At 48.8% G+C, this 53,970-nt stretch overlaps 3 protein-coding genes across 3 annotated transcripts; 2 read left to right on the top strand and 1 right to left on the bottom strand.

Moving 5' to 3' along the window:
• Window positions 1-4,255: 4,255 nt before the first annotated feature.
• Window positions 4,256-19,715, top strand: ACRBP (acrosin binding protein; the record flags this gene model as incomplete). Its single annotated transcript, XM_080348885.1, has 10 exons — window positions 4,256-4,283; window positions 4,813-5,058; window positions 8,219-8,320; window positions 8,432-8,497; window positions 8,673-9,090; window positions 18,082-18,214; window positions 18,438-18,614; window positions 18,721-18,888; window positions 18,960-19,046; window positions 19,602-19,715. The coding sequence occupies 10 exons, from the start codon at window positions 4,256-4,258 to the stop codon at window positions 19,713-19,715; spliced, it is 1,539 nt and encodes a 512-aa protein (XP_080205011.1).
• Window positions 19,716-20,724: 1,009 nt separating this feature from the next.
• Window positions 20,725-23,694, bottom strand: LOC308043113 (protein Wnt-4-like; the record flags this gene model as incomplete). The annotated part of the gene is made up of 4 exons (XM_080349010.1): window positions 20,725-21,192; window positions 21,911-22,053; window positions 22,203-22,334; window positions 23,544-23,694. The coding sequence occupies 4 exons, from the start codon at window positions 23,692-23,694 to the stop codon at window positions 20,725-20,727; spliced, it is 894 nt and encodes a 297-aa protein (XP_080205136.1).
• A 7,565-nt stretch (window positions 23,695-31,259) lies between these two features.
• Window positions 31,260-32,372, top strand: LPAR5 (lysophosphatidic acid receptor 5; the record flags this gene model as incomplete). The annotated part of the gene is made up of 1 exon (XM_080348374.1): window positions 31,260-32,372. One exon carries the CDS (start codon window positions 31,260-31,262, stop codon window positions 32,370-32,372), a length of 1,113 nt encoding a protein of 370 aa, XP_080204500.1.
• Window positions 32,373-53,970: the final 21,598 nt, after the last annotated feature.

A 53,970-nucleotide genomic window follows, 5' to 3' on the forward strand; every position in this document is an offset into this window, starting at 1 on the left:
ACCAGTACTCTGATTTTTTTTCACTCCAGCTAACATGAGAAAACAGATTCAGGTATTTTGACCAGAATTTCCTGAAATCACATTTTTTCCACAACAGGTGGATTTGGAAGCATTTTCTTATCATCTCTGCTTACAACTCAGATTATTTAAGACACATGCTTTCTAGGGATGTTGCTTGACAAAGCACTGAGTCTGGAATTCACACCTAATCTTTGTAGCATCTGTCTTCATGTGTTTCTTGAGCTGATCAGATATCTTTGCCCCCCCCCAGCTGCCCACAATCTAATTCACAGATCTGACACAGTCTAACAAACATTAGACATCGTTCCTTCTTCAGTCAAGTGCTCTGTGTGCCTCAGTGTGCTTTTTTGCTTGGTGAGTTAGGCTAGTGTGCATGTTGAAAAATCATGCTACACACCTCCATGACCTGGCTCTGCAGTTACCCCGTTGGCCCATTGTTTGATAGGATAGGATAGGATGGATAGGATAGGATAGGATAGGACAAGGGGAAATGGCCTCAGGTTGCATCAAGGGAGGCAATTGGAGGCATTGGATATTAGGAAAAATTTCTTCACTGAACGGCTTGTTAGACATTGCAACAGACTGCCCAGGGTTGAGTCACCATCCCTGGAGGTGTTTAAAAGACATCTAGATGAGGTTCTTAGTGACATGGTTTAGTGACAGTGTTAGGTTAATGGTTGGACTTGATTTTAAAAGTCTCTTACAACCAAAATGGTTCTATGATTCTATGCCTGGCTTGGCATTGTGCTGCTGAGGTCAGCCACTTCTAGCTGTATTTACTATCTCTATTCATGGCCCCCGGCTGTCCTGGTCTGAGGGGCTGTGCACCACGCACCTGCACAAGGTAGAGGGGAAACAAAGGGTTGGGGCATTGCATCAGCATGTCCTGTCCAAGACAGTGCTATTTTTGGGCACTCACCTTGATCCTGTCATGTTTTCTATTAGCCTAATGAAGGAAGGGGCAATATAACACTTGCAGCAAGAAGAAGGGTCTGTGAGCCACAGTCCTGGGGTTTTCAAGAGATTTTCAGACAATGCTGCTTGGTGATGGTGTTTGTAGAGGAACATGCAGACCAGAAAATACTGAGAAATAATTCAGATATTGAAGACAACAACAAGACTGACTTGTAAGGGGAACTTGTCTGCTGAAGGGCAATCCCTCACAAAGCAGACAGGCTCTTCCAAAGCTCAGAGTTGACACGGCAACTGGATAGAGACACAGAAAATGCAGTTCCTTTCCTTGTAACAGCAGTGAGTTGTTATCCTGCTGTCACACATCCCCACTGCTGGACTCAGGCAGGCTGTGGGCCTGGGGGTGACAGCTGCGCACATCAGCTCTTCCAGCTCAGGCTGGCGCATGAACATCATCTGCAGGAAACTCCATTTTGTGGTGGCTCTGAAAACAAGTCTGCAAATCTGCTTCAGTGTATGAATTACACAGCTTGTAATGCCTCATTGGTGGTATAGCCATATAGGTGCCAAGTTAACCCTCAGATATCAGAAAATACTGGAACTAATATCACCCTTGTGCTGTGCATTACTGACGACTTTCATTGCTTGATGCTGCACTGGGGAACAGACTCCCCCCAGCTTGCCGTGCTTTTGTGTCCTGTCCAAACTATTATTCCTCCTGTTTTCAACCCTTCCCCAAAGATGATGTATTTTTTTTGCAGAAACTTAAAACACGAGTGCCCCATGGCCAGCTGTTTTAAATCTAGCTGATCAACACAGCAGTGTCTCCTGCACTTGTGGTCTCCTGATCCAGCTGGGTGCTCATCGCAGACTAGCTGGCTTCTCAATGCACTTGTAGACCTTAAGAGTTCCCTGAAAGATTCTGACAACCTGAACCAAATCCAAGGTATGTCACAGCACATGAGAAGTGCTAAGTAGCCAACCCATGCTCACATCACTGACTGCCTTCTTTTGAAATATACTGTAGGCCCGCACAGGCATTGCTACTGAACCATCAACCAAGGATGACTTCTTTGACAGCTCCTTCATCTTCTGCCTTATATTTGAGTTCTCAGCGTATGTCTGAGGACTCTGGTCCCTTCATTCTTGTTTCCTGTTTTCACACACCATAAATCTCTTGCTGGCACATGCAGATGCAGGCTGTGTAGCCAGCACCTGCCAGACATTAATAATACCGCGTGACATGCCACGTTGGTGAGCTGTCCTAGGTCATGCATTTCCATCAGCCACTCAGGTCAGCATTGAGTTCCCTTGGGAAGCTGCTCAAATCAGGACAACACTGTTGTCACTGGGGAGCAGAGGCAATTAACAGAGTTGGGGAGCTGAAGGCCCTGGAGTTACCTAAAATCAGCTAATAAGCAGTATGTCTCAGGCTAAGGATTGGAAGAACAAGAATTGGCTAAAATTTGCAAGTCAGAGCAGTGTTGCCTGTTTCATGGTAGCTAGCTGGAAAATGTCCCCTGCTCACTGTGTTTCTAAGAAGCTGCAAAAACATCCTAAAATTCAGTGCTGTTGTTAAATGGTTGGGCTTCAAGCTTGTCAGAGACATTACTTTCCAACAAGACATCTTAGAGCAAACTACAGCTTGTTTCCTGCAAGGACCTGCAGAGCTACGTGCTGTTGCCAGACACCTTTCTAATGGACTTCATGGCTGCAGTGATTTGAGCTTTCACCTTGACAGCCTGTATGGTCGCTTAGGGCACTGGCAGGTGATGCGTCAGCCTTGCAACCGCAGCCCGCACATCCACAGCAGCACTCTCTGCAGCCCTTGCATACAGCAGAGCTGCTCGAATCTCCTGGGATTTGTGACAGAAGCTACTTCTGCAGCAGCATCCTGCTACACCGTCAAAAACTTTGCCCACTTTTCCTGCAGCTCCTCTTTGGTTCTGAAAGGGTGTTGTTTTGCAGCCGAGCTGAGGCTGGGCGGTGATGCGGTGGGTACACAAAGCCTCTCTGCCACCCTGCATTTTGCTGACAGATGCAGTTCTTGGAGCTGCTGTGCCAAGCATTTTCTTTCCAGCCACCCTGACAGCTGCGTGCCCGTGATGGTTACGGTCGTGTCTTTCCCTCTCATGTCAGAAAAGTGCCCAGTCACAGGGAGCGCTGTGTTGGTTGTGATTCATGGGCTGCACACATGGGTTCCTGTGTCTGTGCCCCACGCTTTGCTCTCTGCAGTAAAGGCATGAGTATTGGGGTGTGAGTGTCCCTCAAAATCAGCTTGTGGGGCCCTGGGCACCTCCATGCTGGTGGTCCCAAAGCCTGTTTTGCTTGTGCTGTTCCCCCTTTTGCCTGGGAAGACTTCAGTGTGCAGAGAGTGGGGATCAGGGCACCCACTCCAGAGGCAGAAGAAAACAGACTGGCACTTCCAGGACTCGCTGGGTGTTCAGAAAGCGAGACGACTGCCCAGGAGAGACCAAGCCCATTTCTCACTCTGTCCTGAAACACGACGGTACTGGGATGCTCCCTGGGGAGGCACGGGGTGTGTCTCGATCCCTGCAGGTGGAACAGGAATAGATTTTGTCCCCTCTCTCCTACAGAAGAGCATGAAATGCTTTGGGGCTCAAGGTATCCTGAAGGTACTGCTTTTGGGGTGCCCTCAGTCCAGGGGTAGCCTGGCCAGGTCTCTAGTGCTGCTGCAGGTTGTTGCCAGCCACCGCCAATGTCCCTGAGTGGGGGCAGAAGTTCCCAGGTTGGCTCCTGCTTGTCTTGTCCCCGGTTTCTTCCTTCTTCTTGGGGTGTCCATCTCACACCCCACAGACAGGAGCCTGGGCCTTGCCTCCCTGGCTGTTATGCCACTCTCTTCTCATTCCACCGTTGCCAGGGCCACCAAGTGAGACAGAGGTGCTGAGTCCTGGGGCAGACATGTTGAGGTTGCCCTGCCTGGTTGGTGAGTGACCCCCAACTTGGCCCCCAGCCACCCTCCTGGGACCACCTCAGAGCTGGAGGATGAGGCTAGAGGGAGGTCTGAAGCCCCTGCTGCTGCTGCCACCCACTGCTCCTGCCCCACATCTCTGCCAAGACCACCCTGCTGGCCCCACTGGCCCCACTGGCCATGACAGCCCTTGGCTCCGCTCTCCCCGGGGGGATGGAGGCTGCTGGAGGGGACATGGAGGCAAAGCCAGGCCTGGCAAGATGCTGGGGCAGGAGAGATGGGGCCCCAGCTGGAGGGAAGAGAGAGGATGGAGAGATGTCCCCTGGGAGGGGCACAAGCCCCACATGGTGTAGAAGGCAGCTCACAGGGTTGGGCAGTGGGGGCTGTGCCATGGAGGGGACTCCAGAGGCCCAGGCAAGTGAGTCTGGGGCTTTTGTGGGGACAAAAAATAAAAATAAACAAATCAGAACACCTCCTCCAACCCAAACCAAACCAAGCTCACAAAATAATCCAATTCTTTTTAAATTTTTATTTTATTTTATTTTTTCTCTTTTTTCTTCATTTTTTTAATTCTTTTTTCTTTTATTTTCTGTCTTTTCTATATTTATTCATTCTTTTTTATTTTCTCCTTTTCTTTTTTCCTCCTTTTTTTCTTATTTTTTCTTTTTTCTTCTTTTTTTATTTTTTCCTTTTTCTTTTTTCCTTTTTCTTTTTTCTTTTCTTTTTTCTCTTTTTCTCTTTTCTCTTTTTCTATTTTTTTTTTCCTTTTTCATTATTTTTTCCCCTTTTTCCCCAGACTATTTGTTCCCTTAGGGCCCTGCAAGCAGGGGTGATGGAGGCAGACCTCAGGCCAGCCCATCCCAGTAACCCCGTTCAGCACCAGCAGACAGGAGCATGCCCCCCCTCCAGCTGCTCTTTTGTTTCCCCCCACCGCTTGTCCCTATTAGGGAGGGCTAAGCACATCCTGCCTCCCCGCCCAGGGCTGCTGACCTTGCTGGTGTCCCCTGTGGCTCCGACGCAGCGTCCCGCGCCGGGCAGCCCCATGTCAGACAGCGAGTACCAGCGCTTCTTTGCCATCCTGTGGCCTCCCTGGAAGGCGGTCTCGTTCTGCCGGCTGCGCCAGGCACGTGGCTGCCGCAGCCCTGCCATCCTGCGGCTGGACCAGCAGGAGAACCATGGCCTTGTCCCCAGAGGTAGGTGCCTCACCTCACCCCCATGGGCTTCGCCCCAGCTGGAGCAGCACCAGATGCTTCTCTCCCCCGAAGTGCCACAAAATTGTGGGAGGGGTGGTGGGATGGGTCATCTTGAGGTCTCTAGCCCAAAGTCCAGCTGGGAGCAGGACACTCCCAGCACTAGAGCACCCTGGCTTTGTTCAAGGGACTTTGGTTTTGTGGCCTTTCTGGGCATCCATTCCAGCACTGCACTGCTTTCCTGGAAAGAGCTTTTTCTAATGGCCAGTCCTAACCTCCCAAGCAGGAGTTCACAGTTTTTACCTTTTTGTGTTGTTTGGCACCACCAAGAAGAGTTTGACTTTGTCATCCTGTAGCTTTTCTTCAGGTCCTTGTGGGCTGCCACTAACTCACCTCCCCATCTCCTTTTCGCCCAGCTGAACAAGCACAGCTGTCCCAGCCTCTCTTCACAGGTCAGGTTCTGAAAGCCACGGGCACTTTGGTGGCCCTTTGCTGAGCTCTTCAGTCTCTCCACATCTCTGTTGGTGGAGTGGCAGGGAAAAAAAACTGGCCACAGTTTTCTGAAGTTCACTGAAGCTCATTATCTCTTCCCAGCAGTTCATCTTACAACCTGACCAGCTTCTTCCAGCTTGATCTGAGGTTTAACAAGGAAGCTTGGCTCATGGGCTCTCATGGGCCTTTAAGAAAGCTTGAGCTGATAAGCTGCTTTCTTAAGTGTTTAACATTTCAGGAGCCAAGAAACATCCCAGTTCAGAAAGCACCATAGCAACAGCACCCGTTAAATCTCTGCAGTCATACTTTCCCTGCACCCCTGCATCAGAGAATTTAAGTGGCATAATTATATGTGTGCAGCTGAAAAACTTGGGACTACTTCTGTTGTATTTTTCTTCAGAGAAAAAAAAAACAGGAACAATTTTCTCATAAAAAGTATGTCTTTATATTTAGCTATGAACGTCAATGAACTGAATGATCAGCCAACTGTGCTTATTTGGACTGCAGCTTGAGGGCAACTATTTCTTGCTTGTTTCTGCAGCTGTGTCAGGGGACGGGTCCCACCCCACATCACCAGACCCAGGAACAGGTCCTGGGCTTCTCCCTCCCCAGAAACTACAGACCTGTCAGCCTCACAAAATTGTGGAGAAGATTATTCTGGGAGTTACTGAAAAACACCTGAATAACAACGCAGTCATTGGTTCCAGCCAGCACAGGTTCAGGAGGGCAAAGTCCTGCTTGACCAACTTGATTCCTTTCTACAACAAAGTTACCCACCTAGCTGAGCAAGGGAAGCCTATTGATGTGATCTTTTTGGATTTCATTAAAACCTTTGATACTGTCTCTCACAGCATCCTCCTGGACAAGATGTCCAGCATACAGCTAGGTAAACACATAATGCAGTGGGTGAGCAATTGGCTGATGGGCTGGGCTCAGAGGGTTCTAGTAAGTGGGGTTATGTTGGGCTGGTGACCAGTCACTAGTGGGTTTCCTCAGGGATCCATCTTAGGGCCAGCAATCTTCAATGTATTTATAAATGACTTGAACACAGGACTTGAGGGAATACTAGGTTAGCAAATGACACTAAACTGGGAGGAGCTGTTGACACTCTCAGATGCAGAGAGGCCCTGCAGAGTGATCTGAGCAAATTGGAGAAATGGGCAATCACCAACTGCATGAAGTTCAACAAGGGCAAGTGCTGGATTTTGCACCTGGGACACAGCAGCCCTGGCTGTACATACAGACTGGGGAATGAGATGCTGGAAAGCAGCTCCATGGAGAAAGATCTGCAGGTTATGGTCAATGGCAAGTTGAACATGAGCCAGCTGTGTGTCCTGTCTGCCAAGAGGGCCAACCATGCCCTGGGGTGCATCAAGCACAGCATTGCCAGCTGGACCAGGGAGGTGATTGTCCTGCTCTGCTCTGCACTGGTGTGGCCACACCTGGAGCACTGTGTGCAGTTCTGGGCACCACACTGTAAAAAAGATATAAAGCTACTGGAGAGCATCCAGAAGAGGGCTACAAAGTTGGTGAGGGGTTTGGAGGTGAAACTGTATGAGGAGCGGCTAAAGTCACTGGTTTTGTTCAGCCTGGAGAAGAGGAGACTGAGGGGAGACCTCATGGGGCTACAGCTTCCTCACAAGGGGAGGAGAAGGGGCAAGCACTGATCTCTTCTCTCTGGTGACCAGTGACAGAACCCAAGGGAATGACAGGAAGATGTGCCAGGGGAGGTTTAGGTTGGACATTAGGAAAAGGTTCTTCACCCAGAGGGTGTTGGAGCACTGAAACAGGCTCCCCAGGGAGGTGTCATGGCCCCAAGCTGAATATCTCCATATGGGAGATAAGCTGAGAGAAAAGAGAAGATGGGGATCAGTGCTAAAGGAGGGAAGCTGCTTGTTAGGCCAATGCCATCAGTGTTCAACAGGCTATGGGGGAGCTGAGCCAGAGTGAAAAACAAGAGACCAGCAAAGACAGCCAGTGGGAAACTTTATCTGGGTCTTCACTTCCCAGATGCTGGAATTAAATTGTACTTTTTCTACTCTGTCCACCCCAAACTGGAAAGTTTCTGTGTCATTACAGGAATGGTTTGTGACAGGACCTTCCAAGCTGTAATACTTCAAGTCTGGCTCGGTATGTGCTGCTGGGGATGCAATCCTGGCCCACAAGAGTCGGGTGAACGCTGCCATTAGCAAATGGTTGCACTTCCTCCCCTGCTCAACTGCAGCAATGCTCCTTTGCAAGTAGTGGCTGTGCGGTGGAGCAAAACGCTGCAGCTCCCAGCTCAAGATCAGAGCATCCTGACACGTAGGAAGTCAAGGAAGGGAGCCAGAATACCTGCCTGGTTAAACAGGGAACTGTTGGGCAAACACAAGTGGAAGAGCAGAGTTTACAGATCATGGAAGGAGGGGCTGGCCTCGCTCTCAAACTATTTTGCCCTGAAGAGGTGGTCTGGAAGGAAAGTGCACGTGGCACCTGGGATCAGGAGCTGTAACAGCACAAGGCTATGATCTCCACTCAGGGGCAAACAGTTTTGACTTTCCCTTCAACCACGAGCCACTCTGAAAATAGGCATCCAAGAGGTCCCCATCTCTTGTTACTCCCGGGCCAAGGGTGTAGATGCCAAAACCTGCAGCCTGCCCTCATCCTGCATCTCTCTTTCACCCCTCTCCAGGGCCGGTCTGCTCTGACTTCCCAGAGGCGCCGTGGTTTCAGACCTTCTGCCACTTCACCCAGTACCGCTGCTTTAAACACCAGTTCTATATCAAGGTGGGAAGTGGGATTTGGGATGGGGCGCGGGGGAGTACCTCTTGGGAGATGGAAGGGGTGAGGAGGAAGGGAAGATAACACAGCAGGACTTGTATTTCTCCCTCTTTCTTCCACTCAGCGAATCCCATGTCCGAGTTTGACTCTTCCAAAAAACCCTCTCCTCTCAACGGAGCAACTCCACACGGTGGGGTCCTGGTCAATGGGTGAAAGCTCCCCTACGGAAGAAGGTACAGCTGCACCGAGATGCACTGGGTGCCCCTGGTCTCCTAATGATCTCCTGTAGCTACTCTTCCCCCCCAGCAGCTTTCTGGCTGGCCACAGAAAGGTGCTCTCAGACCCTCATCCCACTCTCTCCCCAGCTCTGGTGCAGGCTTCTCTCTTGTCTGCTGATGCCCTGCTGAACGCCAATGTGGACGCTCTCCTCAAGTACTCCTATGCACTGTCAAGACAGAACCCAGTGTTGAGGAAGCCCCGCATGGCCATGCCAGGGATGCCAAGACCCCTGCGGGACAGGAGGCTGCCTATGCCTCCACCAGCTCTGCCAGTCCTGCCTGCCCCTGCCCCTGTGCCTCCCAGGCTGGGATCCCCTCCCCTGACACAGCAAGCCTGGGAGAAACACCTGCAGAACAGCGCCTGGCAGCTGATCCACCTGGCCCTCTCCTTGGAAACGTCCCTGGGCACCGAAGGCTCTTCTCCGGACTCCGCCATCAAGTCAGATCCAGGGAGCACGTCAGGCTATGCCAAAGAAGGGGTGCAGAAAACAGCCCCCCATGGCAGGTGAGGGGAAGTCCCGTTCCCACCTGTTGGGGTACCACAAGCAAAATGGCTGGTAGCCCCACAGCATTCATGTCCCTGCTCTGAGCACCTAGCGAGTGCAGGCAGGCTTTCTGGAGCAAGCTGTCCCAAACAGAGCAGATATGTACCTGGGGAGTCCCTCACACACTTGCTGCTCCAGCACAGAGTGAGCAGGGAGAGGGTGACCCAACACTTGACAATCACCAAATCATAGAACCACTGCTGTAGGTGTGCAAACCAAGTACCTCTGTTTTATCTGTGGTTCCCGGTGGCAGCCCAAGGGCTGTGATGACCCACAACTGCCTTAGAATCGCACAATCATAGAATAGTTTGGGTTGGAAGGGACCTTCAAAGCTCATCTAGTCCAACCCCCTGCAATGGGCAGGGACATCTTCAACTAGATCAGGTTGCCCCATCCAGCCTGGCCTAGAATGTCTCCAGGGATGGGGCATCTACCACCTCTCTGGGGAACCTGTGCCAGTGTTTCACCACCCTTATTGTAAAAAAAAGTCTTCTTTGTGTCTAGCCTGAATCTCCTCTCCTTTAGTTTAAAACCATTACCCTTTGTCCTATCATAACAGACCCTGTTACTGTCCGTGGGTCCTGACCAAAGTGCATTTAGGCTGGGCCTTAGCCACAGGCAGGGCTTTATCCCATGCACATATATCCCCACACTGTGGCCATCTGCAGCGTGCAATCTCCTCTGCACTCATCCTCCTCCCAGCTCACATCTCCCAGGGGTTTGGAAGTCCTGCAGAAATAGTTTCCTTGTGAACACAGGTCCTTCAGAGGCTGAAGTAAACATGTGTCTCACTGTGCTCCTCACCTCTCTGCACGCAATGTGAAGCAGGTGTTTCTCAAAACAGTCTGACATGAGGAGCACCCTGAGGAGTGCTCTGTCCTCATCCAGGTAGAGCAAAAGCAGCCCTGGGCTGGGAAACAGAGCCAGGAGCACAGACCTTGGCTCCTGGCTGTGCAGGACCACTGCAGCTCCTAGAGCACGTGCACCTCTCTGTGCCCTGGATCTGTGCATTGCTTTTCCCACAGGGTTTCTGTTTCCTTGTTCTAGCTTTGGAAGCAGATGCATTCCAGTTCAGCACAGGGTTCTGCAACAGTCCAGCTTGTTGCAATCCTTTAATGCAGCCTTCTTAGTTCCTCTGGCCTAGTGATGCTTCAGGAGCTTGTTGAGCATCTTGAGCTCTCCTCAGCTGATCTGTCAGGATCCATTCACCTTGTCCTCAGGCAGCTTGGGCTGGTGAGACCAAACAGAAAAGACCTGCAAAAGGATAATGTGCTTTCACTCAAATTTACTTTTGGCTCCTTTAGTACTTTGTGGCTGAAGACCACTTGCTTTGACTGAGATGCAAAAGTTATTTTGCTTGCCAAGAGGAAAGAAAAAATGTTGTCTAGATGTGGTTTTCATGGAGAAGTCACTTTGGTTTCACTCTGTTGCTGGCTAGTGGTGTTTCTGTAAGCACACAGGTTTTGTGCATGATTGCACATCTGTGGTTTCTATTAAAAGCATTGCATACTACTACAGTTGAGCCAGAGATCCCACTTCTGCATGGAAAAATGGATTGCATCATGTTGTTAAAACTATAGCTGTTCCCTTGCAAGTCTGTAACTTATGTCATCCTCCTTCCTAATATTTATTGGAGGTTTTTACTGCCTGGCAATTTTTCCCTGGTGTATGTACTCTAAGGCAAAATGATGTTTCATTGAGGATATGTTCGTTTTCCTTGCCTCTGAAGTTGAGCCTTGCTCTGATTTAGTTATATTGGGATTATTGAGAGACTGCTGTGATTGCAGATGACACCCACTATTCTGCTGCAGAGTTTCTCAAAGACACTAATGCTGACTGTGTGTCTGTAACCTGGCAGTGGAGCCCCATCAATCACGCTAAGCAAAGCTTAAACACGAGTGAGGATAAAAAGGCGAGATAGAGTGCACCTGTCAGCTTTGCTGCTCGCCACATCCTGACTCCTCTCAAAGGGACTTCAAAGTGTGACCTAAAAAAGGGGCAAAATGCTTGGAGGCATGCCAGCGAGAGGAACAGTGCTGGGTGGGGTTGGTCGGTGCACACAGGTGCCATTTGGTACCTGGTTGAACACAAGGTGAGAAGGTTGTGAGGGGCACCGAACCCAGGGTTGCCTGTCTTCCCTAGGGTCTTAAGTCCATCCATCCCTTCTCACTCACCCCTGTTTCTGGCAGCTGCTTTGGTAGCTCTTCGGGCTTTCATACTACCCGATGAAGCTAACTGTGACCTTTAGAGAGAGACAGGGCAAAGGTAGCAGTATAACAAGATGAAGAATTTGCAGAAGGCTTTTGTGGTCCTTCTGCTAGCAGTGAGTGAATCATTTGGGAGAAGGGGAGAGAGAATTTCTCTTATTGCACTTATTTTCAGTTTTCAAGTCTTTATTGTGCTTTCTGCCCCAAGATTAAAGAGCTACTTATTTCACTGTATTTCTTCTCCTCAAAGTTACCTATATACCATGATTCGGTCTTGCAATAAGCTCTTACATTATAACACCTATGCAGCTCTCATTTTCTGTGGCAATTTTCAGTGTCCTTTTAAACCATCCACATGCTCCAGCTCTGCATGGACCCTTCAGTGTCGGGTTTCTGCAGCTGGGTATGTAGAAGTTCAACCTCCCTTTCCTTAGCTGCTCTTCTGTTTGCATACAAGAATTGCATTTCCCTTTTTCCCAGGGCTTCCCACTGTTGTGTTGTCTGCCTGCTATGACCCCTACACCCCTGTCAGCATCACGGCTGTCCCGGATACAGACCTCATCCTGTTGGTATTTGTGTGCAGACACTCCTGGTTCACATGAGCCCAACTTCCCCAGCAAGGCCAAGCCAATGCTTCCTGGCAGCTGCACCTTTCTCCTCTTGCTTTACTCCTCCAAGCAGCCATGTGATGCTCACGTACTTCACGCCCACAGGCTTTAATTTTAAGACCAGACCCTTCACTAAAAAATACCATCCCCAGAAAAAAAACCTCTCATTTTGAACTACCATCACCCACTCGCAATTACTTTTTTTTACCCTGGTTCTGGTGAGGAGGGATGGGACCCTGACATTTCTCAGCTGCTTTCATGAACTAGCTGTCACTTCCAGATGATGCTAAAGTATCTTTTGGACATTTAGAGAGACCATGGCACATTTTAGTGCCTCCATATTTCTACTGTGCATGGCTAGCTGTGAAAGGGAAGTCATAACAAGGCAGATTGTCTTCTTCCTGCTAGGCTAGAAGAATGCTTCTAGGCTTCTGGTACTCTCAAAGCAGAGGTCTCTCAGTGTCCTAGGGTGGGCAGAGATAAAAGGCTGCAATATTGCAAGGGTCAGCAGGAGAGATGTTTTTCCAAATATAGTTTTTCCCACTACAGTTTTTCCCTCCATTTGTGCCCCTCAAGCCCTTAGCTGTTAAGTTCCCATTCTCCCAATAGCTCCTACACTGGGTTACCAGCTAGACTGGGTCTCTCAGGTACCTAAGCCAGCCTGCCTGCCTTCTTGACATGCAGGCCAAGATCTCTTTTTCTGTTAAGAATGACTTTTTCCTTAGTGGTTTTAGTTTCCTGCAGCAACCCCCTAAATCAGAAGTTATGAAGTACTGAAAGGGGCTGTTTGCTCCTTATTTTCTTTTCTGCTTGCCTCAGGTATTCACTCCACCTCACACAGCCAGCTACTACTGGGGAGGTTCAGCAGCTGAAAGTTAATGGCCCAAATCCTTGTCATTATGTTGAGGAAGAGGTGATGTCATTAAGCAGCACACTTCAGAGATACCGCTGAAGCAGGCTCTATGTGTGTCACTCCATATCTTGAGATTCTAAAGCAAGATGGGTTTCTATCTGAAGTTTTCTCCTTTTGCCTTTGAGCAATTACTGATCTTGGCCCATAGATTCTTCTGCACCATTTGCCTGTGACACCTCTGTGATGGAACACAGAGCCCCAGTGCAGCAGTGGGAGAGGGGCTGGATGTACCAAAGAGCAATGCTGGGGCACTGGATATCACCAGGAGAGGAACCAGGGACAGACCCTGGATGCACCTAGGGCCACGCATTGTGGATTCCCGCTGTACTTGGCACTGGTGAGGCTGCGCTTCTAACCCTGTGTTCAGTTTTGGGCCCCTCGCTACAGGAAAAACATTGAGGTGCTGGAGAGAGTTCAGAGAAAAGCAACAAAGCTGATGAGTGGTCTGGAGCACAAGTCTGATGAGGAGCAGCTGAGGGAACTGGGGCTGTTTAGCCTGGAGAAAAGGAGGCTGAGGGGAGACCTTATCGCTCTCTGCAACTACCTGAAAGGAGGTTGCAGCATGGAGGGTGTTGGTCTCTTCTTCCAAATAGCAACTGGAAAAAGGAAATAGCCTCAAGTTGTGTCAGAGGAGGTTTAGATGGGATACTAGGAAAAATTTCTTCATGGAAAGGTTTGTCAGGCACTGGAATAGGCTGCCCAGGGAAGTGGTGGAGTCACCTTCCCTGAAGGTGTTTAAGAGATGTGTAGATGAGGTTCTTAGGGTCATGGTTTAGTGCTAGTGTTAGGTTAACAGTTGGACACGATGATCTTGAGGGCTTCTTCCAACCAAAATGATTCTATGATTGCAGGTGCCTGCAAGTGATGGAGAAGCCCAGGACTCATCCCTGGGTCTGGTGGTGTGGAGTGAGACCCATTCCCCTGACACTTACAAGCTGTTTTCAGGAGCCAGGTGTCACTTGTGGATGATGTAGATGCATCTCACTCACCCCAGGGTGGTAAACCAACTCATACATTTGCAACTCTGAGGTCAGAAAGCCTCACAGAAGAGATGGAGAACAGAGATAGGGGAGGAAATGGATGTGACAGAGCAACAGGATTTCTTGGTAACCTCAGGCTAAAGGCAGGTCTCAGTTTCCTGGGTGGGTGAGCTTATGTTATGCACACACTTCATGTGAATCTGCACACATGGCCAACAGCAGTGTCAGTAGGTGGTACACAGGGATGCAGGACTTTCTGATCTACTTGAGCTAATGATATCAAACATGGTCTATAAATCTACAGTTTGCCATGCAGCAGAGGCTCTCACATCTGACTTTGTGTCTGTTCTGAACAAGTAGGTCATCAACACTCAGCAGATGTTTTATCGCTACTTATGAGCTACTTATGGAAGCACTCTTTTTAGAAAAAGTTCCCTTTTACTGCCTCTTTTGCCTGTAATTCTCTATTTGCATCTTGTTCAGGCTGCACTTATGGGACCCCTATATGTGTTGCAAAAAGCAAAGGCTGTTAAACCCATTTATTAGCAGTTGCTTTCTAAGCCTCAGGTTGTTATTTATTTGCTATTAAAAAAAAAAAAAAGTACATCAAGCTGGACAGTTTTCTTCTTTTTTCTACCTCAGTGATGAAAACATCAGAGCTATTCATATCATTTTTAATTACTGTTAATGTGCCTCTCACTTTACTGGCTTGATCATCCTGGTGCGATGAAGAAGCAATCAAATCACAATGTGCCACCGGAATAATAAGCAAGTAGTGGAACAATAGCCAATAATGACATAATTGTGGATAAATCCTTTCAGATAAATTTGGAGAATACTATCAAGGTCATTAATTAAAATTTATGAGTCACATCAAGATGACCCAGCCAGTTTAGCAAATCTTGAAGGCGAAGATCCTACTGTGCTGAAGCAGTCAAGCATCTGAGTGGTTGCAGGGACTCCCTTAGGCTGTCACAGATTTACCAGCAAAGCAGACTGAACACTTGTTCTCTTGGGCTACAACTGCTTAAGAGAGAAATTTTCAGTGTTAGGTAATCCTCACAGAAAGAACAATCCTTTAGGGAAGAGAAATGCTAGGTGTGCCTTGGAAGCTGTCACTCATCCTTCCTTGGGGCCTGTCACTGGTTCTTCTCTCAGTGATGTCCAGGTCCCAGTCACAGAAAAATGCTGAGAGGGTTGAATGAACAACCTTATACAAGATTTTCAAGTGGGATAAGCACAGACATTTTGCTCTAAATTTAAGATTTCCTGTTCCTCTTGGTATCCTAAATGGTCTGAATGTTTACAGAGGAAACAAATAAAAATAAAAACAAAACAGAAAAAAGGGATCATGTGGAGCCATGGGATGGAGGAGTGGACATAAAGGATCTTACAAGTCACGGAAGTGCTCTCTGCAGGTTGGGTGGGCTTTGTTTCTCTCTTTCACTGGCACATTCTAATTCTTTCCAGCTTTGCCTGGAAGTGTTGGTATCTGTCGCTGCTGTCCTTGGTGTGCATTCTTTTATCCTCTCTGAATTCAGACCGTCCTTCCTCAAACCTCCAACCAGGTTGGTCACGCTGTGGTGCATTGTAGCAAGAGATGCACAGGCTTGCACTATGTAGATTTCCACATTTTCAGCTGTCCTCAGTTAATTAGTGAATGTGGTTGATGTGCTGTGGGTTGGCACCACAGAGATTTGTTCACATGCTTGTACCCACAGAATGACATTTGCAGTGTGTCCACAGCACATCAGAGGACGGTGTGTTGAAGGAACATCTTCTCTTGCTTCGATGCAAGCTAGAACAACTTCAGCTGCATTGTGATAAAAAAAGTTTGACTGCAAGGTTTCTTAAAAAAATCTAGCACTCATTATATTTCCTGTGATTAAGATTTTCCAGGTTCTCTTGTGGTATCTTGGCCAAAAAAGCCAACAGCATACTGGCTTGTATCAGCAGTAGTGTGGTCAGCAGGACTAGAAGAGTGATCATCCCCCTGTACTCAGCGCTGGTGAGGCTGCAGCTCAAATCCTGTGTTCAGTTTTGGGCCCCTCGCTACAAGAAAGACATTGGGGTGCTGGAGAGATTCAGAAAAGGGCAACGAAGCTGGTGAGGGGTCTGGAGCACAAGTCTGATGAGGAGCAGCTGAGGGAACTGGGGCTCATTAGCCTGGAGAAAAGGAGGCTGAGGCGAGACCTTGTCACTTTCTACAACTACCTGAAAGGAGGTTGTAGAATGGAGGGGATTGGTCTCTTCTCCCAGGTAATGAGTGATCAGACAAGAGGAAATGACCTCAAGTTACACCAGGGGATGTTTAGATTGGATATAAGGAAAAAAAATTCACAGAAAGGGCTGTCAGGCATTGGAACAGGCTGCCCAGGGAAGTGGTGGAGTCACCATCCCTGGAAGTGTTTAAGAGACGTGTAGATGAGGCTCTTAGTGACGTGGTTTAGTGCCAGCATTAGATTAATGGTTGGAGTCAATGATCTTGGGGGTCTCTTCCAAACATAATGATTCTATGATTCTATCTAAGTGAGAGAGGTGCCTTCAGATATCCTGACACACTCATTTACTACTGGTTAGTGTGAATTGTTTGGGTACAGGATCACTTGTTTTTGACGTGCTGCAAGTGCAGATTACTTGTTGTGAGCTCCTTCATCCACGGCCTGTGACAGGGCCCAGGGATCTATTAAGGAGGTTCCACAGAACTTCTTCCTATTAGTAGCCCCGATGCTCATCTACATTCTCTTACATGAGCACACACCAAAACCCCATGCAAATGCCAAGCATCTGCGTGTTCCTGTGCATGCAGTGCATGCCTCTTGCATGTTCATTGACCTGTGAACACCAGTCATTCCTTACAACTCGATTTCTTTACACACCACGTAATCACAAGAGCTTAACAATGGGGAGGTTGATCTCTTTTAGCCTTTAGGCCTGGCAATTGCTCTGATCACTTGCCCTGGCTTTCCTGCTCAGCACAGGATGTGGAGACATGCCTGGTGAGCCCTGGAGGAAAAACAGTATCGTGTGGCTGAGCTACAAACCCTTCTCCTAAGAGAAATTTGGGATATCTTTTTGAAGTCTCCAAGCTGCAAAGAAACCACCCATCAGCTGCTCCCATGCTAAAGACCCTTCATGTCAGGAACATGCAGCTAATTTCTGGTTTGAATGGCTCTCACCCCAAATTCCAGTCACCAAAAGTCATTTGTCCTCCATCTGCTGATGAAGAGAGCCTTCCAGCTGATCCCCACCTTGGTAAAAGTACTGACTGACTGACTGGCCACCCATGGGTGTCTTTGCTCAGCTAAATAAAGCTTTTCTAGCTTCTTGCTTTGGGAGAAAGTTTTCCAGGCCTTAGGAAATCTCATTTTCATGACCTTCATCCAGGTTCTGCATCTCTTTTTAATTTTTTTAATGCTAATTTGAAGGTCTCCAAGAAGTTTCAGCTACTCTTAGGAAAACTTCTCAAATAGGTTAGCCCATGCATAGATTTTAAGAGCAATTCCTGCCCTCATCTTTTTACTTTTGGCCAGATCAAAGTTTGTTTATTTATCACTGGGTTTGTTTCCAGACGTGAAAGACAAATATTTAATGAGCATCTTTACCTCTTTTGCATCATGGCTGATAATTTACACCGCTCCTCTCTCATAGCAGTCCTGTACCATGTCTATGATTTCTACTGTTCCTAAGAGTTGCAAAATAATTCTTACTGTCCTTATTCCACTGTCTTTGAATTTTCTACCTTTAGCTTCCCGTAACAGTTTGGATTAACATTGTATTTACTGTTACCAATTTTTCCCCTTTTTGTCAAATACATTGTCTCAACCAGGAGGGAGGCTTACTAGTTACATACTGCAGATTCAAATGGGGCTGCCCCATGACCAACACTCAGCAGACTTCTAACAAGCATCTCCGTGCTGTGCAATTGGATGAACAAAACTAAGCAGCAGCTGCTGAGCGCCCCTGGGAAAGTTCCTTGAGCTGCGTTCCTCATCCAGTCCCTCCCATGTGCACCCAAATGCAAACACCCTCTGTAGCCTCTGTGTTACACAGGCATGTACAGACTCTGCAGATACCCCATTCCTCCATGCAGTTTGGCCAAGAGTCCAAGGTTTCTTTGGGAAGAGTTTTTTGCTATGCTTTAGGGGTTTTTTCCCACCCTTTCAGTTTTTAACTAAAGGTCTATCTCTTCAGCTTGTGACAAGAGACAAGACTTGACTTCCTCCATCCCTTTCTCTGTCAGCCTTTTAGCCCTGAAGAAGAACGAGGCAGTGACAATCCTGTGCTATGCAATGCTGGAGGGAAACTGTCTCTCGTCGGTGGTCACCCAGGCCTGGAAGGAAGTGGAAGAAAGAATCCTTGGGTTTGGAGATTCGGTAAAGATGCTGAGGTCCACCTTTGACCCCCACTGTGTGCAGGGCTCCCTGCAGTGCTGACCACAATGCTCTGGCAGCCAGAGCTCGCCAGCACTGTCCTTTCAGGTGCCACCTCCTGCGATAAACTGACCTGGGTGACTAGGTAGATGAAGTCCAAGCCAGGGATAAGGGAGCTCCTCACTCTCCTCCTTCCCTCCTGACCTCCCCACTGCATTCTCCTTAGGTGTGTGACAGCCTCGGACGGCATCACATGGACCTCTGCCCTGCCTGTGCTTTCTGCTCGCTGAAGAAGGAGCAGTGTCATAACATCAAAATCCTGAACCGTGTGCACTGCAAGACAGGCGGCTTCATCCCCTACATCAACCCTCAGATTGCAGCCCAGTACCACGCTGCAGACAAGGTACAGAACGTGCTGCGTGTCCTGCTGGCCTCTGAGGAGGAGCCTGCACTGGGTGGTGGGAAAGGGAAGGAAGAAGCACAGCTTTCTTTATCCCACCCCATTGCAGACCAGCTCTCCAGAGACCTCAGAGTACTATGGCATGGAGGTTTTCAGAGGGCTGAGGGTGGAGTACTGGTGCAGCCGGATAGCCACCCACAGCTGTGAGGACCCTCGTGTGACCCTGTGGCTGAAGGCAGAGTACACTACCTTCCAAGACAGAGATGCCCCGAGCCAGGTCGGTGCCCAGTGGATGCTCCCATCCCTTCCCTCCTCTTTATTCCCTGGCTTTCATTCCCATCTCCCCAGATCTGTGACTCAGACGGAATTCAGCACCCCAGCTACTGTGTGTTCAAGAGCCACCAATGCCTCCAGCTGAGTCTCTATAACCAGAAGGTGAGAAGCAGCCAGCACTGCCCTTTACATAGTCTTCCCCTCCGTATCTGGTCCCTCCACAGCCAGCACCAAGTCCCTGCAGAACTCACTGGCCCACTGCTTTTTGCTTCCAGTAGAACAGAATTGGGTGTGGCTGGCGGGGGGGGGTGACAAAGAGTGAGCCAAGTGCAGTTGGCATGTAATTGAGGTGGTGGGATTTGTACAGACACTGTAAGAGGTGGCAGGGGAGACAGCCACTAATGTTGAGATAGAGGAGCTGTGGGAACCCTCCCACCTGTCAGAGTAACCCTGTATATCCCTGCAGGGGAGGGTCTCCCCCATCTACTAGGTGCTTCCTAGATGGTAACAAAAGCCAAAAAACACAGGAGCAGGACAAAGGACTAGCTGTATCTTAGGAAGCACACAGTGCAGCTATCATCCTCTCCCTCCCCCTTCCCAGCTGGTTCTCCCCTCCTCCCTCTGGTGCCCCCATCATCCCAGACTTCAGATGCCATCCATCATGGGGGTCCTTTTTCCCTGGGCAAAATCCTGTATGAACTCAGGCTCTCCTTGCAGGTGTCTCGCCGCAGCTGCCACAAAAACAAGACGTACCGGGTGCTGAGTGAGAAGGAGGGAGAGGAGGAGGTGCGGCTGTGGCGCCAGAGATACCTCAGCCTCACCAAGGGGTGATGCACAGTAGTGGGGAGATGCACAGGAAGCTCAGGGCTCCGGAGCAGGTTCCCTGGGGCTGCGGTGGGGCAGAGAGCCTGGATAGACTTGGACAGCTCTTCCCAAACCCTTGCTGGCCAGCCAGCTCATCATGGCCACATCTCACCTTTTGAGTACCTGTGTTGTGTGGGCAGCAGTGGCACACCATGAGGGGAGCCTCACTCCACAGCATTTCACTGTAGCACCTGCTAGAACTACTCCTGAAAACATTTTCTCCAGCCAAAGAAGCGCTGAGCATCAGAGAAGGCATCAGCCCTGGGAACCTGGATTTAGAGCCTGTGGCCCAAGCGTCCTTGTCTGAAATTCCCAGCGATCTCTTGCCTCCCTTGCCCCTGTAGGCCTATACCAGCCGACAGATCTCCCAAGTATAAGTCTTATTATATAAAGAACCCATTTACTCCACAAACCTAATTTGCTGCCTTCTCTCTGATGCTGCTGCTCTATCACACTTCTCAGTGACCCCTCTCATGTGAGTGGGTCCCCACTCCCCCCTGCTCCTCTCACTGGTGTTTCTCACCTGCTGCAGCCCATGGCTGCTGAGCAGGAGCACTTCAGTGTGACCTTGTCCCCTCCCAGCCCATGGGAGGGAGCAGAGCCAGGCATCCTCCAGGTCAGAAATGCAGCACATGAGGTAGGAGTTGACATACATAATTTGCTTTCCATCACAGCTGGTTTATTTCTAAAGTTTAAGAGTTCATTGGGCTTGTGTCCTCCAACCCTCCATCCAGAAAAATAATTCAAACCACAAAAAAGCCCAAAGAGGCTGTCAAGAGCATGCTGTGTGGGGAACACCTGGGAGCTGATGGCTCCCCCAGCACCAGGGACTGCTCTCCATCAGGGCAGCAAAACCTCACATGTCCTCTGCTCCCTCTCAGGCTGTGTGTCTCCCCCACGCCCCCCTATGTCTTTCCCTGGGCTTTTCCTCTCCTTGCAGCCCCCCTCAGCCTCCCACCGCCCAGGTGCGCTTCCCTCAGCGGCAGCTGTGCACCTCTACCAGGTGCCGGCACTGCTTGCACTTGATGGAGCAGCACCAGCCAAACTTGCAGCTGCATCGCTCCACCACCTCCGCCTGGGCTGTCTGGAAGCCCCTGCCACAGCACAGGAGCTCACAGCCATCCATGGCCAGGGATGTCCGGTTGCACTGGCGGCCAGAGGTACCAAAGACACCGCGCTGGCGGTCCTGGTCACAGAAGTCTGGACTGGCCAACAGGTAGACCAGGTCATGAGCTGTGTAGGGCTTGAAGCGAGAGCTCTTGGGTACCAGAAGGTTGCGGGAACTGACCCACTTTGGGTGAACCTCTGTTGCCCCCTCAGATTTTTCCTTGAGGATGTTGCCCACTTTGCAGAAAGGAGGCATGACCTTCCAGCACATGCGTACCTCGCAGGAACCAGACATGCCATGGCACTTGCACTCCACCTTCATGTGGGCCAGGAGAGCCTGGGGAGCAGGAGGCAGCTGCCAGTCAGACCTGGGATACCTTGTTCTACACCTCCCACGCCTGCGGGCACCCCAGCAGGCACTGCTCCCCTACAGACCTCCTGTGGGGCTGGAGGGCAGGATGAGCCCAAGGGAAGGGAAAGAAAGGAAGGCACATTAAAAGTCTTTTTAAGCCAAGCCAATATGACACAGAAGGTGATCCACTCTGTTGGAAACAGGCTGGCTTGGGTCTGTAAGAGAAATCCCTGAGGCAGGGGAAGAGACAGGGACCTGCTCTGACCCTCAGGGAAGGGGACTGACTGTGGGGAAGGGGAACAGATCTGCCCAGAGCCAGAGGATGCTCAAGGGACCAGATCTTACAGCAGCCCTTACAGAGGATGGTATCTTTGCTCAGGAGGGACTGGAGGGGCAGCGAGACTAATTTCCTTTGCAGGAAATTCCAAGGGAGGTAAATCACAAATGGGCTCTGTGGGGAAAATGACTCTGCACAGGGGCAGATAAGGGGAGGCTGGGACCCCCCTCTGTACAGGTGAGGAGCCAGCTTGGTGTGAGCAGCACAGTGCTGGGCTGAGGAAAAGCAGCAGGACACAGACCTGCTCTAGGAACCTGTGGCTGCCCCAAACTGCTTCTTGGGGTAACAGCCTGGACTAAGCCCTATCTAGCCAGGGAGAAGCCCCTGAAGTCAGGCTTGTTTCCCAGCCCTTTTTCCTGCCCTTACCTTTCTCCCAGCCTCGTTGTTGTGCAGGTTCATGAGTGCTTGGCTGGAGGACACACCACGGTTCCTCTCAGGGTTATCTACAAAGGCTTGAGAAAAGGCAATCCCATAAGACAGGTTATCAGAGCAGCCTGACCATTCGAAACCTGCAGAGGGAAAGCAACCATGAGGTGAAGAGGGACAAGCCCTGTGAGGAACTCCCAAAGGACTGAGGTGCCATCACCCCCTGGCGAGTGTCTCCCCCATGGATTTTCTCCTCTGCCACCCCCTCCCTGCCACCAGCCTCCTCCTTCACCTTCTGGGCTGACTCCTCGAATCTTGCGGTCACAGCCACACTTCTCCAGCTCCCCACGGCTGCAGGCACGAGTCACAGCAAAGGCAATGCTGGTGGCAGAGACAACGTGGATGAAAGCAGACTCTCGTGTGCCTGCAGTGGGGTGAGAAGTGGCACCAGTCTGTGGAGGGGGAAGGCATCAATAGGACATGACGGGAGGGAAAGAGGCTGTGACTGCATGCAGGAAGGGTGTATTCAGATAGGGACTGCTTGGGAGAAATCACTGTCAGGATGCTGCAGTTCGCAAGGCCTGGAGCCAGCAAGGGAGACAGCTCTGTGGGGTTCTTCTGGCTCAGTGCCCTCATGTTGGGCACCCTCAGTTCCTGAACCGGGTGTCCTATTGAGGGAGAGAAGTGTGGGGGACTACGGTGGGTCCGTGGATTCCCTGACGGAGGGCATGGGAACAGAAATTAGCCCTGAAGATATGAAGGCCTACCCGTGAGAAAGATGGGAGTAAAGGAGTATCTGGAGATGTTAAGGATGTACCCATGAGAGAGAAGGGAGTAAAAGAGTAACATTGATGATAGCAAAAATAGCCAATGACATGTTACTGCTGTAGCTTGTAGCCAATGGTGAAGAGACACATGAATTGGTAAAACTGTATAAAAATGCACTTGTGGCAATAAATGACATCTACTACTTTCATCCTGGAAGAATTTGGTCTATGTCGTTTGTCCGTCTCAACCACGACAGAGAAGTCAGCAGCCCCCAAGGGAAGTGAAAGAGGAGCCGTGGTGCGGGGACATGAGGGGCTGAGATTCTCATACAGAGTGCTTTGTCAGGGAGAATCCTGCCACCTTGTCACTGGGAGCCAGAGAGACCCTGCTCATAGCTCCTTCTGTGCAAACACATGCAAAATCTGTTTCATGCTGTTCTGGGGATACAGGCAGATCCTTTTTCCCTGGCCTGCAATAAAAAGGGACTCCAGATTCAGAGAAAAAGATTTGATATGAGCTGCTACTCCAAAGGACTGGACTGGTGGCAAGGTGGAGGAGAAGTTCCATCAGTCTGCAGAGCTGGTACCCAGAATCATCCAGATGGGACCAAAAAGCCAAGCCTGGTCAAATGAGAAAGAAGTTTAGCCAGAATATTAATATTTGTAACAGTAAGTGCATTTGGTTCAGTTTGCTCTGTGTTGACAGCTTTGTTAGCCTGTGGAGGAAGGTAATGGCCACTCTTGGGCTAGTTCCTGTGTGGCACTTGAACACTAGCCCAGGAAAGGCTAATGTGTCAAGCATACCCCATGGACACACTGAAAGGACCCCATGCCAACTCTGCCTGCACCATCTCCTCCTCGCTCACCTTGGATGGCAACCTTGCCGAAGACCTGCAGTCCCTGCAGAGTGGAGCAGTTCCACCGGTGAGCGTGAAACTGATGCTGGCACTCCTCAACAGCCAGCTGCTTCACCTCCTCATGCAGCTTGGAGGTTTCTGCTTTTCCTGTCTGAATCATCCAGAAAGTGAAACATGGCTGCTCTGACCCTGCTTATGGTTTTTCCACCATGGTCCTGCATGTGGGTTAACCCCTTTGCTGTGCCCTTGACTTTTCCCTGCACAAAGAGGTCTGAAGAGCACTGGGGATTATCAGTCACCCTTTTGAACCTGAGCAGCCCCTCTGTGGTAGCACGCTTTCCACCTCCTTGCCTTCCCAGCTTCCCGCATCCCTCATTCTGTTGGGTCCTTGCTCCTGCTTTCTGGAGTCAGCACCCTGGGGCAGCAGGCATGTTGGGATCTGCAGCATCAGGGTGTAGCCTCTGACACACACTCCAGTAATCTGGTCCTACCTGCTGCTGACTCAGACAGTGGTGAGGAAATGCCAGAGGCTGCACTGCTCTTCCCCACTAGCTGAGGCTCCAGAAGACAGCAAGGGGCAAAAGTGTGAGCCCACCTGGGCGGGGGGAGACCGAGATTGCAAGCTGATGCACCGAGAACCAGTGAGGTGAGTGAACCTGGCTGGGTGAGGGATGCTGTGGGGCAGGCTCACAGGCGAGGCTAAGTGCCACTGTGTCCTCCTCTTCTGACACACACGGTAAAGCCAGGACAGCTCAGCCAGGTGTGTACATGTGTGTGTGGGGCGTGGGGGTTGCCTAGGAGGGGACAGTTCACAACAGAGGGTGTCAGAGAATCCTTTTGCAAAGGGAGAACAACACCCCCCTGGTATATCTGCAAGCCCAAAGCCTTGCTGGGAACTGAAGAGACACAAAAAGGTATGAGAACAAAGATCCCAGCAACTAGGAAGTGAGAAAGGGGGTCTGGTTTAAAAAAAGAGGCACTAAAAAGAAGCAGGGTGAGGTCAGTGATTCAGGTGCTATTGTACCCTCTAAGAATTTATGAGCAGCAAGAACATATATCCCCTGGTGTGTCACTCCCTGAATGAGGAGACAGTTATGGCAGAACAAGGGAGGCAGGGAGTGAGAAAGTCAAACATGAGCAGCAGCAGCCAGCAGGCAGAGGAGCCTGCAAGGGCTGCAGAGAAAGACGGAGCCCACAGGCTCCTTCTCAGGGCAGCTGCTCTTGGGCAAGGACAACAGTAGGATTAGGAGTGTCCCCATGACATGTGTCTTCTTCCAGGTGTGCTAGGACTGGCAAGGCAGAAATTGGACTTGGAGGAACAGAGTGCCAGATGGGCTCTGCAGAGGGCCAGATCCCTTCCCAGCTGCACTTGGCGGTGCCACGTCACAGATGACCTGCTAAATCAGCTCTTGCACTTTCCTAGTGCTGTGCCTCCTGCAAGACTTTATTGACAGGGACTGATGTCTGTGGCAAACACAGACTGCTGTGGGCACCTCTTCAGAGACTGGTTCTTTTTGAATCAAAGCCACACACCAGTGATGTGCAGATTGGTCCCACCCCAGGCAGGGACTTGGCCCCAAAGTGCCCAAGCCCATGGGAGTGACAGGATATGAGCCTTTGCACTGGCCAGAGATTAAATCAACTTTGCTTTCGCTTCCTATATTTCACTTCAACCTCCTGTTTTGCAATATTCTGGGGAGGGGGAGGTTTTAATTTTCCCCTGTCAGCCCTGGGGGGGTCAGAGTTAGCATGGGGGCAAAGATGAGCAAGTAGTTGGCACTATGACCCAGGGCATGTCTCCTGAGTTGCAAGGGCACTTGGGTGTTCCTTCTTTCATTATTATGTTTGCTTTCATAATATGTGTTTTAGCCTATCAGCTTTGGATAGCAAAGTTCATGCTTTGTGGCCGGACGAAACTGCATCAGGAAGTGAGAAAGGAGAGCAGATGAACTGCAGCACGACAGGCGTAGAACCAGTCATGGCACAGTAGGGGACAGCTGTGATTCGGATGAGCAAGCAGCCAAAGACCTTGTCTGGCTCTTTTGATTCAAGCTGCTTGCAGTTTGGGTGTCTGGATCAAGACCTCTGCAGTGACAGCGATCACTACCCAGCAAGCCTGCCTGCGTCCTTGGGTCTACACCAGCAGAGAGGTGAGAGGGAAACATTTGGAGAGCTGGATGGTCTGGGCACGCTGGGCACTGGTCCCTGTGACCTGCTGCCCATGTGCTGCCAGACCTGACCACAGGGCACAGGGGAACCCTCAATGCCACTTCAGTTGCCGGGTGAACCAAGAGGTGCAAATCACAGTGTTTATTCAAACGAAGGCTTTCTTTGGGATCCTGTGATGCTATAAATACACGGGCAACCAGCAGAGCTTACTTGCCAAGGTGCCCATAATGGAAGTCCTCTTCCATGGGAAGAAGGAGGTTAAACTGCTGAGGTCTAGGCAGTAGCACTGTGATCAGACCTTGTGGGTTAAATACAGGGGTCTCAGCTTTGATGCAGTGAGGGACAGTCAAAACAGTACCTCCATGCTATGTACCTCTCATTAAAAACAAGCCATCCTAAGTCTTTCATGTCTTCACAGTTCTAATCACCATAATAATCAAATTTCTTAGTTAGAAAAAAGGTGAAAAGTGGGGCTTAATTATCACCTACAGCAGCTAAAAAGCATCCACATTTATGAAAAAATATACTTTCAATTTGTAAAAAAAAGTTGAGTGGGTTTTTTTGAGGTTTTGTGCACTCTCTTATTTCCTCTAGGTTTCAGATTTACTACATGAGCTTGTGCAGTTTGTATTTTCAGCTGCACTGCTCTGCACTCCAATGTCACATTCTCTGTCTGCATCCCCAGGGCAAACCCCAAAGTCTTCCAGGGTTTAAATGACAAGTCATTCTCAGAAACACTGACCCCCCGGCATGCTCAGCAAGATTTGCTAGATGTCTTTTTCCACCACATTTCTCAACCCTGTGCGTAACCCTGTGTCCCACCACACCATGCTCTTCCATCATTTTCGCAGCAGCTATTGGTGAGGCAGTCAGGAGAGGAGATGGATGGATGAGTCAGGAGGAGAGGATGGGGCTAGATTCCTTTCAGTGGTGCCCAGTGATAGGATGAGGCACAACAGGCACACACTGAAGCACAGGAGGTTCCATCTGAATATGAGGAGAAACTACTCTGAGGGTGACAGATAGTGGAACAGGCTGCCCAGGGAGGTTGTGGAGTCTCCTTCTCTGAACACATTCAAAATCCGCCTGGACACATTCCTGTGTGATCTGCTCTGGGTGAACCTGCTTTAGCAGGTGGGTTGGACTCGATGATCTCCAGAGATCCCTGCCAACCCCAACCAGTCTGTGATTCTGTGACATGCCTAGGACCAGGCAGCAAGATGCCACCTTGGTATGAGCCTCTAGCTCATCTCAGTCCAGCACCCCACGCCAGCCAGGGCCCTGGGCAGCCCCTGAGCCCTTGGGGGAGGCACATGGCTGTTGTCTGAGTGGGGTGGTCACAGGAGGGGGTTTGGGGGAGAGCATGGTGGTGCATTGTTTTCAACAGGCTTTTGGGGGTTGTCTGCCCATCCTCCAGCATCATGTTCTTCTCTCCTCTCCCCTTCCACAGCAACAGCAGTCAATGTTGCCCTCATCTCACACCTACACCAGCACGTCTTCCTCCCTCACTGGTGCTTTCCCTTCCTTCTGGTTTCTGCAGCTCCTTCTGCCCTTCAGCAGTGGATTACAGTGTATGTGTGTGTGTGTGTACACACGTACACATGCACATATGTTGTGTCTTTGTAATTTCTTCTGTGCCCCTCCCAGAGCAAGAATACTAGTTACAAATTCATTTTCCACCTGAAAACAGAAAGAAGTATCTGGCTAGGTAATATCTGTAGTTTGAATTGCTCTTTTCTGTTCCTGCTGGGTAAAAGGCCATGCTCTCAGCAGATGGCTTTCAGGGCTCATGTTGATCTTCACTGAGAAATAAAAAGATGCTTCCTCCACCTCCCTGGCCACATAAGGCCAGTCACCTAACAGAAAGTTCTTTCAAGATTTCAAGACAGCATCTCTTAATGAAGAGGAGGATGATTCAGCTGTGGTACCATTGCCTGCTTACACAGCTGATGACTTGAGACCTCTCAGCAGCTTTCATGTAGAGCAGGGGTGTCAGACTCATTTTCACCGGGGGACACGTCAGCCTCGCAGTTGCCTTCAAAGGGAGTAGTTACATTTCTACAGTCCTAAAATTACATTCGGCCCTTTGAAGGCAGCCGCGAGGCTGACGTGTCCCCTGGTGAAAATTAGTTTGACGCCCCTGGTGTAGAGCAACAAGTACTTGAGGTTCTTTTAGAGGCAGCCACAAAGAACATGGTCTGTGGCTCTCTGACATTAACCTACAAGGATAATCCAACCAGTTTAAACTCTTCTGTCTCCCTGCTAGCAGCTTGCTTCACCCATAGCTTTCCTCTTCAGTGAGGGACAGTCAAAACAGTACCTCCAGAGCTCTGTGAAGAAATGCTCCATCCCCACAGCTTCATCTTCCCAAAGACCATGCATGTATGCATCTCATTTCAGGTCTCTCAGATCTTGGTCTGTATCTGTCATGTCAGATTTGAGACTATCAGCTCAGCTTCAATAACACCACCGCTAGTGAATTCTTGATTCTGTGTTTCCATTCACCCACAAAAAAAAAAAAAAAAAATCCCCACAAAAAGCCCCAATCTATTTTCCACTCTCAGTGATCTTTGCTGTCAGCTTAGAAATCTCTTGTTTGGTATCTAGAAGGCTGAAGGGCTGCTATGTAAGGAAAGACCACTCAGGAAAAAAAAAAAAAGGTGATGGTCAGCAAAGAACTAAACAGATTTCTTGCACTGATGTTGATAGCAGGAAAGCCTGGAAGATTTTCACAGCAGAAACTCCCTTTGCAGGGAAATGCATCAAAGGCCTGTCTCTGATCAACATGGTGGTAGGAATGGTTGTGGAGCAGCAAGATGCAGTGTCTGATACCACATGGCTTCTACCCCAGAGGTCCAAAAACAACTGAAGGGTGAAATACCTGACTAAATGCAGTGTAGAAACATTTGCTTAAAACTGCTTTTAAAGGCTCACTAGCATACACAATTTGAAAAAACACTCATTGGGAATTTCAAACCAAGGAGCTTGATGTCTGTGCTGAGTAAATTAGTAGAAGCTATAATAAAGGAAAAAATCAATTGGCATGCAGTCACATCTAATTACTGGGGAAGAGTCTTGATGGCTTTTATAAAGGGATGCTGTGCCTCACAGTCCTTCTTTGAATGAGTCAACAAGCACACGAACAGTGACCCATGTGGATTTCAAAAAGGCTTTCAAAAGGGCTTTCACCAGTGGTGCTTAAGAAAATTTAGAGAAAATGTTCTTACCTGGATAAAAAGTGCCTAAAAGATAGGACAGAGCATGAGGGTAGATGTTTAGTTTTCCCAATAGAGTTCTAAGACACCAGTGCTGAGGCCTGACCTGTTTAACTTATTCATGAGGGATGAATAATGAAATAACAAATCTGTTGGAGACATAAAATTATTCAAGTTAGAGAAGATGAGGGTTGGCTGCAAAGAACTGCAGAGATTAAGAGAAATGTGAGTGACTGGCCTTAAAATAACAACTGAAATTTCATCTAGCTATGTGATGAGAAAAAAAACAATCTGAACTGACCATTACCCTCTGCAAACAAGATCTACACCTACTCAGCTCAGTGCATCCACATCATCAACATTCTGTATGTTTTGAGCACCCCACCACGGGTCTCACAAAGGCTGCAGCAGAACTGGAAAGGTTCTGAGAAGGGCAACAAGGACAGAAAGGATCCTCTGTGAGGAACAACTGTGAAGACAATGACCCTTTAGCCTCAAGAAATAAAAAAGGTCGTTGCAGGGGGAATATGGTAGACATTTATAAAATCAGCAGTGATAAGGTGAAAGAGAATAGGGAATTTTCTTTTTCCACTGTGTCTTCCAGCACTAAAACTAGGAACTGAATCTAGCAGGTAATACTTCAAAAATGAGTACAAGGAAGCAGTTCTTCACCTGAGATGTGATTAAGCTGTGGAAGTCATTGGCACTCCTGGCACTGGATCTTGTAGATGGTAAATTTTACACAGACTCAAAAGTAACAGGAAAAAAGTAATGAAAGAAATGTTGCAGAGGACTACTGATTACAAATAGGTCACCTCTGGCTCAGGAAATCCCTGAGCTACGATATTTTGGAAGCAGAAAGAGAACTTGAGGGAGCATAACTACATGGTTGCACTGTTCTTACCCCATTATCTCTTCACCATCCACAATCTGAGATAGAATACTAGCTGTAGATAGACCAGTGATCTCAAATAGTATGGACCACGTTTACATGTTATACTCACTAGAGGTGGTTGTTGAATACCTCTTGATAAAAATACCTTGTTTGTGAAGACGTATCACCTTCACCTGACACCTTGTTGGTCTGGGCACACATGTTAGAGCAGGTTATGTTCTCTCACAGACTCCCAGTCTCAGTCAAGATAAAGGTACTCACCAGTCTGTTCAGTCTGCAGTCATTGCAAGGGGGAAGGAGCTAGGGTGGAGTCAAGTCTAATTATAGTATAATTCTTCTTATCTGCAATGGATATACAAAGTCCTGTTTCTCTGATATAAAAGAATACTACGCAGCTTTTTAAAAGTTCCTTCTAGTCAGCATTTTTCCCTCAAAACCCTCTCTTTCTTTTTCTTTTTCTTTCTTTCTTTTTCTTTTTCTTTCTTTCTTTCTCTTTCTCTCTTTCTTTCTCTTTCTTTCTTTCTTCCTTCCTTCCTCTCTTTCTCTCTTTCTTTCTTTCTTCCTTCCTTCCTCTCTTTCTCTCTTTCTCTCTTTCTCTCTTTCTCTCTTTCTTTCCTTCTCTCTTTCTTTCCCTCTCTCTTTCTTTCCCTCTCTCTTTCTTTCTTTCCTTCTCTCTTTCTTCCTCTCTCTCTCTTTCTCTCTTTCTTTCTTTTTTCTTTCTTTCTCTCTCTCTCTCCCTTTCATTGCTTTTTTTTTTTTCTGCTTACTTCTTTTCCTGCTTGCTTGCTTTCTTCCTCTTTTTCTGGAGCTGCCTTGACTACTCTCCCCATGCGCTCTTGTGCTGCCCTTTTCTTGTATACATGTGCTCTCAGAGATGACACAAGCAACATGCATTTTCTGGGGCTGAGCAATAAATGGTTCTGTAAAACAATTACTTTGTCTGTGCTCTGGCTCCTTCTGTCATGTAATTACTTACTTTTTTACTGTCCATTTTTCTCAGTCTTTTGGTTTCTTTGTGAGTTCTTACAGCAGAAGCCATCATGGTGAGATTTTGACTTTTTAAGATACTTTCTCCTCTAACTTAAGCTCTTCTGTCTTGGTCTTCCACTCTGACCAGGAACTGTACTGACAAACAACAACTGGCAATGAGGCTTCATTGTATCAGCAACCCCATAACCACTGGAAACAACTGCTGAACTGGAGGCAGAAGCTGACTCTAGCTGACCACATTACCATTCATGCTAGATGACCACTGACCAGCAATCCAAAGCAGCACCAGTCAAGAGAGAGATGTGCCTATCTACCTCCCAGCTGCAGATGAGGAGAATGACCAGCCCTTATCTTCTTAGAGGGGAATGACTTCTCTCAGTGCTTTTCTTTGTGCCTCCTTAGCCTGTGAGCAGGCTCAGCCATCTCAGCAAGACCCTCCCCTGATCCTCGCTGGGCATGTCAGCTTCCAATGCATCTCAGACATGCAAGGATTACAGCTTCAACCACCACCTCCTCCTGCCTGGATACATCCTGATATTCATTACAGGTCTGACACTGAATGTGATGGCCCTGTGGATATTCATCCGCTACCTGCGCCTGAAGTCTGTGGTGATGATCTACATGTTCAACCTGGCCATAAGCGACCTCACCTTCACGCTCCCTCTGCCACTGCGACTCTACTACTATTCCAACCACCACTGGCCCTTTGGTAGCACTCTGTGCCAGGTCTCTGGCTCCGTCTTCCAGATCAACATGTATGGTAGCTGCCTCTTCCTTCTGTGCATCAACCTGGATCGCTATGTTGCCATTGTCCACCCACTTCGCTGGCGGCATCTGCGACGCCCCAAGGTGGCAAAGCTCCTCTGCCTGATTGTCTGGGTTGTGATCTTCATGGGCTCCATCCCCACAGCCATAGTCCACAAGCAAAATCACTGTGAGGTACAGAACCAGACCATTTATCTGTGCTTTGAAAGCTTTAGTGACAACATGTGGCAGAATAACCTCTTCCCCCTAGTTGTCCTGGCTGAAATCTTGGGGTTTCTCCTGCCTCTCGGCTGTGTGACATACTGCTCAATTCGGATCTTTCAGGAGCTCTGCAGGGACAGCCAGACAAAGACCCTGCGACAGCAGAAAACCATCCGTCTGCTTTTCTTCAATCTGGTCATCTTCATCATCTGCTTTGTGCCCTACAACACTACCCTGGCAGTTTATGGGCTGATAAAGGCCCATGTGATTGAGGTTGAGCAAGAAACACAGACCTCTGTGCGCCAAGTGTTAATTACGACGATGCTGTTGGCCAGCATGAACTGCACGCTGGACCCCTTGATCTACTACTTCAGTACTGAGGGTTTCCGTAACACCTTTAAGAAACTGCGGCGGGGACAAACCTGGGACTCGGATACAGGGACTCTTAAGAATCAGATTGTGGAGAATAAGTCAACCCAAGACCATGCTGTCTCAAAAGTAAAACAGTTGCCAGCCAAAAATTTTATCCGTCCTGATGAACCTTTGCCATCACTTTCTACTGCAGTATTTTTGAATGGGCCTATTGAGGACTCGGAAATATAGCCATAGAAAGGTTATGCCATTGCTGAGTCACTCCTTCAATAATGACAGCAAGACTGTGTGAAACAGCCCGGGGTGACTTAGCAAACTGCTCGAGGGACCACAGCAGAACGTATGTGGGTGAACACGGTGATACAAAGCTGAAGGATGAAAGGTTGTTTTGAATAAACAGAGATGTTGGTGACATGGTCCCACCTGACTCTTTTGATACAGGAAACATAGTGGGAAACAAGGACTTGAAACAAACCCAATATGTCTAGATCTGGTCAGCACAGATTCCTAGAAGGAGTCCATTCTGCCTGAGCACATCCTGGCTGCACAGGAACGTGAAGCAGTTCTGGGGATAATCAGAGCACAGATATAGTACTTGCTGGTGACAGAAGGAATTTAGTAATAATGACTGAGGGAGACTTTATTGTTTGGTTGCTTTTTTTTTTAACTAGGTACTTCAATTTGAGTCTTAAGTCCAGCTTGTCTTAGTTTTCTGAAAGGACTGAAGCATTTATCAGTCCTTGTTGGGGTCAAGGAGAATAGCTGAGTGTGTTCACTACTCTTGCAGAAAATAGGTTCCTAATTGTATAGAAATCACTGATCTTAGTAGAACAATCTTTAGTGGGTACGTAAAATGTGCTTGTGCAACTGTATACACACACTTGCAGCACAGTGGCTATACATTTACCTAAAAGCAAAATGGCTTGGGAAACACTGGTATACCTAAAAATGCACCTAGCATTTATAATGGCCCCAGAAAAAAAAAGAGAAGGATACTAATACTGTCATCATTTCTGAAGCTCACATTGACATTAGTGGTTTGCATTTTCTTGTCGCTCAGCCATAGGGTGATTGATTTCAGGTCTGAGTGACTTTCAGTGTTAAAAACAAATGATGTCACAGAATGAGGCTGTGGTGATATTTATTTTCTTGCACTATTTGTACATGCTTTTTCAGCCAGCACTGTATGCAAAAGCCCTATAAATCTCCCCTGAAGCAAGAGATCCAGCTGTACACAGGCAGTTCTAGAAACCACAGTTATTTTCACTCCTGCTAGTGACCAAGAGTTGCCTTTCCACCCGTGCAGCAAGACAGCCTCACTGTGGCTTCCAGAAGGACTCAGGCTATCCCAGAGTGGGTCCGTTATGGCATATCTTTGGGGTTTTTGGAAAATGTTAAAGGAATAGTAAGAAGAAATGCTGTTCAGAGGGATGTCCTGGTTCTTAGACTTCTGAATTAACAATTAATCTTATTTCATGTCCCTACCTCACGACTGCTGCAGGAATAAATGTATTGCAATGCATCATGGTTTTGTGTTGCAATACAGTTTAAGAGACACAGAGTTTAATGCATCTTTCCAGTCTCCCTTGAAGACCTTCCCTTTTACTACAGGTGGCTGTAGAAGCAGGTCCTTGAGAAGATCTGTGGAAGGTGATGAGCCTCTCCACAGAGAGATCCTTGTGCCACAGGCTGCCTTGGGAGACAGATGCCCTAGGCAAGCCAGCTCTGTTCCATTTCTCAGCCCATGCATCACCAGCAGACCAGCCTTGAAATATGACTGGAGATGAAGGACATCTAATGGTGTGTGAGAGATGCAGTGAGAGAAGAGGAGGAGAGTGTGTGGGGCAGCAGGTATTTCTATTTTGAAAATTCAGGACTGCCTTGTGAATGTGAATCATTGCAGCTGGAGAGGAAACAGAGCTGTGTGCATGCCTTCTGCTAGGGTCTTATGTTATCTTTCTTTTTCTGGGATATATGAGGTAGTACAGTGACACTGCAGAAACTGCACTGCACCTTCCTCTTTCCTAGACCCCTTCCTTGTCCCTGCTCCTCTGGTGCTTTCTCCCTTCCCCAGACCTAACATTCCACGCACCTGAGCATCAATCCAGTGTCTTCACTGCTATGTTTTCTTCCCTGTCCAGGTAAGCTGTTTTTGTCTTTTCTTTTGACTTGGCTAGAGCACTGTCATGGATTCACAGAAAGATCTGGGTGGGAGGGGACCTCTGGTGGTCTCTACCCCAACTCCCTGCTCACAGCAGGTTGTTGGGGGTAGCAAGGGCTGGCCATTCCCTAAAAGAAGGGCAGCTAAGAGCCAGGCATGGTACCAAGGCAGGAGGAGGAAGGGCCTTCCCCAGCAAGGGCCCCATCCCACATCCCCTGAGCAAGGCAAGCAAGGCGGGTATGGGAATGGCAGCTGAGTTCAGCTGAGAATCCAGATAGTCAGACAAGTCTGTGGTGATGAGGCAGGTGCAAGGTCAATCTAAGAAGTCAGCATCAGCAACAGGTCCAGAGATTGCCAGACAAGTCCATCATGACAAGACAGGTCTCAGGTCAAGCCAGGAAGTCTACCAATGCAATTGGATTAACGCAAAGCATGGTCAGGCACAGGCAAGAGTGCTCAGGCAGGAGCCAAGAGCAAGAGCACCAGCTTAAAAGCAGCTCCCGGGGCAGGGGGTCAGCCCTGGCTTAAGCTCCAGCAGAGCTTTCTGGAAATTCTCCACAAAATCCTCAGAAGGAAGAGGCAGCCCTGAGCTGCATGGTCTGTGACCTGGCCCCAAGCTGAGCAGGGAGGATGCACTCAGGACCCTGAGCTAGTTCAGGTTCCTCAGGGCCTTGTCCAGGTGTCTTCTGAGCACCTCCAAGGATGGAGATGCCTCAGCTTCTCAGGGCACCCACGCCAGTGCTGAAATATGCCCTGAGGAGAGGATTTTCCTAACGCTGCCTTGTCGCAAGTCATAGCTGTTGCCTCTTGTGCTTTCTCATGGCTACTACAAGCAGAGTCTGGCTCCATCTTTTTTTGGCAAGCTTGCCAAATATGAATGAAATGTCAGGTGGCAGATGCCACTCCTTCGGAAGAGGCTGCTCCTCTGCCAAAGTTACCGTATCCCCCACCAAACACAACACAGAACTTCTCAAAAAAAAAAAAAAAATCATCTTCTCTTATAGTTTCATTCCTGAAAATAGCAGAACTATTTTTACCTGGAACATTTTATAAATATTCCACCTCCAGCAGAGGAAATTTTAGCTCAAATATTTTGACAAAACTATAAATAACTGAAAAGCTGATCTCTTAATGAATCTCATCAACAGTTTAACAATAAAGGGGGCTGCTGGTCATGCTACACACAGCAGAAAAGTTCCTGGCTTTGGGTTTCTGAAGGCTTTCCTTAATTGTTATAAACGCAATAGTGTGCCCGATGTGGGGTGTTGCATTTTTCCTTTGGATTTTCAATATTTTTCAGCTTGCATTGTTTCATTTTTGAAGATCCTAGTCTAGCTCACTTGCTTTGGATTCTGGAAGGGATTTGGGGTGTTCTCCCTGTCTACCAGAGAGAATCAGTGTTAGATAGGTCTTCTGCTTTTTTGCCTTTGTTAGGCTGAGGTTTTTTTTATTCCACAATGCAGTGATAAAGAAGTGAACATGCACGTACTGACTCTCAGTGAAATGAGTCATTTACCCTATCTTGCTTTATATCTTCTGTTTAATGAGTATGTATAAAACACACAACAATAACAACAAAACAACCAAATATGAAAGTCCTAGGGTATGACGGTGTCCAACAATAACGAAAAGGAACTGCTTTAAAGCCTGTGTTTAAAACAACAGGAAAAAGCTACCTGAAGCAATGGTATTCAAGAAAGGAAAGTTAAATGGGAATGTAAGCTCAGCAAAGCCTTTTCAACCTGTGTAATTGACCCTTTACTTCCTACCGCAATAATTCTTGCGTTAGTATTCTTGCTAAGTATGTCAGGGGTAAAGGACACCATTCGCTGCTTGCCTGCACTTGGTGTCATCCGCAAATGTGAACATTAAACAAATGTCTTCTTTTCAAGTAAGACTAAACAAGTGAAAGGTCAGAGACATGGTAAAGGAGCACAAAATACTTATTCTGTTAATATATGGATCAGACAGGGTATCTGCAAAAATGTATAAATATGTTAGGATTTCAAGTCTTTTGACTTCCGGAACAGATATGCCAGTCACTTCTGAAAATGGTTCCTTATTTGGATAATGTAGAAACATATTCTTATGACTGTTAATCGTGATCTTAAATGTATTTTATGTTTTCTAGAAACATACTGATGCTCTGGGTTCTTTAAGTCAATTTGAAAAGATGTTTCAGAAGTCCCAGAACAAGCCAGACTTAATCTTCAAATTGTTTTTATTACTGCTTATATTCCTTCCACCGCTTGATGTATGTATGCTGTATGTCTCCCACTGCTTGATGTATCCCTCCAAGGAAATGTATTTTGTATTACAAATGCTCTGAGCAACTTAAGCTGTGCCTACTCTGGGCTTCAGAGGTTACCCCCCTCCTCCGCTGGAAACAGATGTCCTCCAGAGGTCCTTCCAACCTAAATAATTGTATGATTCTCTGACCCAGTGGTTTAGATGCTGATCTGATATCCCAAGCATTTTTCCAGCTTCTTCATTATCATTCCCTTTTGGAGCTGTTCTCGCTTGGATCACACTTTGCATACCCTCCCTGCCTTCCAGCTGCACCGGAGGCCTTGATCCCATGGCTGAGAGCAGTCAGGCTAAGCTTTGCTTTTCGTTAGTTCTTTTTGAAGCCTTTCTTTCAAATTCTTGTACTCTGCAATGCTAACAGAATCTCAGCAGAGGCCAGGCTGATGCTGCACTGATACCACTGTACACCCTGCTGACCAAAATAATCTCAGGGTTTCCTTGCGGTTTCCCACATTTTCATGTCATCTGCTGTCACTGCTCTTACACTCGAGGAGATGTTTGGCTGTGGATAATTTTTTGTTTGGCTTGCATAGTGAGACAGTGGTCTCTAAGGGGTCCTAAAAATAATAAGAAATAGTGTAATGTCACTAGAGAACCTGCTATGCTGCTCATTTTGTTCGAGGATATTCAGGAGTATGGATGTGCTAACGCCAGACATAGCTGTCACTGCTTTAACCTATTTCACTCAGACAGTAACCATGACAAGGCCACAGGGATGTAGTCTTCCACGCAAGCTATAAAACCTAAAACCTCCCTGCCCTGCACATACTACCCCCTGAAGCACAGTCAGTCACTCTCCACTTCAGTCTCTGAAATATAAGGGAACAAGAAAGTACTTTTCCCCAGGAGGGCAGAGGGTAGAGGGAAAGGATCAAACTTTTCACCACAAAAGTGATGATGAAAGACCTTTCCTGACTCCAGGAGGGAAAAAAAAAAAAAAAAAAAAAAGAGAGAGAGAGAGAAAGAGATTGAGAAAACCAGTACAGACATCACTGGGCTATAAAGCAACCCGTCACTGTGTCAGGAATGGACTCAGGTGTCCGGACCAAACCCTCAGCATGATGTGACACCTGGAACAGCTTGTCCCAGCTTCAGAGGAATACCTGCAGAGTTTCAGTCTCTTGTTCTCTTACCTCCTAGGAACCCAGGAGTGCCTGTATAGTGGGTAAGATACACAGAACCAGACACAGCCAGCACTAGCTGAAATGAGTGGGGTGCTTTCACCAAAATTAATATTTTGTGACAAAAAAGCTTTGTTGCAACCAACATAACTGTTTGCTTTCTGATTTGGGTGGTTTTTTGGTTTTGGTTTTGGTTTTGTTTTTTTTTAATCTGAATCAACAAACGAATTTCCAAATCCAAAACAACTTACCTATGATTGCAGCTACGCGTCCCTCAGCGACCACGCACACGAGCAGAGACGCGCTCGGAGCGTTCAGTGGTCGACACAAAGAGGAACACGGCCCCCCGGTGCCCGGCGGGCGGGGTAGGTTGCACCCTCCGCCCCGGGGCCGCTGCCGACGGGAGGGTGGTCCCAGGCTGGGCGGAGGGGGCGGCTGCTGCCGCCCCTCGCCGCTCCGCTGCTCTCCCCGCTCCGCCGCTCTCCCGGCTCCGCCGCTCAGCCCGGCTCCGGCTCTCTGCGGCCAACAGCGGCCCCCGGCGGCGGCGATAACGCTGCTCCTCGGGGCCGAATCGGCGGGTCTCGCCGGCGGGGGGCTCCCGCCACACGGCCAACGCGGGACAGCGCCGCAGGGACCGCCACCCGCGGGACCTCGGGGAAGGACAGGGACCTCAGCGCCCTCCGAGATGCCCCGGGGACCCAGCCGCACCCGCTGCACCGGAGCAAAACAGCGGGGCCGACCCAAGAGGACGCGGCCGTCGAGCCCCAGCCCGGCGGGGCTCACCGGGACAGGCACACCCTGCCCAGCCCGGCGTCCACGGCGGCTTCAGCTCTCCGACCACGCCGGGCGGGATGGGAACGAGTGGGACCCCGTGTCCGCGGGGCGTTCGTGGCCGGCACTTCCACCCGGGAGGCTCGTTCCCAGGACTGCGGCCGTCAGGGCTGATCGCCCTGCGTTATCATGCAGCAGGGCACAGCCCTGTGTCTTGCTCTCTCCTCCTCCCAAGCCCGCGCAGCCTTTGGGAAAAAGCAATTAAAAAAAAAAAAAAAAAAAGTAGTAGTAAAGAGAAGCAGCTGTAAAACAGAAGGAAGTAAAATGTGAGTGCTTCTTCCCCGGCAGCAAGGTGGGGAGGGGAGTTAATTTTGTTGTCAGGACAGCAACACCCCATTACAAGATGAAGAATAGAGAAGCAGTAACAATAAAAGCATTTTAAAGGAATCTTGCCCTCATCGGGCAAGACAGGCCAGTGTCTTCTGTGAGAGTTTTACCTGATCAGAGCCTGGCAAATGCTGAACTTGCACATTTAGGGAGCCCTAAGATAAATTAAAAAGACACAACAAAAAAAGGTTTTGAAGCTCCGCATTTTGGGTTCAGAAATGCCAGACTTGGTTTTCTCCTTGTGGGCTCCTGGTGTATAGGTGTCACGGTTGTCCTTGGTTACACAATGACAGATTGTTTTCTCCACGAAGTCCCTTCTTTGTTCCCTGCGTAGGAAGAACACGGCTCACAGAAAGAGAATAAAAAGTAGCTATTTGCTTTTTTTTTTTTCCTTCCACATGACATATACAAATCCATCAGCTGTTTACTGCACATATCTGAACTCCATTCTGCAAACAGGGCTACTGATCTTCTCATGCTTTTCTGTAGTATTTATCATTACCACATCCAACAGCTTCATAAATTTGAATTAACTTCTTTCACAAGGGGCCCATAAGCCAATATGATATTATTACTATTTTATAGGCAGGAAACTTAGCAGCTAAAATGTACGTTCTGAATTACTCTGGATGTCACTTTTCAGAGTGCTATATAGCACATTTAAGTTATTTGCCTCGCTTCTACTGATTTCAATCACAAATACAAGATCTAAGAAATTCTACCAATCAAACACCAAAGTCTCAAGCTGACAACCTTTGCAAGAAGGGGAAAAAGAGTGGTGGGTTTTGGTGACAACTTAGTGCATATGCTGATGCCCAATATCACCTGGGGCCTCTGGGGCAAAGGCACGGGCTGCAAAGGTGCTGGCAAGGGGTTCACAAACACTGTGTGGTGAGGAGATGGATTTTTTCAGATGCTTCTATATCAGCATGCGACATCTAGATAATGAGCAAGGGGAATTAAACGTTCTCATTGATGAGCATGCATTTGATATAATTAGCATTACAAAAAACCCGATGGGACAATTTGCATGATTGCAGTACTCGACTCTCTGGTTACGGGTATGGACTATTCAGAGGGGAGAGGGAGGTTAAAAAAAAAAAGAAGTGTTGGGGAAACATGCTGCTGTGTCTTAAGGACAGCAGTTGCTGCTGTGCAGCCACTAAAAGCCTCGCAGTGTGCCCAGCAGGCTGCTGAGCTGGAGGGGCAAGAGGGGCAGTGGGAATGCTATCAGAGACCTGAATCTGGAAGATGTGCAACAGACTCCTACAGCCATAGCAAGGACGTCTCATTAGCGCTTGGTGAAATTATTGGTGATAATTTGTAAGCAGAGAAAGGATCAGCACTGCCACAAGCTGGCTTGGTTTTGGAATGCATTGAGACAGGTAATTGTTGGCCTGGGAATCAGAGGTTATCTTCTTAACCTGGTTGCCTTATTTACACATCTGGAGCATAACCTGAACCACCAATACACACACACTTGGTGCTCCAAAAGGACCTGCCTCTGGAGGAGGGAAGTGATGTGGGGAACTAGGAAAAACCGGTGATGGACAGCAAAATACCCGTGAGATCTGGCAGCTGGCTACATGAAGTTTATTACCTAGCCAAAGGGCTCACAGCTATAATAAATGGGAAAAATGCCATCTTAGTTCAAACATAATACCAGCGAGAAATTTAGAAAGTAAAAGGGTAAGATGGATAAAAAGGTGACATGGGTCATTCTGTACTTTGTACTTTCTAATGGTGAGGGAGAGCAAAGCCGATGTGTGAGACACTGTGATTTGCTAGAACATGGAAGAATTGAATATAGGAGAAGCAATAGGAAAATTCTCTCGATACTTAATTTAGAAATGGTATTTATTGACTTTAACTGTTTCAGGGTAACTGCCAGGAGCAATATATCATCAATCAGATAAGTAGATCATTGCCACAGGCAGGATGACATCAATGCTTCAAAAGGAGATGGTCAGGCTCATCACTTGAGCTATTTTTGAAGTTTGGGAGGGTCCTGTCATACATACAACTCTCCATTTTGCTTTCTTCAAACCTGACCTTGTGCTGCTCCGTTCCCTCCATGCTGTCCTTCCTGATGTCATTTTCTAGACACACAGTCTGAAAGTACTAAGAAAAACTACTCTCCCAAAAACCTTAGGCTCTTTGCACCAAAAACATAATTCAGCTGGGAGAGCAGCTTCCCAGGGACTACAAAACATGGGAGGAAGCTGATTGTGCCTGCCTTTTCCACCACTTCTATTTCTGTCCTAGGGTTGACTTCTGTAGCCCTCTGCAAGGGGCAGTCTTCACCAATTTATAAAATAAAAAATAATTTTAAGAAAAAGTATTTCCTACCAGCTTGGGTTTACCACAGAGATGGCCTTGGTGGTCCTAAGAAATAACCTCCTCAGTGCTGATGGTGTGACCCACCTGAGCTTTGTACTGCTTTTCCTGCCTGTGGGTCTGAGCGGGGTGGTGGTTGGGGATCGGAGAGTCTGACAGACAGCTCTTCCCCATGCAGAGTTCCTGTTAGCAGCTGAGTGCTTCAGAGGGTAGCTGTCCTACTTTATGTTTCAAATTGCCAGGGTTGCCTGTGAGACGTCAGACACTGCACTGCAACAAAGCCTGAGAGGAACAGGAAAGGCTCTGAGACCTACTGGCGAAGATGCTGGTGCTCCCCACCAAATGAACATTTTGAGATGCTGACAGCACAGTGACCCTACCAATAACACAGGATCTTCATAGCACTGTCTCTGTGTTTGGATGCCAGGGAAAATGTCCAGAACGGCCTTTTGTTTTGGGTCTTTGGACTCATGCCAGAGCGATGGACGCTTTTGGAATCTGAGACAGGGCTCTGCCTGTGTCTGAACCCGCAGCTACTTGGAGCTTACAGCTTCCCAGTCTCCTGTAGTTCATGAGTGCCCATTGATACTCCTTGTCCTGCGACAAACCTGAACCAAATCCATCTCAAGTTCCTTCCCCAAATAGCTTAGGGAGTGATTCACAGGCTATAATCTTGAAGATAAAACCTGAACAACCATAAAAGGGGGCAAACTACAGAGAAATTCCACTTGGCTGTACAAGCAACTACTGCAAAGTAAAATGGAATCTTTGTTAAGGTGCAATGTCCTTGTTTTGGCTGGCAGCTGGAGTTTATTTGGCTGTTGACAAAACAATTGTTTTAAAGAAGCTACATTTGAAGACCAACTTTAACATCTGACATTGTTCCCATGTGCAGCTCTGGGGGTTTTCTTAATGTTCTTGTTTCTACTTCAAGTAGACTATGTCTGTCAGCAAACATAGCTGGTGTTGTAAAGAAACATGTCTAGGAATCCACACCTAGTAGGGCTCAAGTCATTCACAGCCTGTCCTACTTTATCCTCCATGGCATCACAGTTTTTGAAGAGGATGAGTAAAGGAGAAGAATTGCAGCCTTTGACAGATTTTGGATGGACCCCATTCAGCTCTGACATCCCAGTCACCTGTCCCATCAGCAGTTCTGGTGAAACCCCTTACAGCGTGGGCAGTAAGACAGCATAGAGGGAAAGTATGCTAATTATAAGGGGAAGTGGGCAGAGCATGTAGGAATTAGGAAGAGGTACAGCACAGACCTTGGGAGCACCTTACCTCTTTTTACATAAAGCACTATCTAGTCTGCTAAATCCCTCCCCACCACATCCCCACTCAATTGGGAAAAAAAAAAAAAAAAAAAAAAAAAAAAAAAAAAAAGAAGAAGAAGAAGATAAAAAGTATAGGATTTGTTAACCAATGACTTTAACACAGATGAGTCTTCATTCATTTGGCTCAGTTTCTGTCACATTACCAAGGAGTCCAGAAAGGGAGCATATGAAGATGTGTGGACCAGGAGGTCTCAGGATGTCATTTCTGAGCTGGTGAAGGAGGCAGATCTTTTTTAGGACTAACTCGTTTGTGATTTTTCATGTGGAGAATGGCAGCTCAGAAGCTGTTGTAGAATCCTCTCCATCTTACTTCTTTTCCCTTCTCTCCTTTAGCACCTCATGGTAGCAGTGCTGCCAGTCTCAGCATTCCTGAATCATGACTTGGGAATGACAAAATGCAGGAACCTGTGGGTTTCCTTATGCCCCTATAACAGGATAGACACTGGTGCTTGCTTGGCCAGCTCCTTGCCCACCCTTCTGCATCAAATCTCTTTGCCTGGTTGTTTAAGTGCTCTTCCTAGTCTTTGGCTCCTTAATAAGTCTATCATAGCTTGTTCTTTCCCATCTCTAGGTCCAGTGTTGTTACACCCTTCTCAGCACTTTTAGCTCCTCTTCTCTCCTCATTTCACTGGCTCTTTACTCCTGCTTTCTCCACAGCTCCCAAGACTAGCTTGCTTGTTCAGCCTGTCCTAGTCTTCCCTCTCTCAAGGCCTTGCTTCTACTACAGCTATGTCTTGACTTTTTTTTAATACCATGTACTCTGATTTTCAACCTAGTCATGTTGTTCAGCCAGCCAAGGTTCTTTTCTCCCTTTTCTACCCCTTTGTTTTCCAATAACTCCTTGTGTCTTAACCCCCACATCAGTTCTAGTATCATTAGGCTCTTTGACCTCATCTGTTCTCCATGTTTCACTTCTCCAAGGGCCTTGCTGTCCTCCTTGCACCCACCTGCCCCTCCTTCACCCTGGCTGGACCCAGACCAGTCTCAGCAGCAACCAGGTGCTTGCTCTGGCAGCTCTGGCAGGACAGTGGTCACAGAAGATGGGTGGCTTTCCCCTGCAGCTCTACAACATGCACATACGGTCATCCCACATTTGTGAGATAGCGATCAGTAAAGGAAGAACTTTGAAAAACTGCACAGTGAAAGTCTAAAGTGTTCCTACAGAACCTGTGTGAACTAGATTTTTTTAAAAACTTTTTGGAAGGCTTATCTTTTACCAAAATTTCACATGGATTTTTCTGGGCATAATGAGCAGTGTAGCTCGGATGCAAGGACAGCTCTCCTTTGTAGGCTTCAGCTTCCCCCTCTGAAGCAGCTGGGCTGGAGTAGTTCATAGTAAAGATCTGTTCTTTTTAATATACACTTTAACAGTCTAAACCAAAATGTTTTTCTCTGAGTAGATTAAGCATTCAGGTTGAAGCCATATTTAGAAAGAAAACAAAATTAGAAAAAAAATCAGATGTTGGCAGACAGCCAGAATGGAAAATTTCAACTCCAATTGTAAAAGTTATAAGTAACTGAATAGTTTACAGTAGGAATGCCCAGACAGTCTAATTCCAGCTCAGCTGGTAACTTTCTCCTTGCAAAAATCTGCAGCTTGAACTTGCCACTCTGATATCAGTCACATCTCTGTCCCTAGCACTTCAGAATAAGGCAGGAATACAGCACTTGCTTTGCTGTAGACCATGCCTTGTCAGAAAGCTTTGTCTGAATTGCAAGGCAGATGGAGAAATGAGGCCCGATAGCTGGAAACAGCCAGTTCACACACAAAGCCCGCAACATTTCTTTGGAAAGAGGGATGGGCAAACCTGAAACCTGCAGGTTTTCATAATATGGTTGGTCTGTTAGCAGTGTCACCAGTATAAATCAATCCGTTTAAACAAGTCTTATTACACCCCTAAAAAATGGCTAATGTGGACATGTTCGAGCCTCACTTAAGATGGAACATTTCGAAGTAACATAATTAAATTTGGTGACTTCTTAAAGGATGAGGCACCTGTTCACTTAGTGCAATCAAACTGAGAGCCTGCAGGCTGGCATGGCTTGCTGCCCAGGACGCCAGTGCCCCTCCTGTGCCTGCTTGCAGTGGGCAGGCGCTGTGCAGCAGCCATGGCCCCTGCAGAAACATGGCTCCTGCTCCCTGGAGCAGCATCCCCGGCCGTAGCAGGTGGCCTATTTCTCTGTGAATAGTGCAATAGGGAGGAGGATGGGAGGCAAGGAGGGAGGGTGTGCAAGGGAGAGGAGGAAATGGCTGCTGTCAGGGCAGGAAGGCTCTGAAAAGCGGCATGCATGGGCACCAAGGTTGGACCATCTTAGCTCACACCTCCTCTTGCAGCTGTCACACCGTGAAGTACTGGACTTCACGCTGGAGCAGGTAACAAGCATGTACATCTTCTGCTCTGCCACCAGAGCCGAGAGAGGAGCAATTTCTACTGCAGTAGGTCAGTAGTGGACACCCAGGGGACAGGAACACCCAAACTGCGATGAATTTCTGCCACATGTGTTTCCAAACCACAGAGCTATGCAATTATAGCCAGACTTGGAGCAGTTTAAGTTCCTCCTCTGCATTAGGCATTCTCAATGTTTTAGTAAATTGATGTAACATTGATCTAAACAGGTCACATGCAGATGGTATAGTATGGACCATCCATTGCCAACTAAGTCGCTGTGTTAGCTCAGCCTAACATGACCTCGCTTGGCGCTCCAGTTATTCCCTATGAAAAAGAAGCAACAGCTATCTTCCTGAGGATGCAGATGGGAGAACTTCCTAGTGGATGCCTTAGTGCATAGAAACATGAACACCAGCAAGTGGGAAGGATTGTGAAAAGGACTCAGCGCTTCTAGGCTCCAAGTTCAGAGCTCTTTCTCCCAGACCATGTAGTGCTGCACGCATTCACTTGCTTGCTTGTTTCTAACCAATGCCAGAAGATCATCTGCAAACACCACGTATGACAGGCAGAAGAGAACATGTGGCACTTTGCAGGCTGCATCCTCCACCGCCTTGTGCTACCCTGCAAACTCTTTCCCGGTTAACAGATCTACCACAGGGGGACACCCTGTAAAACATGGAGTTTGCAAAGGGGGCTCCTGCACCCACCGCCAGAAAGCCACCACAAAAAGGGACCACACCTTGCCAGTGCTGCCAGTAACCAGTGCCAGAGCTGCTAGCAGGCGTGCACCTGTGGTCATGCTCCTGGCAGACCACTTCTCCGGTTTCACGAGGATGAGGGCTGATGGGGAGCCTTTCTCCTGGAGCAGCAGCAATAGGTTTCTTGCTGGGAAAACAGAATTCTTCCCGCCTTTCCTCGCAGCAGTGTCTCAACTTGCTGCTTCTGCTCTAAAATCTCAACCCCATGCTTGTTCTGCGGGGATCTGACCGAATGGACATGGGCGTTTTTGCAGCATCCCACTCCACTTAGCAGCAAGGAAACACCTCGTTACCTTAGAATCATGGAATCATGGAATGGTTTGGGTTGGAAAGGACTTTAAAGATGATTTAGTGCCTTGCTACCACCTATTACTGTTTCCCAACTCACCTAGATACTTTCTATCCACAAAGTTTGAAGCCTCCATTCATGGTGGAGGAAGTTACGGTTTTTTGGTTCCTTTCTGCCTACAAACCTACATCTTGTTATTTCAGCTTTTGGGCTTTATACTTTGTACTCTTCCCTTAGATACTGGGACACTTTTGCTGGCATTAACAAGAATGTTGCAAGTGCCGAGCCATGCTTGTAAGGATGGGTCATGAATATGCCCAGTAAAACCACTGAGCAGCTCAGAAATGCTGCCATGAGCCCCTAATAAACATTAAAGACAACAGGGACACACAAGCAGCTATGGGGCTGAAAGCAAAACCCAAAGATTATGGTAAAAACCATGTCCAGAAGTAAAATATGCTCATGTGAGCAGAGGGCAAGATGAGAAGTTAGCTACCGCAGCAGACACTTGCTAACATGGACGAGAGTGGAGTGCGAGGCTTTCTGTGAGCCGACCGAAACACGACACACAGGGGCCATGGGTGAGGAGCCTTCTGGATGGCAGCACAGCACCCAGCAAACTAGGTCAGAGCTGGGCGATCATGAACACCGTGCCAGCACAGCCCCAGTGCCCAGGGTAGCAGGGCCTCCACCCAGCCCGGCTGCGGGCACACGACCACCTTGCTGTAGAGCGCCACGGCACTCGCTCTGGCTTCGTGCTTCTCTGCTGACTCCAGGGCAGTGAGCAGACAGCAGGCAGCGCCCAGGCTGGGGCAGCACAGGCCATGGGCTGGGTGGGTGGGTTGGCACAGGTGGGGGACACCCCGGTGAGGCTCTGGGAGGTGCGGAGCTGGGGCAGACAGCCCTGGAGAGCCAGGGCAGCAGTGGGCCCAGGCACACGGGCAGGGCCGGCGGGAGAGGGTGAAGCCAGCCCAGACGTGGGTGGCCAGGCTGGGGTGAGGCAGCCGGTGGTGGCAGCGGGCGGAGCGGGGAGCAGGAAGGGGCGCAGTGAGGGTGTGGGGAGCCCGGGCGGGCGGCAGCCGAGCCCCGCGGGGCCGCCGGGGTCCGGCCCACGGGGTCAGGCCTCAGCCGCCGCTATTATGGGATGGCAGGCCCGGGGGGAGGGGAGGGGGGGGGAAGAGCAAGCGGCGGGTATTATGGGATGGCGAGGCCTCCTGCAACGGGGGCGGGAGAGCCGTGGCTATTATGGGATGGCGAGGCCTCCCGCGGCCGGAGGGGGGCAGGTGGGTGGCGGGGAGTATTATGGGATGGCGGGCTCTCTGCCGCTGGGGGAGTATTATGGGATGAGGATCCCCCATAAGGCGGAGGAAGCGGGGGGGGCGGGGGGCAGGCGGCTATTATGGGATGGCAGGGCGGGCGTGAGGGGGGACGAGAGACGTATTATGGGATGGCACCGTTCCCCGCGCGTGTGCCCAGGGCTATTATGGGATGCCGCTGTACCTTCGGCCGGCTGCCTCCCTGGAAAATATTATGGGATGCAGCGGGCAGGGGGAGCACGGAGTTATTATGGGATGGCGGTGCAGCCCGGGGTGGGGTGGGTGGAGGCTGCGGCCCCAGCCCGAATCCCGGCGGTGCCCGCTGGGACCCCTCAGCTGCCCCCTGTCCCACCGCCCGCCCGAGGGCCTCCTGCCAGTGACCCCCGTCCCGCCCGCCCCGGTGCCCCTCAGCTCAGCTCCCTTCCCCCCCGATTCTCTCAGCAGTCATAACCAATAAAGCCGGCAGGGTATTATGGGATGGCTGCTCCACGGCGTGGGGATGGGGGTGGGGTGGGGGGTGGTTGCTATGGAGCATTTCCCGTGGGTGGCTATTATGGGATGGACTCGCCTTTGTCAACTATTATGGGATGCGGCCGGCTCGGCAGGGCGGGGCGGGGCTGCCCAGGAGCGCCGCTCGGGGCCTGGGCCCCGCCGCGCCTCGGGGGAGGGAAGCCGGGCACGGGCGCGGAGGGAGGATGCGAGTGCAGGGGCGCATCAGGTACAGAGGCAGAAACGCGGTGGGGCCATGGCTGCCAGCCTCGCCTGGGTTTTACAGGAATCCTTGCCGGGGTCCCCAGGATGGTGAGGCTCCTGCCTTCAGGAGCCTGCAGGCTTCTGCTCGCTCCCAGAGCAAGTTCTGTTGCCTTCCTAGTCGAGGAACGGAAAAAAGAAAACAAACAAACAAGCAAACCCACAAAACAAACAAACAAACAAAACACAAAACAAAAAAACCCAACCAACCAAAAAACCCCAAAACCCCAGCCCTTCAAACTGAGGCTCCGGAGCATCCCAATGACTTGCACTTCCAATGACCCCCCAAGTTAGAAAGGCGCTTAAACATTGGTCCTAAACATACCTTCTTTAAGAAAAAGCTTGCCACTGAAGTCCAAGTGTTACGAAGCTTGGAGCTGGCAACTTCAAGAAACGCGCAGTGCACGGTACAAGGCAATACATGTCCCTGAATAGTTAATCTCAGAGCAGAACCTGACGTGGTCAATGGTTTCTGCACTGAGGGCGCAGCCCCCAAGTTACCTGCCTGACTGTTGCCTAATACAGGACAAGAGAAAACCCCCTCCAGACACTGATGGCCCTGGCAGCTTTGCAAACCTCTGGCCGCTTTTGAGCTGAAGGTGGCTTAGTAGGTATCACCATTGAGATTTGGGTCTCATATGTCCTTCTCAAGCAAACCCAAGTCCATCAGCTCTGCTGAACAGCAGTGGGGTTCATACCCAGTCAAATAGGGTACACAGCCTCTAGGCTTGCTTGTACTGCTCCCTGTACCACAGTTGTTGCCAGGTGCAGCGCTGAAAATGCTTCTCCCGGGTCCAGCTGGAGGTAGGAGGTGAAGGAGAACTCTGTCCCAGCCTGCTTTTTCAGTATTTCTGCTAACTGAGCTCAAGAGACGCATTTCAGTGTTAGTGATTTTTGCCAGCACACACCAGCTTTAACACAGGATGAAAAAATAGGTATCGCAGAATTGCAATAGAGGCAGCTTGAACCAATAGGCCATTATTGCAGTGCTTTTGAGACCACACTTGATGCTTCTCTGACTGAACCTAAGTGTCTGCTTCATGAAGAAGAGATCAGGGCATCTAAGTCATTTTAGGGAAATGGGAACCTAAAAATGGTAACTAATCCTTAACTTTTGGGTATCTCTTCCAGCTTTCTTTATTCATTAGAAACAAAATTATACGTTAAAAGCCTGGTAATGTTGCAAGGTCAATTTTTTACAACTGCAAAATAAATGTTGTTTCTTACATCTTACTAAATGCCTCCATCTTCATAAAAAAAAAAAAAAAAAAGTGAAGATAAACATGGAAAATGTCTGATGTCTTTCAAAGTTCTGAGTAACTGAAAACAGATTTGTGATGGAAAATATCAAGTAACCTTAGCTATAGGTGTCTGTGATGTTTTTAAAGTGAGCAAACCAGCAAAGCATAGAGAGATACAGATCAGATTTACAGGGGGCTGAGCGATCCCCAGTCGTCTCTATTAATCTCTCTCGTCCTGCCTTCGTTCCCTGCTGCTAGCCCTGCCTCATGCACCCTGCACAACTGGCTGACGTGGTGTAGCTCTGGCTGCACAGCCGCGCCATTCACCCTGCCCCCTCCTTCTCCTGGCAAAACAGGAGACGAAGCTCATGACGAGTGCAGAGCGAAGTCTGAACTGCTGCTCTTCTAACGGGAAGTAGATGCAGAGTCATGCTGGCACATGAGCACTCCTCACCTAGGTGGCTGCTAGAGAGGCTGGATCCTCCATTGACACTAGCATGTTGTTCTCAGAATAGCACACATTGTCTGTTCAGTAGTTCTTGGTCTTAATCTGGTTTGTATACTCCCAAATTCTCTGTGTGCAAGTCTCTTTCCACCTCCTTCCAGTGGCATTTGTTTGCATCTTCTTGGACATGACAGGAGGAGCTCGATGAGGAGACTATTTCTTGTGTCATTTACATCTATGTCTGACACCAAAGCAAAGATACTTCCATTGTGCTAAACAAATAAGTTTATGGATCTCTGTGAAAAACAAACTAACTAACTAACTAAAATAGAATGGGGGTGGGGGCACAATGAAGAAAGCAACAATGAAAATGGATCATTTAGATTTTCTTAGCTTGCCAGGGAGACTCTGCAGAAATCTGCAAGTGGAGAAGAGTATCTTGGGCAGAAAAGAGAGCTTTGCAGTGTTGGAGAAGACTTGCAGAATTCAGGACAATCACTTTGGCCAGTGTTGGGGACACAGGTTTCTCACAAGATAGTTTAAAATGGGGTGCGAGGGGGTGTGAAGAGACAAAGAGTCTGGGATAATAACTGAATATTGAGTGAAAGTTTGAACCAGTTTGTTACTAATTTCAAACTAAAAGTTACTTATCTTGGAGTTTGATACCCTTCCCCTCTCAAAATGATCTAGAGCAAAATTATCTGCCTTACCAAAGAAAAAGGCAAGACTTCTCAGAAATCCTGAGATCTTCAAGGTTACTTGGCAGAAACATGCATCAATATTGTCAGGAGAGCCTACAGGGCTGCTGAACAGAAAACACAAGAGGTGAGTCCATTCATGTTAGCTACAAATGGTCACAACTAGGTTAAAAGAAGAGGTGAAACATACCTGCAGCCTTTGAGGAACAGCATCACGTTTATGGATGTTTTACACAGATACTGAAAGATATTTTTCATGTTACTAGTTGTGCGTAACCTGACAAAACAGATATTACAGTCAGGCTAAAGAAATCCTCAGTCAGAGGTACAGCAAAAACGAAGAAGAGTAGAACAGAAGTATGTCTATATCCCAGAACCCAAATGAAGCAACAACGTGGAAGCATCACATCATCCAGCACCTAATCCCATTAACTCCTCTGCTTTGTTATTAGGCACGGAGTCCAATACAAAAAATAACCTGAGAGTCCCTAAGCTGATCTCTAAGATCCCGTTGTCTACAGCAGCAGCAAGCCATGCTTATAGTCTGTTATCTGTGTCCTACACACAAACAGTTCATACTAGCCTGGAAGGTCTCCGTTCCAAAATGCTCTGGAGTCCCTTCCCCCCCACCACCCCTGCCTCCTACACTGGGCAGCACTGAAATACCCAGAAGGGAGGTTTCTGGCCTCCATCAATGAAGGAGTGAAAACACCAAACTAGTACCAAGGTGAAACAATGTCACACTTTGCTCTTCTTGTTACCTTGGAGAACTCTCCATAGAAAGTGAAACCCAGAAAGGGCCCTGGGCCTGATAAAAGCCTGGGCAGGGGAGGGAGAAGGGTGGAGCAGGACTCTCTCCTGGGTCCCCAGGCTGGGACCTGAGCCCTGAGTGACCCAGACCACACACAAAACTACAGAAATAATTTAGAGGCCACACCAGGATGTTGCTGTGGTGGTATGGAGCCCACTTCACCCTCAGAAGCAGACATGGGCAGAGGTGTGTGGAGGGTCCTCTAATTAGTTTGTGTTTCCCCAGCACGGCTGCAGCACTGAAGCAAGGAGATGTTGCAGGTGTTTTCCCCAGTGTGCTGTGGGGTTGTTAGGGGCATTGACAACCATCAGCAGGTGAGGAAGATAGTATTACATGGATCTTGCTGTAATTGTTTCCCAGCCAAGTGCTATAAATTCAGAAGATTTGGTTAAACCAGGTAAGTAATTAAACCAGGTAAGTTAGGGCAACTTCCAGGTTTAAAGTAGCCAAACAACTTGAAATATATCTCATAGTGCTATCAAATGGAAACATTTAGAAGTTGCATTTTTTTAAAATCCATTTAATCTACTTGGTCCTTACAAACACTAAAACCACCTTAATCATAATAATTTATATCCTGCATGGACTTTTTTAGACTGAAAATAAGGGTTTCTGCTGACTCAGAAACTTCAAGTTACAAAGAAAAAGGAGTTGGAGGTGAGGTGGGGAACCTTGGGGGCTTTCATGATAAATACATGTTCAGGTGTCATACAGAGAAAGATTTCAGGGAAGCGGTGGCTTGTTGGGAAACTTGGCTCTTTAGTGACTGAGATTTTGGGGTATATGTTGCCAAACCGGTAGCAAACAGCCTTCTCCAGATCATAACCCTGCTGGCAAGAGCATTGGGGAACACCTGTAGAGACAGCCCAGTAACTAACTCCTTTTGCAGAGCCTTCACTTGTGTCATACCTCTCACCACACAGCCAAACCATCAGGAGAAAGAGGTACACACAGAGTCTGGTGGTCGCTGGGTGGGGCAGGCTGCTCAGCACAGGAATTTGGCATGTCTGTCTGCCTACCAGCACACAGAACAAGGCATGAGAAGTCCTGCGGGGGTCTGCGTGAGTTTGGTGGTGGCATTATCCACCATACGTTCTTGCAGTGCTGGATATTCTGTTATGCTTGATCCATGCAGAGGATGGATAGCATCTCTGGAATAGTAGCGTGGCTCTTTCCTACTGCTTTTCCTCTGTGGAGCTGAGATAAATGATAGCAGCAGCACCATTCAGGTATACAGACAGGGGTAGCACATGTGTGTGTACCACAGCTGGCTGGAGGGTTAGTGGGGTTAATGTATGTGCAAGAAGGTGAATAACACACCAGTGGTTTGGGACGTACTGTCTAGTCTTTGCTGGCGAGGTGGGAAGTACATGTGCAGGAGGAGCAGCTCATGCTGTGAAATGCCTGCGCACATATTGTTGCGGGACCATGCTGGAGCACACAGCAGTGATGAGACCACAGGTGAGATGGCAGAACTTGACTGCATCTCCACAAAGAAGTGCTGGTGCAAAGAGGTGGGTGGTTGGGAGCTGCACAGGCAGGCAGGGAGAGTTTGCTGGTAGTCTGCGATGCTCCAGTGTGCGGTACAGGTGATGGGGTGGTGTTACGAAATACCTATGTGCCCGGTGTACATGTGGACTTCTTTTCTGGCGTGGTTTGGCAGCCAAAGCACAGATTGTGTTACAGGATTGATGACGGTCTGTTGAAGTCTATAGCAGTAAATCCTTCGCTCGTGTTGTGGGATGTCTGTGTTGCACTGTGGTGGGACGGAACGTGCATGGGCACCACCAGGCACGGGACAGCGGAGGCATTTTTTGAGGAGAACAGCTGCGGTTATTGACAACCACACGTCTACTGAGAGAGGTGGACAGGGCTGTGCATCTTTGTTGAGATGAGTAATGAAGATGCTAAATGGGGGATAGGTGGCACTATGGGATGTGATTGTGTTTAATGGGAAATTAATGATATAGTCGCATGTGCATAATTGGAGTGTATTTATACCTATGGACTGTTCAAGTCTGTATAAAGCGATGATGAGTTTCCCGGTGGAGGGCCGCAGCAGGGAGCAGCATGCGGTGCTGGGTATAGGGTGAGAGAGAGGAACGGAGTACATGGAGATGCCGTGTTATCCCTGGGGTACAGGTAGTTCTGCAGGTACCAGCAGTCAGGAGAGGAGGAGGCCTCACATTGCAGGCCCGCCCGTGTGGCAGGGAGGCAAGGAAGTCACCGCGGGCTCCCCACACACACGCTGGTGGTGGCTGCACTGCGGGGTGTCACGGGCTGGGGGTGGGCAGCCTTGGAGGGGCCCTGTGGGCAGAGCGTGCGGGATGGGGTGTCATGGGCCTCAGCCCCGTGCATGCGTGAAGGCAAAAATGTGCCACAGGGGCCACACACACCCCTCGGGGCACGGGATGGGGAAGGGGAGCGAGCAAGGCGCTCAGCCCCAGGATTGCGGGCTGACGGCGGGAGCCCGGCGCCTCCAGCCAGAGGAGGGTGGTGCCCGCTGCGGGCCGCCTGGGCCCTGTGTCAGCGGGCAGCGCGCAGGGGCCGGGCGATGCCAGAGCGCTCCGGGCTGCGTGGCTGGCCCCGTGCCCCGGGACCTTGATGGCGGCGGGCAGGGCCCCGGGACAGCGGGCAGGTGGGGCGGACGGGGCGGGGCGGGAGCCAGGGTGGGCTGTGGGGGGCGGTGACGGCGCGGCCGAGCCCCGCG

Source organism: Nesoenas mayeri (assembly GCF_963082525.1).
Source record: "Nesoenas mayeri genome assembly, chromosome: 1".
Taxonomy (NCBI): Eukaryota; Metazoa; Chordata; class Aves; order Columbiformes; family Columbidae; genus Nesoenas; species Nesoenas mayeri.